This window comes from Pleurodeles waltl, chromosome 12, assembly GCF_031143425.1.
Source record: "Pleurodeles waltl isolate 20211129_DDA chromosome 12, aPleWal1.hap1.20221129, whole genome shotgun sequence".
Taxonomy (NCBI): Eukaryota; Metazoa; Chordata; class Amphibia; order Caudata; family Salamandridae; genus Pleurodeles; species Pleurodeles waltl.
In genome coordinates this window covers 603,421,980-603,494,068 of record NC_090451.1, presented here as the reverse complement: position 1 = coordinate 603,494,068, position 72,089 = coordinate 603,421,980, and the positions used below count along the sequence as shown (strand labels likewise).

The 72,089-nt window shown below is 46.3% G+C and overlaps 1 protein-coding gene across 1 annotated transcript; it reads right to left on the bottom strand.

Annotated features, from left to right (window-relative positions):
• Nucleotides 1-23,232: 23,232 nt before the first annotated feature.
• CRABP2 (cellular retinoic acid binding protein 2) lies at nucleotides 23,233-55,563 on the bottom strand. The gene is made up of 4 exons (XM_069217845.1): nucleotides 55,158-55,563; nucleotides 31,990-32,168; nucleotides 28,962-29,078; nucleotides 23,233-27,624 (listed from the first exon to the last, which is right to left on the bottom strand). The coding sequence occupies exons 1-4, from the start codon at nucleotides 55,225-55,227 to the stop codon at nucleotides 27,574-27,576; spliced, it is 417 nt and encodes a 138-aa protein (XP_069073946.1). The 5' UTR covers nucleotides 55,228-55,563; the 3' UTR covers nucleotides 23,233-27,573.
• Between the last annotated feature and the right edge of the window lie 16,526 nt (nucleotides 55,564-72,089).

The following is a 72,089-nucleotide window of genomic DNA, read 5'->3' as shown; positions in this document are numbered from 1 at the left end:
TGTTGTAGGAGGCTGGACTGGCTTGTAGTGAGTACCAAGGGGTACTTACACCTTGCACCAGGCCCAGTTATCCCTTATTAGTGAATAGGGTGTCTAGCAGCATAGGCTGATAGATAATGGTAGCTTAGCAGAGCAGCTTAGGCTGAACTAGGAGACGAGTGAAGCTCCTACAGTACCACCTAGTGTCATATGCACAATATCATAAGAAAACACAATACACAGATATACTAAAAATAAAGCTATTTTATTTTTATGACAATATGTCAAAGTATCTCAGAGTGTACCCTCAGTATGAGGATAGCAAATATACACAAGATATATGTACACAATACCAAAAATATGCAGTATAGTCTTAGAAAACAGTGCAAACAATGTATAGTTACAATAGGATGCAATGGGGAAACATAGGGATAGGGGCAACACAAACCATATACTCCAAAAGTGGAATGCGAACCACGAATGGACCCCAAACCTATGTGACCTTGTAGAGGGTCGCTGGGACTATTAGAAAATAGTAAGGGTTAGAAAAATAGCCCACCCCAAGACCCTGAAAAGTGAGTGCAAAGTGCACTAAAGTTCCCCAAAGGACATGGAAGTCGTGATAGGGGAATTCTGCAGGAAAGACACAAACCAGCAATGCAACAACGATGGATTTCCAGTCGAGGGTACCTGTGGAACAAGGGGACCAAGTCCAAAAGTCACAAGCAAGTCGGAGATGGGCAGATGCCCAGGAAATGCCAGCTGTGGGTGCAAAGATGCTGCTACTGGACAGTAGGAGCATAGGTTTTTGCAAGAACGACAAGGGCTAGAGACTTCCCCTTTAGAGGACGGATCCCACACACCGTGGAGAGTCATGCAGAAGTATTTTCCCGCCGAAAGACCACCAACAAGCCTTGCTAGCTGCAAATCATGCGGTTAGTGTTTTTGGATGCTGCTGTGGCCCAGGAGGGACCAGGCTGTCGCAAATTGCGTCAAGGGACAGAGGGGGCGTCGAGCAAGACAAGGAGCCCTCTCAGCAGTAGGCAGCACCCGCAGAAGTGCCAGAAACAGGCACTACAAGGATGGGTGAAACAGTGCTCACCCGAAGTCGCACAAAGGAGTCCCACGTTGCCGGAGAACAACTTAGGAGGTCGTGCAATGCAGGTTAGAGTGCTGTGGACCCAGGCTGGACTGTGCACAAAGGATTTCCACCGGAAGTGCACGGAGGCCGGAGTAGCTGCAAAAGTCGCGGTTCCCAGCAATGCAGTCTGGCGTGGGGAGGCAAGGACTTACCTCCACCAAACTTGGACTGAAGAGTCACTGGACTGTGGGAGTCACTTGGACAGAGTTGCTGGATTCAAGGGACCTCGCTCGTCGTGCTGAGAGGAGACCCAAGGTACCGGTGATGCAGTTCTTTGGTGCCTGCGGTTGCAGGGGGACGATTCCGTCGACCCACGGGAGATTTCTTCAGAGCTTCTAGTGCAGAGAGGAGGCAGACTACCCCCACAGCATGCACCACCAGGAAAACAGTCGAGAAGGCGGCAGGATCAGTGTTACAGAGTTGCAGTAGTCGTCTTCGCTACTATGTTGCAGTTTTGCAGGCTTCCAGCGCGGTCAGCAGTCGATTCCTTGGCAGAAGGTGAAGAGAGAGATGCAGAGGAACTCGGATGAGCTCTTGCATTCGTTATCTAAGGAATCCCAAGAGACAGAGACCCTAAATAGCCAGAAAAGAGGGTTTGGCTACCTAGGAGAGAGGATAGGCTAGCAACACCTGAAGGAGCCTATCAGAAGGAGTCTCTGACGTCACCTGGTGGCACTGGCCACTCAGAGCAGTCCAGTGTGCCAGCAGCACCTCTGTTTCCAAGATGGCAGAGGTCTGGAGCACACTGGTCGAGCTCTGGGCACCTCCCAGGGGAGGTACAGGTCAGGGGAGTGGTCACTCCCCTTTCCTTTGTCCAGTTTCGCGCCAGAGCAGGGCTAAGGGGTCCCTGAACCGGTGTAGACTGGCTTATGCAGAAATGGGCACCAAATGTGCCCATGAAAGCATTTCCAGAGGCTGGGGGAGGCTACTCCTCCCCTGCCTTCACACCATTTTCCAAAGGGAGAGGGTGTAACACCCTCTCTCAGAGGAAGTCCTTTGTTCTGCCATCCTGGGCCAGGCCTGGCTGGACCCCAGGAGGGCAGAAGCCTGTCTGAGGGGTTGGCAGCAGCAGCAGCTGCAGTGAAACCCCGGGAAAGGCAGTTTGGCAGTACCAGGGTCTGTGCTACAGACCACTGGGATCATGGGATTGTACCAACTATGCCAGGATGGCATAGAGGGGGCAATTCCATGATCATAGACATGTTACATGGCCATATTCAGAGTTACCATTGTGAAGCTACATATAGGTAGTGACCTATATGTAGTGCACGCGTGTAATTGTGTCCCCGCACTCACAAAGTTCGGGGAATTGGCCCTGAACAATGTGGGGGCACCTTGGCTAGTGCCAGGGTGCCCTCACACTAAGTAACTTTGCACCTAACCTTTACCAGGTAAAGGTTAGACATATAGGTGACTTATAAGTTACTTAAGTGCAGTGTAAAATGGCTGTGAAATAACGTGGACGTTATTTCACTCAGGCTGCAGTGGCAGGCCTGTGTAAGAATTGTCAGAGCTCCCTATGGGTGGCAAAAGAAATGCTGCAGCCCATAGGGATCTCCTAGAACCCCAATACCCTGGGTACCTCAGTACCATATACTAGGGAATTATAAGGGTGTTCCAGTAAGCCAATGTAAATTGGTAAAATTGGTCACTAGCCTCTTAGTGACAATTTGTAAAGAGCGAGCATAACCACTGAGGTTCTGGTTAGCAGAGCCTCAGTGAGACAGTTAGGCACCACACAGGGAACACACACCTATAGGTCACAAACTTATGAGCACTGGGTTCCTGACTAGCAGGGTCCCAGTGACACATAACAAACATACTGAAAACATAGGGTTTTAACTATGAGCACTGGGCCCTGGCTAGCAGGATCCCAGTGAGACAGTGAAAACACCCTGACATACACTCACAAACAGGCCAAAAGTGGGGGTAACAAGGCTAGAAAGAGGCTACTTTCTCACAATTGTGGTGGATTGGAGTGTAGGGTGGAGTGGGGTAGACTGGATTGTGTGAGGTGGACTGAATTGGAATGGGGTAGATTGGATTTGGGTGAATTGGAGTGGGGTGGACTGTGGTGGGGCAGATTATTTTGGATAGGAGTGGGGCGGGTTGTAAATGGGTGGATTGTATTGGGGTAATTTGGAGTGGGGCTGAAAGGAATTTGGTGGATTGGAGTTAGGCAGATTGTTTAGGATTCCACTGGGTAAGATTGGAGTGGAATCGACTGGAGTTGGGCCGATTGTTTTGGCCTGGAGTGGGACAGATTGGAGTGGGACAGACTGGAGTGGGGCGGATGAGAGGGGGGAAGATTGGAGTCAGGCGCAGGCTGTATTGGAATGGAGTGGAGGAGCCTTGGGAGTTGTGAATTGGAGTGGGGGAGTTTGTTTTGGATTGGAGTGGGGCACATTGAAGTGGGGCAGATTGTTTTGGATTGGAGTGCAGCAGATTGGAATGGGGCAGATTGGAATGGGGCAGATTGGAGTAGGGCAGATTGTTTTGGATTGGAGTGGGGCAGATTGTTTTGGATTGGAGTAGGGCAGATTGTTTTGGATTGGGGTATAGAAGATTGGAGTGTGGCAGATTGTTTAGGATTGCATGGGGCTGATTGGAGTGGCGCAGATTGTTTTAGATTGGAGCGGGTCAGACTAGAGTGTGGCAGATTGTTTTAGATTGAGTGGAGGAGGTTGACGTGGATTGGAGTGGGGCAGTTTCTTTCAGCAGGAGTGGGGAAGTTTTGAGTGGAGCAGATTGTTTTAGATTGGTATGGTGCAGATTGGAGTGGTACAGATTGGTTGGGATGGAGGAGGGTAGATTGTTTGGGATTGGAGTGGGGCACATTGGTTTGGATTAGAGTGGGACAGATTGGAGAAGGGGCACATTGGAGTAGGACAGATTGTTCTGGATTGGATCTGGTCAGATTGGAGTGTGGCAGATTGTTTTAGATTGGAGTGGGGCAAATTGCAGTGGGGAAGATTGTTTTGGATTGGAGTGAGGCAGATCAGAGTGAGGCAGATTATTTTGGATTGCAGTGGGACGGGTTGTTTTGGACTGGAGTGGGGTAGATTGCAGTGGGCAGACTGCTTGGGATTGACATGTGGCAGATGTTTTGGGATAGAAGTGGGGCAGATTGGAGTGGGGCACACTGTTTTGGATTAGAGTGGGACAGATTTGGGCAGGGCAGAGTTGAGTGGGGCAGTTTTTTGTTTTTGATTGGAGTGGGGCAAAATTCAGAGGGCTAGATTGTTTGCATTGGAGTGAGGCATATCAGAGTGGGGCAAATTATTTTGGATTGGAGTGGATCAGGTTGTTTTGGAATGAAGTGGGGAAGATTGGAGTGAGGCAGATTCTTTTTAAATTTGAATGTGGCAGATTGTTTTAGATTGGAGTTGTGCAGATTGTTTTGGACTGGCTTTGGGCAGTTTTAAGTGGTGCAGATTAGGATTGGAGTGGGCAGATTGTAGTGGGCACGCTGTTTTGGATTGTAGTGTTTCAGGCTGGAGAGGAGCAGATTGGTTTGGATTGGAATGGGTAGATTTGAGTGGGGAAGATTGTTTTGGTTTGGAGTGAGGGGCAGATTGGAGTGGAGCAGATTGTTTTGGACTGTTTTGAGGCAGATTGGAGTTGAGCAGATTGTTTTGGATTGGAGTGGAGCAGGCTGCTTTGAATTGGAGTGGGGCAAATTGTTTTAGAATGGAGTGGGGCAGATTGGAGTGGGGCAGATTGTTTTCAATTGGAGGGGCAGATTACTGTGGGACATCTTGTTTGGGATTGGAGTGAGCAGATTGTTTTGGAATGGAGTGGCGCAGATTGGAGTGGGGCAGTTTATTTTGGATTGGAGTGGGTCAGATTGGAGTTGGACAGACTGGAGTGGGGAAGACTGTTTTGCATTGGAGTGTGGCAGATTCGAGAGGGAAATATTGGAGCAGGGCACAATGTTTTTTATTGGAGTCTTGCAGATTTTTTGTGATTGGATGGGGCAGGTTGGAGTGGGGCATGTTGTTTTGGTTAAGAGTGGGACAGACTGGAGTGGGGAAGATTATATTGAATTGGAGTGGGGCCGACTGAAGTGGGGAAGATTATTTTGAATTTGGGGGGTACAGATTAGAGTGGGGAGGACTCTTTTGGATTTGAGAGGGGCAGTCTGTTTTGGGCAGATTGGAGTGGGACAGATTGTTTGGGCTTAGAGAGGGGCAGAAAGTAGTAGGGAACATTGTTTTGGATTTGAGTTGAACAGACTGGAGAGGGGCAGATTGTTTTGGATATGCCTAGTTCAGATTGGAGTGGGACAGGTTGTTTTGGATTGGAGTGGGGCAGATTTGAGTGGTTTTACTTTGGGGTGGAGCTGATTCGAGTGAGGCAGGTTATTTTGGATTAAAGTGGGACAGATTGTTTTGTATTTCAGTGGGGAAGATTGGAGTGGCACAGACTGTTTTGGATTGGAGTTGGGCATATTGTGTTGGACTGTAACGGGGCAGATTGTTTTGGATGCGAGTAAGGCAGATTGGTGTGGTGCAGATTGTTTTGGAATGGAGTGGGGCAGATTGTTTTGGATTGTAGTTGTGTAGATTGTTTTAGATTGGAGTGGGCAGATTATTTTGGATTGGAGTGCTGTAGATTGTTTTAGATTGGAGTTGAGCAGATTGTTTGAAATTTGAGTGGGGCTGGTTAGAGTGGGGTAGGTTGTTTTGGATTGGGTCAGATTATTTTGGATTGGAGTGAGGCAGATTGTTTTGGATAGGAGTGGGACAGATTGAAGTGTGTCAGATTGTTTTGGATTGGGTTGGACAGATTGGAGTGGGGCAGAATGTTTGGGATTGGAGTGGGGCAGAATGTTTGGGATTGGAGTGGGGCAGAATGTTTGGGATTGGAGTGGGGCAGATTGTTTTAAATTGGTGTGGGGCTGCTTGTTTGGGCTTGGAGTGGGGCAGATTGTTTTGGATTGGAGTGGGGGAAATTGCAGTGGGCAGAGTGTTTTGGATTAGAGTGAGGCAGATCGGAGTGGGGCAGATTACTTTGGTTTAGCGTTGGACTGGTTGTTTTGGATTGGAGTGGGGTAGATTGGAGTCGGCAGACTGTTTGGGATTGGAGTGGGACAGATTGTTTGAGATAAAAGTGGGGCAAATTGAAGTAGGGTATATTGTTTTGGATTATTGTGGGAAAGATTGGAGTAGGGCAGATTGTTTTGGGTTGGTGTGGGGCAGATTGTTTGGGCTTGAAGTGGGGCGAAATGTAGCGGGCAGATTGTTTTGGATTTAAATGAGGCAGGTCAGAGTGAGGCAGATTATTTTGGATTGGAGTGTTGCAGGTTGTTTTGGACTGGATTGGGGAAGATTGGAGTGAAGCAGATTCTCTTCAGATTTGAGTGGGGCACATTGTTGTAGATTGGAGTTGGGCAGATTGTTTTGGCCTTGCTTTGGGCAGATTTGAGTGGGGCAGATTGGGATTGTAGTGGGGCACACTATTTTGGATTGTAGTGGGGCAGATTATTTTGGATCAAAGTGGGGCAGATTGTTTTAGATTGGAGTGGAGCAGGTTGTTTTAGATTGCAGGGGACAGATTAGAGTGGGGCAGATTGTTTTGGACTCAAGTGGTGCAGATTGGAGTTGGACAGATTAGAGTGGGGCAGATTGTTTTGCTCTGGAGTGGGGAACAATGGGCAGATTTATCAATAGTGGTGCTGCACCTAGTGCAGCGCCGCTTTTCTTACGCCCCTTAGCGCCCCCCTAACACCACTATGTGTGCGCCGTATTTAAAATATGGCACACCATGGTGGTAGTTAGGGAACTAGCGTCATCATTTTTGACACTTGTTCGGCGATTTGCAGGACTAGCATAAAAAATATGGATGCTAATCTTGCAAAGCACTCAGAGGCCCTTTGAAACCAATGGGAGCCTTCTTTGAACGCCTGCTCTGGGCAGGCATTAAAATAGTGGAAAAATGACACAAAGTAATCTTTTAGATTTCTTTGCGCCATTTTTTCAGCCCCCCTATTGGGGGAACGTCCCCCTTGCATACATTATGCATGGTGCAGGCAAAATGTGGTGCAAGAGGTAACAAAGTGGCACAATGCACGCATTATGCCACTTTGTAAATATGGCGCTGTATTTTTGGTTTTCCAAAGCCACATTAGCGTAAACAAATGATGCTAATGTGGCGTTGGAATAGCGCTAGGCCCTCCTAAATCTGGGCCAATGTTTTGGAATGGAGTGGGGAAATTGTTTGGGATTGAAGTGGTGCAGATTGAAGTGAGGCACGTTGTTTTGGTTAAGAGTGGGACAGATTGAAGTGGGGCGATTGGAGCGGGGCAGACTATTTTGGATTGGAGTGGGGCTGATTGGAGTGGAGAAGATTGTTTTGAACTGGAGTGGGACATATTGGACTGGGGCAGACTGTTTTGTACTAGTTTGGGGCAGATTGTTTTGTACTAGGTTGGGGCAGATTGGAGTGGGACAGATTGTTTGGGATTGAAGAGGGGCAGACTATAGTGAGGCACATTGTTTTGGATTGGAGTTGCAGAGACTGGAGAGGGGCAGATTGTTTTGGATTGGCCTGGCTCGCATTGGATTGGGGCAGATTGTTTTGGATTGGAGTAGGGCAGATTTGAGTGGGTTTGGTTTGGAGTGGGAATGATTGGAGTGAGGCAGCTTGTTTTGGATTAAAGTGGGGCAGATTGTTTTGGACTGCAATGTGGCAGATTGGAGTGGGACAGACTGTTTTAGATTGGAGTGGGGCATATTGTTTTGGGTTGGAGTGAGGCAGATTGGAGTGGTGCAAATTGTTTTCGATTGGAGTGGGGCAGATTGTTTTACATTGGAGAGGTGTAGATTGTTTTGGATTGGAATGGGGCAGATTATTTTAGATTGGAGTGGTGTAGATTGTTTTAGATTCGAGTGGGAAGATTGTTTTGGATTGCAGTGTGACAGATTTTTTCAGATTGAAGTGGGGCAGATTGTTTGAGATAGGAGTGGGGTAGATTGTTTTGGATTTGAGTGGGGCAAAATAGTTTTGATTGGAGTAGGGCAGATTGTTTTGGATTGGACTGGGATAGTTTGGAGTGTGGCAGATTGTTTTGCATTGGAGTTGGGCAGATTGCTTAAAATTGAAGTTGGGCAGATTATTTTGGACTGACTAGGCAGATTGGAGTGGGGCAGAATGTTTGGGATTGGAGTGGGGCAAATTGGAGTGGGCACATTGTTGTGGATTGGCATCGGGCAGACTGATGAGGGTCAGAATATTTTGGATTGGCACGGGGCAGATGTATTTGTATTGGAGTGGGGCAGATTGGAGTGCTTTTGTTTGGATTGGGGCAGATTGGAGTGGGGCAGATAGTTTTGGAGTGAGGCAGATTGTTTTAGATTGGAGTGGTGCAGATTGTTTTGGATTGGAGTGGGGCAGATTGTTTTAGATTGGGGTGGGGTAGATTGGAGTGGGGCTGATGGTTTTGGATTGAAGTGGCGCTGATAGGAGTGGGACAGATTGGAGTGGGGCAGATTGTTTTAGATTGGAGTGGCATAGATTGGAGTGGGACAGATTGCAGTGGGCAGATTTTGTTGGATTTGAGTGGGGCTGATTTGAGTGGGAATACTGGAGTTGGGCAGAATGTTTTGGATTGGAGTGGGGAGACAGAAGTAAGGCAGAGTGTTTTGGGCTGGAGTGAAGCAGATTGTTTTAAATTGGAGTGGGACAGATTGTTTTGGATTGGCGTGGGGCAGATTGTTTTAGACTAGATTGTTTTGGGTTGGAATAAGGCAGATTGGAGTGGGGCGAATTATTTCAGATTGGAGTGGGGCAGATTGTTTTATTTTGGAGTAGGGCAGATTGTTTTGGATTGGTGTGGGGCAGATTTGAATGGGGCACAGTGGGGCAAATTGTTTTGGATTGAAGTGGGACAAATTGTTTTTATTGGAGTGGGCAGATTGTTTTGATTTGGAGTGGGACAGATTGGAGTGGGGTTGTCAGGAGGATTGGAATGTGGTGGATTGGAGTGGATTGGGGTGAGTGGTTTGGTTTGGGGTGGGGTTGGGGTGGATTTGATTGCTGTGAGGTCAATTGGATTGAGTGGGGCAGGTTGGTGTGGGATGAGGTGAGGTGGATTAGCATCGATTGGAGTTGGGTGGATTGGTTTGGAGTGGGGTGGATCGGGGTGTACTGCTCGTTTATGTGTTAGAGCATAATTTTGGAAATTATACATAAGAAAGAAACAAATTAGCTTTGCAATATTTAGAACAAGATAATCGTTATCTTTTGAGAACAGCGCCCACAAGAAAAAACAAGCATTTGCAATGCAACGGGTCTCGCGTTTGCTCATGTTAGAGCTGATCGCGTTGTAAACTCTTAACCCGACTTTTCATCTATCGGCAAAAGTGCTTTTATGTACGTAACCTGAAAAAGTGAAATTAACTATGTAAAGCGCTCGACTTCTGCCAAGCGAAATCGCGCTAGAAAAACAGAGAAAAAGTAGTCCACGATCTGACAGAAAACAGCGAGCCTCGCATGTTTTCTGTACTTGGTCGCTGCGCTCGAGGAGGGCTAACCACCGGAAAAGGCATGACGTGTGCATGCCTTCCATTAATGAAAGCAAGCAGATTTTACTAAGCAAGCCCACAAACCAATCAAACACACTGATGTGACGTCGGCAGGGCTCCGAGCCCTTTTCTAATAACTAAAGCGTCTCGCTGCGATACGCATGCGCAAGCGCATGCAACGCAGGCTCAACCCTAACAAAGAGATGAGGGCAAATTGAGAAAAGAAGACTTGGCAAAATAAAATAAAAGATCTAAAATGTAGCATTTTTTTTTGTACTGCTGGACACTTTTTTGCCAGTCACACACCTTTTGTTTGCAGGGCCCTATTAATGAAAAAGAAGTACCTCAATCACATCAGGAGCAGCGGATGGGCACTGATTAAATTGAATCAATCAGTGCTTGGTCACTCTAGCCCAGACCGGAACAAAAATTAATACAACATAATAAATCAGCAAAATAAGAAGGGACTGGTGAAATTTCCATTACTCCAACAGAATCTCACGTAATTTTGGCAATTTCTCATTTTGTTTGTTACATGAAATTCCTGAAATTAATGCGCTTATGCTATATAATGTAAATGTCTGATTCTTGGAAAAAAGTTAGCGGAAACTCACAGGGACGAAGCAAACAATCAGAACATGAGGGAATGCTGCTTACACCACTACAGTGTTTTGAGCAAAATGAGCCATTGCGTACATAAGGGATGCAAGGATGCATTTCCTATTCAAATATAGAGCCAAAAGACCATTTGGCATTTATCATAATTACTCGTAATTTTGTGTCATTTTAATTACATTTTGTGTAATAATGCAAAAGCAAATTACACACATTTTTCTCACTTAATCTTGCCAGTCCATCCTTTAAAGGAAGTTGTTCATCCAAAAACTCAGTCAATTACTACATATGAACGTTCAGAATTTCCCTAGTCCTCGGTCATGAACATGCTAACTGTTCTTGTAGCCCTTCATAGATTTCCAATGCTTTTCCTTAACCAGGTCCCTGGTTAGGTCAAGCCTACCAGAAAGTATAAACTGTCTGGTTGCAAAATAACTTATGCAGGCTTAAACAAGAACTTACAGTGGGCCTACAGCCTGCCAATTGCCTATCATTGGTTGACTCTATTGTCCTTCGTATATGGTTGCTTCTTATTTGATAGCTTTCCCTGTCCAATCTTGTCCAGCTTGTGCATGTCCATCATGTAGCGCATAGCCTCTTTAGCATCCTTTTGCTTGGCTGACTTGTATCCTTCGACTGCTTACTTTTAAGGACTTCTGTTTTCTTTTCGGTAAAGCTTCTTCATGAGTGTGCATGTGTAGGAGGCTGGCCTGGCTTGTAGTGGGTACCAAGGGGTACTTACACTCTGTACCAGATCCAGTTATCCCTTATTAGTGTAGAAGAGGTGTCTAGCAGCTTAGGCTGATAGAAAGGTAGCTAGCAGAGCAGCTTAGGCTGAACTAGGAGACATGCAAAGCTCCTACTTTACCACTGGTGTCATATGCACACTATCATAAGAAAAACCAATACACAGATATACTAAAAATAAAGGTACTTTATTTTTATGACAATATGCCAAAAGTATCTCAGTGAGTACCCTCAGTATGAGGATGCCAAATATACACAAGATATATGTACACAATACCAAAATTATGGAGTAATAGCAAAAGGAAGTAATGCAAGCAGTGTAAAGTTACAATGTATTGCAATAGGAGCACATAGGTACAGGGGCAACACAAACCATATACTCCAAAAGTGGAATGTGAATAACGTATGGACCCCAAACCTATGTGAGCTTGTAGAGGGTCACTGGGACTGTAAGAAAACAGTGAGGGTTAGAAAAATAGCCCACCCCAAGACCCTGAAAAGTAGGTGTAAATTGCACCTATATTCCCCAGAGAGCACAGAAGTCGTGATAGGGGAATTCTGCAAGAAAGAACACCACCAGCAATGCAACCAAAGTGGATTTCCAGATGAGAGTACCTGTGGAACAAGGGAACCAAGTCCAAGAGTCGCGACAAAGTCGAGATTGGGCAGATGCCCAGGAAATGCCAGCTGAGGGTGCAAAGAAGCCGCCACTGGATGGTAAAAGCTGTGGATTCTGCAAGAACGAAGAGGGCTAGAAACTTCTCCTTTGGAGGATGGATGTCCCACGTCGTGTAGAAGCTTGCAGAGGTGTTCCCACGCAGAAAGACTGCAAACAAGCCTTGCTAGCTGCAAGGGTTGCGGTTAGGGTTTTTGGATGCTGCTGTGGCCCAGGAGGGACCAGGATGTCGCCAATTGCGTGAGGAGACAGAGGGGGCACCCAGCAAGACAGAGAGCCCTCACAGAATCAGGCAGCACCCACAGAAGTGCCAGAACAGGCACTACAAAGAGGAGTGAACTGGAGCTCACCCGAAGTCACAAAAGAAGATCCCATGACGCCGGAGGACAACTCAGGAGGTTGTGCACTGCAGGTTAGAGTGTCTGAGACCCAGACTTGGCTGTGCACAAAGGAAATCCTGGAAGAGTGCACAGGAGCCGGAGCAGCTGCAAATCACACAGTACCCAGCAATGCAGTCTAGCGTGGGGGAGGCAAGGACTTACCTTCACCAAACTTGGACTGAAGAGTCACTGGACTGTGTGAGTCACTTGGACAGAGTTGCTGAGTTCCAGGGACCACGCTCGTCGTGCTGAGAGGGGACCCAGAGGACCGGTGATGCAGTCTTTTGTTGCCTGCGGTTGCAGGGGGAAGATTCCGTCGACCCACGGGAGATTTCTTTGGAGCTTCTAGTGCAGAGAGGAGGCAGACTACCCCCACAGCATGCACCACCAGGAAAACAGTCGAGAAGGCGGCAGGATCAGTGATACAAGGTTGCAGTAGTCGTCTTTGCTACTTTGTTGCGGTTTTGCAGGAGTCCTGAGCAGTCAGCGGTCGATTCCGTGGCAGAAGGTGAAGAGAGAGATGCAGAGTAACTCTGATGAGCTCTTGCATTCGTTATCTAAAGAATTCCCCAAAGCAGAGACCCTAAATAGCCAGAAAAGGAGGTTTGGCTACTTAGGAAGGAGGATAGGCTAGCAACACAGGTAAGAGCCTATCAGGAGGAGTCTCTGACGTCACCTGCTGGCACTGGCCACTCAGAGCAGTCCAGTGTGCCAGCAGCCAAGATGGCAGAGGTCTGGAGCACACTGGAGGAGCTCTGGGCACTTCCCCTGGGAGGTGCAGGTCAGGGGAGTGGTCACTCCCCTTTCCTTTGTCCAGTTTCGCGCCAGAGCAGGGCTGGGGGATCCCTGAACCGGTGTAGACTGGCTTATGCAGAGATGGGCACCATCTATGCCCATCAAAGCATTTCCAGAGGCTGGGGGAGGCTACTCCTCCCCAGCCCTGACACCTTTTTCCAACACCCTCTCTCTGAGGAAGTCCTTTGTTCTGCCTTCCTGGACCAAGCCTGGCTGGACCCCAGGAGGGCAGAAACCTGTCTGAGGGGTTGGCAGCAGCAGCAGCTGCAGTGAAACCCCAGGAAAGGCAGTTTGGCATTACCCGGGTCTGTGCTAGAGACCCGGGGGATCATGGAATTGTCTCCCCAATGCCAGGATGGCATTGGGGTGACAATTCCATGATCTTAGACATGTTACATGGCCATGTTCGGAGTTACCATTGTGACGCTATACATAGATAGTGACATATGTATAGTGCACGCGTGTAATGGTGTCCCCGCACTCACAAAGTCCGGGGAATTTGCCCTGAACGATGTGGGGGCACCTTGGCTAGTGCCAGGGTGCCCACACACTAAGTAACTTAGCACCCAACCTTTACCAGGTAAAGGTGACTTATAAGTTACTTAAGTGCAGTGGTAAATGGCTGTGAAATAACGTGGACGTTATTTCACTCAGGCTGCAGTGGCAGGCCTGTGTAAGAATTGTCAGAGCTCCCTATGGGTGGCAAAAGAAATGCTGCAGCCCATAGGGATCTCCTGGAACCCCAATACCCTGGGTGCCTCAGTACCATATACTAGGGAATTATAAGGGTGTTCCAGTATGCCAATGTGAATTGGTGAAATTGGTCCCTAGCCTGTTAGTGACAATTTGGAAAGCAAAGAGAGATCATAACCACTGAGGTTCTGGTTAGCAGAGCCTCAGTGAGACAGTTAGTCATCACACAGGGAACACATACAGGGCACACTTATGAGCACTGGGGCCCTGGCTGGCAGGGTCTCAGTGACACATACACTAAAAGAACATATATACAGTGAAATATGGGGGTAACATGCCAGGCAAGATGGTACTTTCCTACAGCATGTATTTTTCATCTCACTCCCTCGTGCGCTTTTCTCTGCCATAGCCCTCCCCCTGCACTCCATGTAGCTCTTTTACTTATGTGCGGGCCCCACCCTCTCCATGTTACCGCTCTCATGTGTTTCTCCTCTGCAAAACACACCAGCGCTAAATGCTGCTTTCTTCTTCATGTGCTTTCTCTACCTGCAAACACTCTTCCCTCCAATATTGCTCTCTTCTTTGTGCTCTTTGTGCTTTCTTCTTTTCTCTTTTCCACCCAAAAGCCACCAGGCCCCGAGCTCCGTGTTGCTCTCTCCCTCAGATGCTTCTCCCACTCCCTGCTTCATGTTGCTTCCCCTCAACCCCAAAAGCACACCCAGCTCCCTGCACTTGGTGTTTTTCCCTGTGCAAAACCCCCACTTCATGCTCCTGTTACTCTGTCCTTTGTGTGTTCTCCTGCAATGACCCCCAAAATTGATTGGTGTTGCTGCCTCCTATTTTCTTTTCCTCCTACTACAGCAGAGGTCTTCAAACTGGAGTGGGCCCCCCTCAATTGATCGCAGGGGGGGCGCCAAACTCTGGGCAAAAGAAATATTATACAGATAATGGGGGTCATTCTGACCCCGGCCGGCGGCGGTAGTCGCCGGCCTGGCAGGGACCGCCAGAAGACCGTACCGCGGTCAAAAGACCGCTGCGGTCATTCTGGGTTTCCCACTGGGCTGGCGGGCGACCGCCAAAAGGCCGCCCGCCAGCCCAGTGGGAAACACCCTTCCATGATAAAGCCGGCTCCGAATGGAGCCGGCGGAGTGGAAGGTGTGCGACGGGTGCAGTAGCACCCGTCGCGAATTTCAGTGTCTGCTGAGCAGACACTGAAATTCAAAGTGGGGCCCTCTTATGGGGGGCCCTGCAGTGCCTATGCCATTGGCATGGGCACTGCAGGGGCCCCCAGGGGCCCCACGACACCCCTCACCGCCATCCTGTTCCTGGCAGTCGAAACTGCCAGGGACAGGATGGCGGTGAGGGGGTCGGAATCCCCATGGCGGCGCTACAAGCTGCGCCGCCATGGAGGATTCCCATGGGCAGCGGAAAGTCGGCGGTACAACGGCGACTTTCCGTTTCTGGCCGCGGCTGTACCGCCGCGGTCAGAATGCCCTGCGGAGCACCGCCAGCCTGTTGGCGGTGCTCCCGCCGACCCCGGCCCCGGCGGTCCTTGACCGCCGGGGTCAGAATGACCCCCAATATGCCTTTGTTTTAAGCAGAAGCATGTTATTGCAGTTTTAAAAAGGTAACAGTACTCAACTGCAATGTTTAAATAGGTTTAGACATATTTAAACATTGCCATCTTTCTAAAATAATTGTGAAAAATTCTGAGGGGGGGCCCAATGGTTTTTATTTTTCAACTGGGGGGAGCGTGGCAATAAAAAGTTTGAAGACCACTGTACTACAGTAACAATTTGTTTCTCAGTACTTCTAAAACAACTACACAGAATATTATAAAACAGCAGTTATAAATAACAAGAATAAAATAAACATTTCTAGCATGGTTAAAATGTCATCTAGAAACTAACACCCTAAGCTCAAATTCTATGAGCTATAATAAGAGAGCAGAGCAGCTTGCAATCTGCGGTTTCTTAGGGAGAAGAGAGGCACTGCATAACTTGTTGACAGCAAATACTGTCTTTATCAGTGGAAGCATGAAGACAGTGTTCCCCCATGAAGGGCAAACACACGCTGTGATAGCTGTTTTGTCTTCCCCAGGCACTTGGCTTTATCAGCTTCAGGTTTCAGGCGAGATGTAGATCTGCAGTGTGCAAAGTGTGTTGGCAGTAAGTGAGACTGTCACTGGCAGAATCAGGTGATAATCTGGATGAAGGGCCTTTCCTGACAAATGGTCAAGTGGTAGACCATTTATACTAGATCTCATCAGAAACTGGAATTTCTGACATAACTTTAGGAATGTTTGACATAGATTATGTGCATCAAGGTATGCATCCCAGATGTTTTCTTAGGAACAAATAAGGTAAAAGGGCATAAATTCACACTACATTAGTTCAGCTATATGTCTGTATGTGTTCTTAATTAACCTTGATATGGTGGAAAGTAGACTTTTGACCCAGAGGAATGTCGCATTGTGTTGTATCTATGTCATCAATCGAATTACTTGACGCTTTCGCAGTTCTTAGAAAGATAAGGTCAGACGATGTCTGCATCTAATGGCAGACATAACATTGATTCTGCATAAATCGGTAAAGATGGTGACTTGAATTGTTTAAGAGCGAGAGGATGGTGACCTCCATTACCCAAGAGGGAGTCGGGCTTACTGGAGATGGAGTCAGGCCTTAGGGATTTATGTCATCTCCATTGTGTGGTTCCCCCCGAAAACACCCGACCTGTGCTTCATGCTGTGTTAAGTTTCTTCCTCATGTGCTTCCACCTCGCAATACTCGCAATACTTTCCACCCCCTTGTGATCCATGTTGCTCTCTCCATCATGTGCATCATTTTCTGGCCACAAACATTAGGCCAACTTTTTCTCTCATAGACACCCCACATCCCACCCCTGTGTACTGGATTGCTTTCTCCTCGGTGTGCTTCTGTTCCCCCTTGCTGTTATAATTATCATATATTTTCTCCTATAGGTATGCCTGCTCGTGAATTACCTGTTTTTCAGGATAATTGTCAAATATAAATATATATTTACTCATGTTGTTGTTCTTTGCAACATGATATTTAAGTCTGCTTAAATATAAATATTTTTTTAACAATTGCCGTCTCTTTTCCAGTTTTAAATAATGAGTAAGGTTTTATTGAAGCTGATACCTTCTTGTTTATTGTTTTTAAACAGTAGGAAGGTTTCGCAGAATGTATGTAAATGAAAGGGAGCCAGAACCTTTTTGCTAACTGTTTATTCTGAAATTGTTGAACTATGTTCAGGTCCAATATCTAAACTAAGAACAGAGAGTAAAAGTGGAGAGAGGAACTTTGTACTAGACACTCGAGATAGCAGGGCCATTCAGCTGAAGGATGCAGCTAAGCACATCTCGCCTTCACTCAGCAGGCTTATCTGTCAGTCTGCCAATGCAAACAAGAATAACAGACAATGTTACTTTGCTAGATGCAGGTTTTATTGTTCTGAAATGGTATGTGGGTGTGAACCATCTTTGAAACTCAAAGTAGACTACTTTTGGTGCTAAATGTAACTTATTTAGTTGAAAGTAAGATGGGGTGAGAAATATCAATGATAATAAAACTTATAATGTAACCATAGAATTACAATATTTTTATTGCACACCCTACTGAAAAGTACCATTGTCAGTGTTGTGCTGTTTTATAATATCCCTATTCACATTGTATTCACTAGGATGAGGTTTTGATTTTAAATAAATATTAAACATATCTTCCTGGTTTTCTAGTGGTCTTAAGTGTGCCTCCCATGATGAATGAGGTTTTGCGTTCCACTAACTATCCCTGTGATATCTCCCAGGATTGATCCTTACTTTAATACAACTCACTCAATTACTGCTCAGTGGTTGGTAGGATGGTTGGAGTGCATCTGGCTTTCTGCTTTCAGTTGAGAAACTAACAACGTTCTTGGTGCCAGGAGAACTTGAAAGCCTACTATGGTCCGTGTTCTGAACAGAAATCCAGAAAGGTACCAATGGCGTCCCAGGCTGGGTGCCACTGATATTTGTTTTGAGCAGAAATCCAGAAAACGTATTACTTCACCCCGCACTCCATCTTGCTCTCCCTTGTACACTTCTACGCCTGTAAGTCCCCTTCCCCTATGCTCCTTGTTGTTCTCTCTGTCATGTACTTTTCTCTCCTAAAACTACCCCACACCCATGCTCCTAGATGCCTCCTCCCCATGTGTGCTTTTCTCACACGCAGGACACCCTCCCGCGCACCATTGCGCATGCTGCTGTCTGCGTCGTGTGCTTCACACTGCAAATCTCCAACCCTGTTGCTGTGTTGCTCTCTCTTGCATTTGCTTCTTCCCATTGTAGCCCCCTATTTTCAATGCTGCTTCTCCTCCACTTGCTTTTCGTCTCCCACCAAGGAAAATGCCCTGTGTTGCTGTCTCCCTTGACTGCTTTCCACATACAAACTCCCCTCACCTATGGCCTGCGCTGCTCTCTCCCTGGTGTGTTTCTACCCCCTGAAAACACTGCCGCCCATGCGCTCTGCGCTGCTCTTCAATGTGTTTTCCCTTGTCCCATCTCAATCTGAACTGCCCGCTCCATCATGTATTTGCTACAAATGTCAGGTCACCTATTCTAATAGACCTCGACAACCAACCATGTTCCTTTCTCCCTTGTGTGGTTTCCCCATTGCAATCACTTCAAAACCGCATTGGCATAGCAAGTAGCTCCACAGGGAGAGGCGTAATGGCTTTGGTAATGCTTGTTCATAAAATATTAGGCTATAAAGCCATGACGGACTTAGGCCCATATTTATACTTTTTTAGCGCCGCATTTGTGTCATTTTTTGATGCAAAAGTGGCGCAAACTTACAAAATACCATTATATTTTGTACATTTGCGCTGCTTTTGCGTCAAAAAATGACACAAATGCGGCGCTAAAAAAGTATAAATATGGGCCTCTGCTCAGTTCCTGTGCTTATTACAGAGGACAGTTGAACATTGCTTCCGTTCTGTTTCAGGAAACACTTCTGGTTCCACTGACATGGAGCCATAGAAGGTTATTATAACCATAAATCCGACCCCTAGCTACCACTTAATGCTAAATGCGCTATAGAGAAGATAATTCCTTCTGCTATTATTTCAACCACAAAATATGAGACAATCGGACCTATTTAATTCGCAGGTCTGCTCTGTACTGATAAACCCATATTATTAAGAAACAATCCCGTCTTTTAAAGGCCGTCTCATGCACTTACAACGCATTCAATTGACATGGATGGATCATATGAACAGATATCAAGACCTGTCACAGCATCAAAACATATAAAAAGTTATGCCACACGTCGCTTTGGCATTGATGACGGGGTGGTCATTTTTGTCAATTTAGGGTTGTCTCACTAGGCTAGCTACAATTGCCACAGTACCTCTAATTTCAACTGTGGTGTACTTGCCACGACAGCGGAGTCACCCTTTTTCTTATAGAGCTAATTGCCAAGAAAGAAAAATGCCTAATCATCAGAATATTGAAAAAATGAGAAAACTCTGCATCAACTGCTCAGAAATGTTAAACATTTCAAATCTGATAAGTGCCCCAATCCACAGTCTGCACATTTATGGCCTTCTCGACTAACTTGACAATACCTGAAATGTATCCCTTTGCCAGATTCATGCACCTGTGTCTGTGACATGAAGTCTATCCCCCTTGTGTCACTCAAACCACACAACTGCCCTTTCCAACTCAAGTCCATGTGGTTTACTGAGTTTGCTGCAATCCAGGCCCCATACCACTGCCTCACCTCACCCAACTCACTCCTCCTACCCTCATCTTTTGCTTCCTATTTAAGGGCAGCGCCATTACCCCATAGATGACACCTTTGCTGACTCTCCTCCTCCTCCATCATCTCCGGCAATAGAAAGAATAGATGGAAATTTAATAATTTTCACTCCTGGTATGAGTACTTAGGATGTATGTGGAGTCGGTGTGATTTGTAAAATAATTCACTGTTTTGTTCATTTGAGATTTGTGCATGAATTTATGTCCCACTTTTTCCAAAAAAGACACGACAAAGTGAAGTATATAAATATTTTGCTAAAGCCCAACATTGCTTTTCCTTCCGTGAATTGCTTTTCTGATATCATATCACCACACCATATTAAGTAACACTATACCAAACATCAACAAACACAAAGCAATTCACGTCAAGCCACACTGCAAAACACAGTGCCATATTTTATTACAGCGTATCCAGTAGACCTAACCGTATCACATATCTTTGTAATCCCAGATACAACACAATTGCCTAATATAGCACTCATTACTTCATCGAACCTCTCTTTGCTGACTCACACTGCACGTAACACTACCCCACCACACCATCCTATAAACAAAAGTCCACATTGTGACTCCCCCACCAAATCTCTACAAGACACCACATGTTCCCTCAACATAATGCCGCACCACCTAATACATTATCATTGCTTTGGTCAATAGTGCACCAATCCACCAAATCACAAGACCCAAATCTCACTGCATGCTTTCAAAACACACCACAGCAAATCACGACTATCAGTACCACTTCCACCCAAAATAAGACGAGAACGGCACAAATACCTAATGCAAACACAAAACATCTGTGAGAATATGATCTAGTGAATATGGGGACACACATACAACATTCAAACAACAATTAAATTGGCGCCAAACATATTCCTCACATCTGCATACCTGCAAAGAGTGAGGGGTATATCTACTAAGATTGTGTGCCATGCTTGCATCACAAAGGTGATGCATAGCAATGCAAAATCTTTTTTTTTCAATTTTCTTTTTTGCGCTGGAATTTTACTTGAAAGTAGCGCAAATCAGTGCCTAGGGCTGCTCTATATCACTTAGCTCCAAAGTGGTGTTCCATGGGTGGCCCATAGGTTTTGGCACAAAACACAATCTACTAAAAAGTGTAAACAGAATTTTGCTTCTCAAAATAACACCCTTTTGAATCAGTCTGTATCAAGGAGAAATGCTTTTATTTTTCCTAACTATTCCTTCTTCACGTGTGTGGCACTCTGCAGTACAAATCTGAAGTATGAAAAGTTTTAAAGCTAGTCTAAGCTAGTATTTAGTACTTGGAGGACACCCTCCCAGTCCAAAACCTATGCGAGGTTAACACAGACACCCTTGCCTAATGGTGCAAAAGTGTGTGTGTGCACTGGCGCGGGCGCAGTGCTTAATTTCTCAATAAAAATGTGCTGGTGCCCAAAACCCTCCTCTTAAACACGCGGCTACTTCAATTAAATGTGTGAACACGAATACTGGGGCAGCGTAATCCTGAAACCATCTTGCTCCTCTTTAACCCATATTAAGCCACTCCCTGCCCCTTCTGCTCACTCTTGCACCTTTCTGCTTTCTCCCCTTGTGACTCTTTTTTTTGTGTTTCTCTTCGTCCGTTTAACCCAGGTGTGTCTTTTGCTCGCAGCAAATGCTTGAGGCAGAAAAATAAGCCCTAGCCCTCAGAAATAAGTGCCGCAAATTAAGCACTGAGCTAGGGAGAGAGGAGGAAAGTGCCATTTTTCTGTAGACATGGCGCTGTCCTGCTCTCTCCTTCTCACGCAGTGCAGCATTTTTGTCTGTCGCACTGCGTTTATTGACAATGTAGTAAACAGACCACTGAGTGTTAAGATGTCATGTGCGAGCTCTGTGGGATAGTTCATATCAAGCAGAAGTTCGAAGCCAAGGCAACACATAAGAATGAGATCAACAGAACAAGACCAACTAGACACATCGATCCTCTAATGGTCATGAGACTTACTCCACCCAAAGAGCACCCTCTCTCCTAGATCAATCCTTCACTATGTAAAAACAGCAATGGCACTAAAGGACTAAGGGCCAGATGTAGCAAGGTTCCAAATTGCCAGCGACTCGCAAATTGCAACTCGCAATTTGGAATGCAGAAAGGTGTCTCAGACACCTTCTGCGAGTCGCTATGGGGTCGCAAAGACCCACCTCATTAATATTAATGAGGTGGGTCGCAATTTGCAACCCCATAGCGATTCAGGGCACTCACGGGGATGGTGGCCTGCTGGGAACAGCAGACCACCATGTCCGTGACTGCTTTTAAATAAAGCTGTTTTTTTTTTTAAAGTGCAACCCGTTTTCCTTAAAGGAAAACGAGCTGCACTTTGAAAAAAAAAGCGAAACCTTTAGTTTCGGTATTTTTCAGGGCAGGTAGTGGTCCATTGGACCACTGCCTGTCCTGAAAAAGTATTTTTTTTGCCAGACACAAAGGGGAAGGGGTCCCACGGGGACCCCTTCCCGTTTGCGCCTGGGTTACCATCCACTTCAAGTGGATGGTAACTGTGCTTTCATTTGCGACCGCAATCGCGGTCGCAAATGAAAATGCATACCATTGCGAGTCGCAAATAGGAAGGGAACACCCCTTCCTATTTGCGAGTTGGAAATGCATTTTGCGAGTCGGTTCCGACTCGCAAAATGCATTTCTACATAGCAAAGTGGCTTTAGCGACTCGCAAACGGCGATTTTCGCCGTTTGCGACTCGCTAAAGCTTTGCTACATCTGGCCCTAAAAGAGTGAAAGTAGTATCGGTCTAAAAAATAAACGATGCGTAAATTATCCCATTTGAAGTAGATGGTGGGGACCGCTTTAGTCATATTTAGCGCCTTTGGAATGCCACTTTTTGTGACGCTCCAGTGGCGCTGTGCACTGCGCCATATTTACATGGCGGCACTAAGCCACTTTTTGTGGCTTAATGCTGCCTTGTAAATATGGGCCCCTCCAATGCAGTTTTCTGTAGCACAGGGTCGTGCATTGGGTGTTGCTGTGGGCGGTACACCACTACACCCATTGCTTTTGATGCTGCCCCAGAGTTACAAGAATTTGTAAATCTGTGGCAGCGCCAAAACCCTACTAGGGGTGACATTAGCATGGCGCAACGTGGAGAAATACTTTTATTTCTTCTTGGTTTTGCTTTTTCTATGTGTGCTACATTCTGCAGTGCACATAGAAAGAGCAAAACGCCATGAATGATTGTTTAAGTGCAAGAAGGGACACCTTAAAGTTTCATGTCCATGAAATGTTTCCATAACCTGGGGTTGGAGACACATTCTTTGAAGTGTTTTAACGAAAAAATAATCAAATACCAATATTAGGATATTACAAAGCATTTGCTTAGTTTTAAGCAACCATTATTCAAACATGTTTACAGTGGACCTTCACATGACTTCAATTCCTTGAACCCGAGTTCCTTTATCAAGCTGTATAGTGAAGCGAATCATGAAACATTTTTCTCAATTTCATAAGACGGAACATTCAAGTCTTGGGATAAGTGAAAGGCATGCTACAATTCTGCCCATTTGCCTAAAAGCCATGTGGATTTCAGGACATAACTCGCTGTAAAGAACAGGGGTGTTCTAAGGCACAGGCCAAGTGGGCAATTGCCCAGGTACTCCACCTTCCAAGGCCCCCCAGGAAAATGAACTGTTTCTCTATCTCACCGATGACCATTTCTCCATCTCAACCTTTAATGTATCTATTATTCAATATTGTTTGGCATCATGAGGCTTGAATTAGCAAAATCTAGGCAATAAAATGCAATACTGTTCCGAACATCATGTCTTGCCCAGGGCCCCCGAAAATCCTCGAGATTACACTGGTAAAGAAGAACAGAAGGCAGGACGCATAGCCGAGAGGAAGGCGTATATGACGTTTATTACAAGAAGAATATTACAAAACAAACAAATGTCTTTTCTATGTAATATCGGCAGCTGGATATCACAAAACAGATCATTTCCCCCCTTTTTTTATAAAAAATATTAACAAATAAATACTCCGAGACGTATAAACTACAGGGAGAGAACAGAATGGAAGGGCCTATGGGAAGTAGGAATGCAAAAACTACATGACAAGCTTGACAACTTTTCTAAACAAATGTGAAAAAAATATTGTATATAAAATATGCAATGCTACCGCCAGTCACGCCAGGTTTGGTGTGTTTTTCTTGCTCTGCTTTCCACAGAAAGGGGATTTGGTGAAGTGCAGGGAAACGGGAGAAGAGGTTCAGTATTTCAGAATTTACATCTATTTTGTGCGAGCACTTACAGCATAGCAAGCATGGTTAGAGAGCTCTCCTGAGTGGAGTCCATTATGTCAGAAGGAGGGAGCCTTCTGCCTTCCTGGCCTGAGCGCCATAAACATCTGCTAGCATCTGGAATTATTCTGTATATGTCAACAAGGCATCTGGTAGAGGTTATGAAATGTAGGCTAAGTCTGCATGCAGACTTCCAAGTTGATTTTGGTTTAAACATATGTTTAAATGATCATCTATAGCAGTGGCCAGTGCTCCATTTCCATCCAAATATGAAGAGTTTCGCACTGTGACCATACAAAACAAGAACCCGATACAATAGTTTCCAATGGTAATCTCGTCGTGGGCTGCAATTTGTACATTGAAGCACCGACGTCACTGGCTCTGAGAGCTATCAATCGCTGACATGGGGATTCTCTTGTATCCTGGATAGGGAGCCTGCACTGGGCATCTGATTTACAGGTCTATGGAACAGAAAACCTCAGAATGTAGAGGAAGTGCTATGTAAGGAATCCAGCAGCCTGTTTTTCTTAGTATGCAGTTGACCTGCTACTGTGGTCTCGTGGCTTAGTGGATGCATACATCCATGTCAGGGATCTGTGTTTGACCTCATCATCACCAGTTCAACTCCTGGTAGGTCAACTGAGCTTTTTACGTTCTTTTTGAGGCAAATATGTATTCAGGCACTTATGCGCTTTAGGGTAACAATCAACATCAGTTGCCTGTCAGTGATTCCAAGGCACCTCAGGAGCCAAGTACAGCTCTAGAAGTACATTAGTAATATTGATGTTATTTTTTAGACCAGTGGTTCCCAACCTGTGGTCCGGGGATCCCTGGAGGTCAGCGAAGCCTCCTCAAGGGGTCCGCAACTGCTTAGAAAATTAAATAATATTAACATATTAGGTCCCCAGCTTTCAGTAATGACTCAATGGGGGGGTCCCCTATTTCCAATAATGATTCTGTGGGAGCCCCCAAGTTCCAGTAATTATAAAGTGGAGGTCCACAGGAGTCAAAAAGTTGGGAACCACTGATTTATATCCTCCATAACTTTTTGCACTTGACTTATAATTGACTATAGTGCAAACATTGGTGAAAATACTGCCTGCACACGTTTTGCACCACCGGTAGGGTCTACATTAGCTCATAAGTGTCAAAATAAGCTTTATCCAAGCAGTCCACGAGGGTTGGATCTATGCTAGATTTTTTTAGGATATCTATATAAAAACAAATTTGAAATTATCAGTCTAAATTGTAATTATTAACATATTTAGTGGTTATGCAGGAAATGTGGTATGAATGTATCCATCTTGGATCGCCACTGAGCACCTCCAAATCCTATTGAAACTAATCAAATGTTGTCATTACAAACGTCTAGAATAGAGAGCATTGCTACCAATTCTCATTTTTAGAACTACGCCTGCATCAACACTTTCTTAATGATGTGTGTTGTATTACTTCACAGAAGCAAGGTTCTATGATCTTTTGATGCAAATGTTGCATGTGCCAGTATGTCTAGATTTTTGATCCAGTGGGATTTTGCTGGGCACCCACAACAAAACAGAAAAACACTGATGGCATCACATTCCTACGTAATCCGAGGAGCGTGGCATGGTAAACATTTTTTTACATAAAGCATTTCCGTGATTGGAATCAAATTCTGAAATTTGTGGTTTTAATGAGGCAAGGAAGGGTGCTGCCAAGGTATACTTAAAAGCACAGCAATGTAATTATTGTAATTATGCACTACAGGCTGAACGTCACTGTTCATACAGCATCTGCAATAACACAGGAACCTGATGAAACAATGAAGTCCAGCAATGACTTTCCTTTCAGTGGGCAAAGTACGTTATGTAAAGCACATGTCCACCCAGAGTAGTCTAATTGAGGTATGGACAGATAATACATCTTTAGTCTTACCTATGGGTGTTCATTTTATCAACCTTGAGAAGGTGAAAGTGAGAGTGGGAACCAGTGTCCAAGACACATCACTGCAGTGGATGCATCAGTCCATGGACCCACCAGGCCTCCTATTTCGAATCCGTGAAATTAGATAGATTCCTCTTTCAGAAACTGAAGAATTGTCTCCTGACTTATCAGATGAAAAATGACACAATGATTTGTCTCCATTTATTAGGCGAATGGAAGTGGCCAGCCTGAGGTAAGTGGGGAAAGGACTCCATGCCCAATAACTGAGTAACGGTTAATCACTCAGGGATAGAGAACTACTCTAAGGTGTTGAGTATGTTTGCATTATTGGTGATTTTTTTTTATTTTATTTAAATGTAAATTATTTTGCCTACAGCAAATGTGTGTCAGTAGGCAGACGCTTACTGAAAGATCAGTGACTCTTGGGCCCATATTTATACTTTTTTAGCGCCGCATTTGCGTCATTTTTTGACGCAAAAGCAGTGCAAACTTGCAAAATACAATTATAATGTATTTTGTAAGTTTGCGCCACTTTTGCGGCAAAAAATTACGCAAATGCGGCGCTAAAAAGTATAAATATGGGCCTAAGTTTTTGTCTTATGACTTCATGGCTTAGCTGCCTTAGACATAACAACACCATTCTTGCCCCTCCGATCCTCTATCATAAGAAGGAATGTGTGGCCCTTTGAATAAAAATGACAACTTCCGAGTGTAAATGTCATTGTGACACACGAGACAACTTTTCCAGAAAAAAGAGGGCATCTGTGAAAAGTTCAGAGACAACAATGTAAGTTTTGAAGCAAACATGGGCATCAAGCGGTGTTTTTTTTTGTTACAGTTTTATTAGAAGGTGAGCTAAAGTGTTATGAACTGTCACAGCTATTTTAACAAGGCCTGAGTGCCATTTTATGTTTTAGAGATTCTCCTGGCTTGTTTGTAGTGCTCCTAACTAACTGCACACAGTCCTATTAATACTTAATTTATTCGCAGCTGCTGAACGCACAATGTCTTTGTTCACTGAGTGCAGTCAGAAGTACAGTCACTGGGGGGAGGTTAAAAGAAATAATTTTAGTGCAGTGGAAATTTAAGATTACTGAATTGTCAATATTGGAAAGCAGTACCCCCTCTTCACTGATTAACACACTGCAGTGTGCCTGAAGAAACCCCCCTCACCTTTCTGACCAGTAATTGCAGATACAATGAGATGATTCCAGCCAGAGGATGCAAATATTTTCTCAGACAATTCACCTCTTGGACTGTCTAATGAGACTGACAAGGGTGCAACTTGCTGCTGGGGTAGTACTTTACGCAGTAAGGATGAAAGTGCATCGAGAAATGTATTGAAATGATTGCCTTGTCCAAAGGTGGTGTTTCGGTCATGATATCAACCGGCATTTAGCAAATCAGATCCATTCTTTTAAAATGAGCGAGGGAGCCCAGAATAATGCTGAATCGGACTCAGCCTTCTCAAGGTAGGTTCAACAGCCAAAGGACTAGCTGGCTACGGACATGTGGGCTGGTTGGGGTTATGATGGATATAAAGCTCTACCAGAAGACATCTCAGGGTTTTGGATCTCACATGCAAACATTTGGACACAATTGGACTGGCTCAATGTAGAATCAGGAAATTTCCGACAAACCAGATCATGATGAATATGGGCGAGTCAGTCACTAAGGCAAAGCCTGGCACAAATATTCTACTATTCCCTAGATGCTAGAAGGTCTCTTCAAAGGCTCCAAAGATAAGATCATTGAGGCGGAGTGGGCATCTAAGCAGTATTAAGTATATCCACTGCAGTCACCTCTTAATGGCACCGTGTGGGCAACAGCTCTGGAAAAGGATGTTCAGAGTTCCACGGTCAAGTTGGGTCGAGTGGACAAATCTTTCAAGCGATAAACAGGATATTGTATGCTTCTTCTGGCGATAGCGGTGTCTTAATGTTCATGGGCGCACTACGACTGGCAGGACTGAGGAGAGAGCTGGAGGGGTATGCTGGTTTCAGTGAGTTTCCTTGCATCATCACTCTCGCACATAGATCCGCGTGCAAACAACGTTGTCCGCTGTCATGGTCTAGAAACAGAAGAAAATGACAGAAGTAATAACAATGATCTTATTACCTTAATTTTAACTTAGTATTCACTACTACTTTTGTAACTTGCACCGCCTGTAAATTATAGTCTTAACTTTAAGGTTTCATGTAGTGGGATAAGGAAGGGGGTGTCATGTAAAGGAGAGAGGATGAGAGAGGATGGGGCAGACTAAGGAAAGGGGAAGGAGTGGACAAGGATGAAAAGATGGGGAATAGGAGGGTACAAACAAGAGAGAGAAGAATGAAGGATAAGGAATAAAACAGACCAAGGAATAAGAGGGGACAAAGGGAACAGGTTAGGAGAGGGTAGGGCACACAGAAGTAGGGGAAAAGTAAACAAGGAAGAAGAGCAAGCCTGGCAGGACCATTAACCAAGGATAAGGGGTAGAACGTGGAGGACATGGGAAGGGGATGAGAGGAGGGGAAATGTGTAGAAGTTGAAGGTAAAGCTTGAAGAGTAGAAGTAGAGAGGAGAGAGTGGTAGGAAACTAGGGGAGTGTCAAGGGATGGTGGGGGCTGAAAGGGGGAAGGAATATCTGTTAAGAGGGGATATGGGAGGCCTCTGTAATAAGGGTGGAAAAAAGAGGCGGAGAACCCATGCAGGGAAAAGTGATTGATGATTTGGAATCTTATAAGGCTCATGGAGCACATCACGCATCACACGTCTCCAGTCTCTCTTTTGTGGTGTTTAATGATAAGACCTCTTCTCTAGAACAAGTCGTACACAAATCTTTTAATAAATGCTGGGGGGGGGGGGGAGGCGGGTCAAATCGGCTTCCTGATTTAACATTCCATTTAGAAAGCTCCTTCAGGGCGGGTACATATGAAAACATATTTGACACAATAAACGCCACGGGACATTGTAAATGCAACTAATACACCGAGACTGACGGGATGGGTTTGGGATTCTAGTTGTAATGTGAAAAACATGAGAGCAACTGAAGGCAGGCTTTCAAAGAAATTGTGAAAGTTCCTGACATGGCAGTGCCTCTGGAGGTCTGGGAGTGGTGGTGGCAGCCAATCACACATGAGGCACTAATGCACCGTCTGGAAATCGATATATTTCACTTTGAGCGATTGACAGGCTGTCCAGTGTCATTCAATCACAGTTCAGTCCTACCTGACAGTCGGTTGCGTCAGGCGTGCCTGACAAGTGACTGGCTGTGCCTCGCCCATACCATAGTGCCTCTTTGGGGGAATAAGCCTGTCACACAAAATGGCCATTTCGGTATAGCCCCATGTAGGATTGTAATAACAATAAACGATGGGGCGAGGGGGCAGTCAAGAGTTCACACATTGTGCTGCGGCTCTCCCCTACCAGGATTAGCTCCCCGTCGTTGGTCATCTCCCTGGACCAGGAGGTTTTGGGGCCCTCCCCCTTCAGCAGCCGCTGTTCACACACCATCTTGTTCTCACTCTCCCATTTGGCCAAGCTCTGAAAAAAAAGAACAAAACGTGAGCGAAGGAAAACAATACAACAGCAACATAAAAGGAGAGGCATTTAAATAACAAACGCCCCCCTCCCCGGCAGGATATCCAACACCTCCGCAAGAGAGGCCGTCCATCATGGCGTCGTGGCGGGAGGCAGACGCCTCCTGAGGAGGGCCTTCCCTGGGGAACTATGCGCCGCCAATTTGTTCCAACTTCTAAACACTTGAGCTGTCACTTCCCAGCCTCATCTGTCACATGATAGGACAAGCGAAGAGGGAGGCGGGAGAGGGTGGAACGGTCTCCTGGCGGTCTTCTGGCTTAAGCAGAAAGGACACGAGCACCTATTTCAACAGGAAGAAAACACCCAGCAGGGAAGATTCAAGAACCAGGGCATACAAGCAGCAATGATAAATTAATTTCCCTTGTACAATGACAACTTCTGGCTTCTGCCCTACCGATCAGAACACAAGCAAATAAGTACTACTGTTTCATGCCTATTCCTCTTTGGCAGGTTTAGGCTTTCGGAACTTACATTCCATTGCTTGTCTTTCTTTTTCTTCATGTTTAATGTAGAATATTCTATCCTCAGTTGATAGAATGTTCTAATGGAAATATGACCCCTCTGCCTTGGACTGTGCCAGTAATAACGTTGTTATCACTCGTATTAGGGCCTCAGATGTCACCCAGTCTGTAATTCGGGGAAAGGGCCTTTAATAAGGGTATTGGCCTCAGCAGTCGGCTCTAATGCTATATCCGATCATTAGAATGCTGAAAGCCCCATCGAACAAATCGAAGTGACTCAAGAGTCAATACTGACTCATTTAGACCTTCTGCTCGAACTTTCCAATATCTCTCTCTCATTTTCTCCCTGTTTTAATTTACAATATTCAACCACCAGTGGGTAAAATGTTCTAAAAGCCTTATAGCTCTTCTGCCTCAGGCTGCTGTGGTTGTTAAAGGCCCTCTCCTCCACTATAGGGTTTCACCCGTGGCTAAGGACTATAACTTGGGGTGAGGGCTTTTAATAACCAGTATAGCCCTCAGACATAGGTTATTATGCTACAAAGCTACTCCTGAGCCTTTCCATTTACGTCATGACCTCTACTTTAGGATAAACCTCTGCAGAACAAAGTTGTTATTGTTTGGGGTGTCTAGGAATTTAAACGTTTCTTTATAAAAATGTTCAGACCTCTTTCCCTCTCATCCTATGATGTGTGGTTCGAGTCCCAAAACAACATCTTCCAGGGAGATCACATAACTTTCTTACTTAAGGGAGTCCCACAAAACAAAGGCTTTATTTGCTGGTTTCATATTTCCAGTTCATCCCTGAAGGTCCATTCGAACTGTACCTGGCGCTCCTAACAATGGACAAGATTCCCTCCAGGTACGTTGATTGCCTAACCCTGTTTTACATGAGACATATGTATTTTTGCAGTCAATTAAGACAATACAAAAGGCAAATATAACCTTTACTTTCTGCCCTGTGTGGAAATTCAAACTGTCGACCATGCTTGCACCAAATAATGTGATATGTTACGTGACGCTCATTGTAGCGGATTGCTATCTATATTGTACAAACCTATGCATCGGAACGTCTGCTACTATACTCAACTCTCGCACAATATTCCTCTTTGCAGTACCTTACATGCAGATGCCCTGATGATGTACAAAATCGTTTTTTGCATTACACTATGGCTTACATTGTTAGGACGCCCACGAGACCTTACCTACTTCTTATAAAACCATGCGGATAAATGAAAAATAAATATAAATAAATACATGTAAAAAATAAATACATTATTAAACACTCCGTCTCTGTTCTGTCCCGGATGTGGATCCGGAGACTCCCTGATCCAGTGTTCTGCCTTGGCCCAGGGTGCTTGAGAGTTCACCCTAATGCTACAACAGTGGGCCCCTTTGTTCTGCACTCTGAGGGTGACGTACTGTACCCTGCGGCCCTGGCACTCGCTATTAATAAGTGATGATATGTGTGTTTCACCCCTGTGTCCCTGCCTCTCAGTCCCACCCTGCTCACTGCAGCGAACGTTCATTGGCCCAGGGCTCCACGATCCTTTCACTAGTAATATGCATTTTCACCACATGTGGTGAACATGGGGTCCTCCTCCTCCCAGTCCTAACCAATGAGTCTTGTCCTCCACCCACAGGAGTAAAACAGTTGTCCCTTTTTTATTTTTAGTTTGTTTTCCTATAGGCAACCTAGTTCAGAAGCACCAAAGCATTGGTGTCTCTAGAGGCCAATAGGGCAGATCGTGCCGCCTTCGAATGCCATTGTTAGAATTTCATCTGATATAAAATGTGTCCTAAATATCGTTTATAAAAGTATCATCTAGCTAGAGTCAATAACAGAACCCTTCCAGACAAAATTTTAGATATGATATTTATGACACAATATTTAAATCAGGACAATATTTCTCTATGCCATATTCTGAAATACAACTACCTGGGGGCTAACCAATACACCAAAGGAAGAGACTGGATGGGGGTGCCTACAACAGTACAAGTGGGTACACATGCTGGCAGGGTTAAATGTAAGAATCCCCTCTAGAACCCAAACAAACAAAGGGTCCTGAAAGGTCACATGAAGAGAGACAGGAATCTGTATTTCTTAAGTTTTCAGTGGGACATCACCTTTTAGAACTATTATCACTAAACTAGAGACTCCCTGACCCAGTGTTTAATGTTGAGGCTTCCTAGTATGTGAAGATTTGTGAATTATGTTTTCTCGATAAATTCATATTTTAGACCACCCAAGGAATTGTCAGCAGGTTAATACTATGTGACAAATTACTACTTTTCTAATATAATCTATATGCAAAGCATTGGTCAGAAAGGAAGAGGTCAAAGTATGGCTGTGTTGGGGAGTTTAAGGCAGAGATTGATTATGAATGGTTCACCTTGCAAGGTCGTCCATCAACAGTTTGTTCTTCAAACTCCTCCCCAACTTTGAAGTTGATCTCGGTGGTACGGACCGTGGTGGAGGTTTTGATGTAGAAGGTTTCGCAGTCCTGCTTGATCTCCACTGATGGTTTCGAGGCTGCAGCCACAGCAATTTTCCGCAGCATGACGTTGACGCCTGGAATTGATTAGAGACATGGATATTAGAATTAGGAATGGAAATATGAAGGATATAATGAGACCCATTTTTTATATTAGGATTCCAATACTGTGGGGGTGATTCTAATTCCGCCGCCTGCCAGAATTCCGCCCCCATAATACCGCTCCGCGGTCAGAAGACCGCGGAGGGTATTATGAGTTTTTCCCTGGGCTGGCGGGCGGTCTCCAAAAGACCGCCCGCCAGCCCAGGGAAAAACTCCCTTCCCACGAGGATGCCGGCTCGTAATCGAGCCGGCGGAGTGGGAAGGTGCGACGGGTGCAGTAGCACCCGTCGCGTATTTCAGTGTCTGCAAGGCAGACACTGAAATACCTTGCGGGGCCCTCTTACGGGGGCCCCTGCCGTGCCCATGCCATTGGCATGGGCACGGCAGGGGCCCCCAGGGGCCCCGCGACCCCCCCCTACCGCCATCCTGTTCATGGCGGCTTTCCCGCCATGAACAGGATGGCGGTAGGGGGGGTCAGAATCCCCCATGGCGGCGCAGCAAGCTGCGCCGCCATGGGGGATTCTGAGGGCAGCGGTAAACCGGCGGGAGACCGCCGGTTTACCCTTTCTGACCGCGGCCAAAGCGCCGCGGTCAGAATGCCCTGCGGGGCACCGCCGGTCTGTCGGCGGTGCTCCCGCCGACCCTCGCCCCGGCGGTCGAACACCGCCGGGGTTAGAATCAGGGCCTGTGTCTTCTGGTGGAGTTGGTGTGGAGGAGCAAATCTGATGTTAGAGGCCAAGCATACAATTAGAGGAACCCCACTTAGCCATGGAACTGCATGTGACCACTCAGCAATTCCACTCTGCCCAGGTGTGGTCCTTCCATCTCAGTCACCTCTTTTGTTTCTGTTTGCATCTGCATGTACCTCCGCACACATTAGCGTCAAGAGCTTATATATATATATATATATATATATATATATATATATATATATATATATATTAATTAGGACATGTCTATTGGAGCAGTGGACTAAGTCGCTCTGTTGTCCTGATGGACATCGTCCACCAAGTCCAGAAATATGTCGCTGGCCTGTGGACTTCTCTTAACATTGGCAGGAACTGGTGCTTTGGTGGTTCCTCTCAATGTTGTACGCATTTGACAGACAGCTCCATCAAACAGGACTGCTATTCATAAAGCTATATACATAGATCTACTTTTTTCAAAAACAAACTCCTGGAGTGGGGAGTCATTTATTTACTGTCCCTAACCACCAGGCTTTCTCCAGCAGTGACGGGCAGCACATAAAATAGCCCTCCGCTGCCCAGTGCTTAATTTGTGCTTGTTATTTCCGGTGCTGAGCACGGGCACTTATTTTTGGGGGCCGGGGCTTATTCTTCTGTCTCAAGCATTTGCTGCGAGTCAAAGACATATGGGAAAGACGGAAGAAGGGAAAAACGAAAAAGCGTCACAAAGGGAGAAAGTAGAAAGCTGCAAGAGTGAGCTGAAGGGGCAGGGAGTGGCTTTATATGGATTGAAGAGGCCCGAGATGGCTTCAGAATTAGGCTGCCTCAGTATTTCGTGTTCCTACATTTAATTGCAGCAGCCACGTGTTTAAAAGGAGGGCTTTGGGCACCGGCACCTTTTTATTTACAAATTAAGCACTGCCGGCGCCCTCTTTAACTTGGGTGGACAGTCCAATGGCTAACCTCCGACGGAGTATGGGCCCTCAGAGAGGAATGTCAGCAATGGTGCCGGAGTATTATATTTATGTTACTCAGTCTTGCGCCCCTCCGGGATCCCTTCTGAGGCAGACACATAATGAAAGGGTTTATTCTGCGACAGAATCACGAGTCCGATCTGGTTTCCAGTGGCTTTTTAGCTGTGCCAATGCCTTTTCTAAGAAGGCACCAGCCAGGCGGGCTGGCCACCGTGTGCCGTCTCTTCAGGGACCGCAGGTAAGCGCTGCTCTGGACCTCAGCCTGGAGTGACCTCGTATCGATTACACTGTCCTTTCACTCTCTTGTGCCTCTGTTGGTGGGACCTGATAAGGTAGCTCAGTGCGTTGATGCACCTGCAGCACACCTCAGCACCGCATATCTATCTGCCCAGCGCCTTCCCCATCCTCCTTAAACTCTTTCCGTCCTTTGATCTCGGTTCGTATTCATTGTTACCCCCATCCTTACCTGAGCTCAAGCAGCACACCCTTCACCTGCGGATTCTTCCCCGTCAGCACTCCCTTTCACCCCCCCCCCCCCCCACACACACACACACATCCTCATTCTATTAGACCCTTCCTCGTGGATAGCTACTTGCCCCCACTTTTCACTTAATAGTGAGCTTAATTTGCAAATAGATAAAAATACTAGAAAAATAAAAAGATTTGAGTGCTCTGGTGGGCAGTACCAGCGTTGTCGAATGTCGAGGATTCGAGATACCAAGGCTGGGTGTTCTCGATTCCAGCTCATGGCTCTTTCATCCAGCACTCGACTCGTCTCTTCGTTTTACTCGTGCGGGTTACTTTTCATCCACGCTCTCTGCTTTGGAAAGGCTTTTTTCGTTTCTTCGTTTTATCCTTTATTTCCCCTTTCTCTGCCTTTCTCTCTCTTGATCTCATAGTCTGATAATGAATAATAACTTCCGGTCTTCAAAAACGAGCGAGGGTGTCCACCGGAAGCCGCGGCACAAATTAAGCACCGCTTTAACGCTGAAATGCTTGCCGTCTGAACATCCTATGTGAGAGACTGCTGCCCAGTTTCAAGACGTGTCGGCACTGCCTACTGGATAATCCAGCCCTCAGCACCCACCTCTCCCCCCGGCCGAGGTCTTGTACCTCCCCATGACTGCAAAGTGAGCCCTGTGAATCATGGGTAAGGGTTGGGAAACACGGATACAGATACCTAAACAAAAAAATACTTTCTTATCATTATTCAGTCTCTCAGCAACCTTACATTCCACATTCCCAATGGTAGCTGCAGCCACAACAATACTCGACAAGCATGCGGGTTTCCTTTAACATCTATACCACAGCAAGTAGTGCCTGCAGGCCACGGCCTGTTATTGCACATAGAAAGAACCTGGAATTTGCAGAAAATCACCCACCATCCTATAATAAAAGAGTCGCACAATCTACTCCATAGAGTGAATGGCGAGTAATCTACATTTAAGCAACCAGTGACTATGGCTCATTCCAATGGACATTCCCATCAAATGCAAGCATCAACAAAGCCAATAGGTCTGGCTCTGACAATATGGTGCGATGGCTATTTTTTGTACTTTTTTATTGCAAGTTTTTGAAGTAAAGAGAAAAAAAGGGGGAAAAAAAACTAATAAAACACGCCGCCACCTTAAGGTGGCAGCAACACGGTTCCTATAAAATGATACACCTAAAACATGTAACCGTTGTTTAATAGCACAGTACAGTTGTTTCATAGCAATGAGATTTACTAAGAAACGTACATTACCCGCTTTTAGTTTTAATGCACCGCACAGGAAAATATTATATGCATTGGCCCAAACAAAATGCAGTACTGGCTTTGAATTACTGTAACATTTTAAAAACACAGACGTGACTTAAAAATGGGGAAAAAACGATGCAGACTAGATAGAAAAAATGTTTGCAAAGTGAATTATTGACCCACTGGCAATGTTACACTTCATTTTTAGGTGGATGTGCAGCTGTTATCAACAGAAATGCTGTCACTTATGGTGCATAACAGCCAATGGATGTCGTGGGCTGACCCGTGACCACATGCTGTACACCATGGAGGGAGGAAGCAAAATGCGAAAGACAGCTGAACAGACCAATGGATGAAGAAGGCTCACCCAGGGTCCCTCAATATACACATGTATATATGTATAGTCCTGTCACACATTCTCTATGAGGCCAGTATCGAAAAGGAAAGGTGTGGCGTTCCACTAGATCATTCAGAGTAATTCTTTCGTAGGTCATAAAATGTTCCCTATTTCGGATGCAAGAACCATCACCCCCATAAGTGGCATTCTTCATCCTCGGATCCTGCTCCTTGCTGGACATGTGAGTGACCAGTTTGACCCGATGGCCCCGATTAATGGAACTCTTGATGAAGATCTTTTTCATTAAGTCCCACTCAGATGGTTGGAGAAGTAACTACAATTGTGGGTCCTCCTGGATGTTTGAGGATAAAACCACTTGGAGGTGAACTATGGATTTCTTTGATAAATATTCCTTGTGCTAAGGCTAAGAACAAAGCAGGATATGCCAGGCCACTATCACCCCTCGAAGTCTCTACACCGCGATCAACACTTCTCTGCCTAACGTTTGTCCTAAAAGGGTCACTGACATTCGTCATAACAAGTTAAGGAGATGTAGTCGGGCTTTAATTCTATACCTACCCACCACAATGACTAAGCCTACATGTATGCATTTATGAAGACTGTGCAAGGAGGGATCAAAACTGGACGTGTTCGTTTTAGACCATGCATCGTCTGCCAATGGACCTAGTACACACCTGTCAAGTTTCTCAGGTCCGTCCTTATCGAGCTTTTCCAGTGCACGTGTGTTTTCTTTGAACTCTGGGACTTGTGCGCTTGATTATTCCATTATAACACCGGGACTACAAGTCCCAGAGTTCAAATAAAGAATCACATCTGCACCTGGGAAAGTAGGCAACTATGCTAAAAGGAGGCAGGGCCCTGGTGACTTTCTATTATCAGACCATCATTCAGAAAAACACCAGGCCATTTCAAATAAATTGAACAACTTATGCGCCTGCATAAATAGATGTACAGGTGCAGTTTATTTATTTACCTAGCTTGTTACATGAGGCCGGCCATACTGCAAATGCTTTCCGCAAGCTGGACCTAAAAACATTATGCAGGCCACTGTGACGGGATTTCCTTGTGAAATAATTTTTTGGGGTTGGATTATTGCTGTGAACCAATTAAGAAGACTGACTTTGTGGCTGTCTGTGACAGGAGGAGCCTGGTGACGATGCGAGCGCATCATAGGAGGTGGGACCACAAACAGCCAATAGCATGAGGTGAGAGAGCAATACTCCTGTGAGCGAAGTCGAAGCCCACTCTATGTACATTTTAAAGAAATTACGACAATAGCTCGTGCATTCAACTGTATTTAGGCCTGCAGACAAAAAGGTGAGTTTGGCGCCAGGCTAATCCATATCCTTGTTGCCAAGATGAAAGAGGCAGTTAGCCATTCAGCAGCAAAATCACAATGGCAGGTTTATTACCTCTACAGCAAACATGCCTGTTTAAGCAGTGTGGCTATTCACCTGGTTGACAGTTATTGTATTATTATTTTCTCCTAATGTATCCTGTCAAAAGGCAATGGAAGGGTTGTATTTACCCTGAGGGCAGGTCTAGTCACAGGATCAGTCGGGCTTTGTTAACGCTTTGGTGCCCTTCTCTGGTGCACACAGTAGTTTTCTTTGATCGCAGGACCGCAGAGGATTGGCTACTAGCTAACGTTATGCACGTCAGCCGGTGGGTTCCCACCCGTGCAACAAGCACGCAGAGGAGGTGTGACGTAACGGCAGAGCTGGCGCTGGTGGAACCCGGTTCGAGTCCCGCCATCGGCTCAATATACTGCGTTTAGGAGCAAATCACTTAATCGCGCTGTGCGCGACCCCAGCGATCTCTGCCCCCAACCACCAAAAAGAAAAAAATCAGACCATGTGTAGGCTGGTGCTCATTTAAGGTGCCCCTGGGCTGCGTTCACTCTATATAAAAACTGTAAGAAAAAAAACGCTTACGTATTTTGGTCTAATTTATTCATTTAGGCTGACGTTTTATGTTTGTAACTTTAGTGCATGGTAACCTTGGATTTTTTGGGCTATCGTTTTTCGTCATTTCTCCACCTCGAGCTATCGAAATGTACCAGCGATCCGTTTTTGGGCACATTGTTTTTTTGTACGTAGGAAGCACTACCCTCACAGAGATCGAATTGGAGGCTGCCTGTTGGCTGCGGTTGTGGCGAGATCTAACTTCAACCGAATCACCAGGCAAGATATGGGCGCGGCCAATAGGAGCTGAGAACACTAACCAGGCAACAGATGCTCGTGCTCATCACCGCACACGTCCATGACATTTCAACTTACCAGGTACCATCTTTTCATCTCGAGTCTGTAAACCCTCACAGAATCCCTACCCTATACTGAAAGACACCACACAATCCTCAAGCCTTGAATCCCCTTTGCCGCCTACTGCAGGCAGGGCGGCAGCTCCAAGCATCGAGGAGCATCTGCAGGCACATCAAAGTGTGGTGTGTAAAATTGGGCATGTATAGTTTGCTTCGGGGAGTGTGTTGTTCTGCTCACAGTTTTTTCGCTCCTTTTCCAATACTCATTTCGGGATTGGACATGTACACTATTACGAAAATGCACATGTCTAACTTGCCAGGTGCCCAATGAGCTCCATAAGTGTCCAACCTATTAATTTAATGTATACAGCCAAAATATACACCCACTGGGGCATGGCCTGCTGTTTCACCACTTGTCCACTTTCTGACTTTTCATAATTACTGATTTTTAAATCTTTAAAAACTATATCTGTGGTACCATTGCGTGGTTCATTGTTTCAAAATGTAGGGACTATCATTTGAAAACATGGTCATCAGCTAGAAATAAATACATTTTGTATTATTCAAAAAGTTTGGAGCAGAATACATGCGCTTGGACAAAAAAAACATATAATGTTTATCTTTCGCGTGTAAGACATGGGATAGTCATCTTGTGGAAGCATGATGGATCTTCTGCAGTTTTGTTGAGAGAAAGGACTGGTCACAAAGCCAAGCCCAGCAGAGAGGACATTTCCGCCTTTGATCAGATACTGCAACAAGGTGTCTATCAATAAAAAGGGGACAGGCAAATCTCTCTCCCCCAGATGTTGTAATATGTATTCTACTACCGTGTTCGAAAGTGAATAAACCTTTATTCTGTGGTTGACCGCAGGTGCCATTTCTCTTATGACCCTGCACACATCCGCTGACAGATTCAGGCAGCGTTTCACCAGGCCTCCATCTCTACTCATCAACGAACCGGAACTACCTTACATGTTTTTGCTTTCAGCTTCCGGGCCGACTGTCGCATCCTGCATGTATTTAGAATAGTGTTTTTCAGTTGGTTTAAACCTGGCTTTTTTGGGCCGCCAGCTGTAGAACATAAAAACGGTTCCATTATTTTCTGTTGCCATAAGACTGCACTTTATACTAATTAGAAGCAAGTTCCTAGAGGCGGTTTAATTTGCAAGGTAAAAGCGTTTCATAAATAATCTGCCCTCTGAAAGCGGAGATAGGATTGTGCGTATCACGGCACCACGGTGAAAAAACAGGAGCAGGACCCGAGCCAGAGAATGCCTGGGGTGAGTGACGGCCCTGCTGACTCCTGGGACAGTGATCCTGCCTCTCGAAAAAGAAAAGGCAGGAAGGCAGCTGGCAGTGCACGTCAGATGGCTTGCCAGCACTCTGGTGATGACACTGCCTTTCATTAGGTGCCCATCATCAGGTATAGAGTGTAATTGTTCAGCGCGAGCTAAGGTGCCCATCTGTTGAACATGATGCCAGTCGGTGCTGCTGGCGAGGCTTTACAGGAGGCGAGGTTCGAATTCAGGGACTTCTCCCTCCACCCCACCAGTCAGCTACCTCCACCCTCTCACCTCTCCTCCCCATTACCACGTACCCCCTCCAATGGAAGAGGCTCTCCAGCCTTCCAGTGACAGGCAAGCACAACTATAGAGTAACAGCGAGAGGCTGAAAGGCTGGGAGGGCCGGGGCAGGGTCAGTCACATACGTCTGACCAAGTTCTACAAACACAAGACTACACCAGGACGTTCACGGTTTCCTAAAGCCAAACCAGCTACTACCCAAAACCCATAGGTGACACCAACACGGTTCAGTCTGACGGATTGCTCTCTACATTTACTTTTGGCCTGTAGACAACTTTAGCTGTCTATCGACAGCCTCATTTAATCAAAAGAATTCATAAAAACTTTTACAGCATTTTTTTCTGTTCAGCTGTCAATCACATTTTGCGTCTGTCAACCACACCCTAATTAGAACCTTTTGTGTGTGACCCCAATAGGAATCATACTCTCCTTTGATGCGATTTAAAACTAAAAAGGTTTTCTATACCCGAACTAAGTACACCAAGCTGCTAGTGGGTACCAGTCTGTCCAGTCCATTAAAAGTATGTGCGATGGTTAACTTTTTAAAATGTAACATTTTTTATAGTTAGTACATGCGTTTAGATAGCAGCATATTTTCTTTTTTGTGGCGTGTGTTTGTTGTAAACAAATAACCAGTGCACTAATTTGCCAGAGCTATTGGCTTTTGGCAATACCTGTTTTTATGAGGTATTTTCACCATCCAATATCAGTTGTAGGAGCACACGCAAAAAATACAACGGGCCTATTACATAAGAGTAGAGAAATTAAATATTGATATGCGACTCTTTTTCGAAAATATTTTTGTACTTGTCACTCGTGAGTTTAAAATCATTTTATAGAATGGAGGACTCATGAAGATTTGAAGGAGCTAGGCAGTGATGATAACCAGCATTGGCAAAGGCAGTCGGTCTGTCTTTCGAATTTGCCAAAGTAGACCTATTGGTTTTGCCAATGCTTTTTTGCTGATTTTGTTCAGCATTGGTAAAAGTTAAATAAAAATCAATACGGGGGCCCTAGTGTGAGGTAATAAACGCATGTACGCTTTAACAGGCATGCGTGCTCCCACGTCACAATGCAGTAGCCATTTTCGGTCGAGTTGAAATGTACAGTTCCAAGATATGGCAGAGGCACTTGGAGGCGCAAATAAAGAAGGTAAAAGCAGTAGTTCGGAAGCAATTTGCAGCCAAATACCCCCTCAAAAAGTTTACAAAAATTCAATCAAAAAGCGGAAAGTGTGGGGGAGCAACGCTGGTGACCAAAAAGTTAAGGACATGTCATCAATGGATAGGGGTAAGGGGTGTTAAAAAAAAAAAAACTAGAGATGTTCGGCGAGGTGTGAGGGAAGCAATGGGACATGGAATGGGAAAACAGCAGGGAAAGCACAGAGTGCAAAGATCACACAGCGGAGACCGCTAGTAAGCACAGGCACCCGCTCTGAGTGTTAAAAGAAAAAAAGGAGTTCCTGAATGTAAGCAGTGGAAGGACATAGGTAATCAAAACATGATAGAAAATAAATGCTTCAGAGACAGGACGGAGAAAGAATGCAGAGCGGAGCCAGTTAAAAACAAGTTAGTTAGAATCAACCAAGAAAGCAGAGCAGGGCAATGGCACAAAGCCATCTCTATGTGCATATTTTAATGTATTAGAAACATATGGCCATAAACAACATATTGCTGAAGCTGTCTGTCGGCAAGACCTAAAAATGGGTGAAGTTAGGGAAACAAATGAGGGAGAAAAGCAGAGACAGGGAACAGGTGGGAATAGAAAGGGAGAGGGAGAAAGAGGGAGGAGAGAATATGGCCTAAGGACCAGGGGATCACACCCTGGAGGAAGGGGGAGCGGGAAACGAAGACCTGAGCAAGCGAGAGTACAATATGGGAAGGCAGGAGGAAAGGGGAGGGCAGAAGGGAGGGCACTTGGACTAGAAGACACCTGGGGAGGAAGGGAGAAGGATTCCAAGAGGGCTCGTGAGGAACTGGTGGGAGTAGCGCGTGAGCACCAGAGGTGGGCCGAGGAGGCTGAGCGGTGAGGGACCAGAGGCTTTAAGGAGCCCAGGGCAGTTGGGGAAGAATAAGGACTAGAGGGACGTGAGCGTCTCATCCTTAGTGCCCCTGTGGCACTAGGAATCCTGTACCAGACCGAAAGCTCATACCAGATATGCAGCATTCTTCTGCCCTCTCAATGAGTGTATCGCCTGACTCCTTCGTTTCCTCTTTCTCAACTGCTCCTTCCTTTCCCTAGATATGTTTACCTTGCGTCTCCAAAATCCCTCTGATTGGAGACTTGGGTTGGGTTCCTGTAACAATATTATGTATTCCGGGAATTGCAGTCCTGGTTCACCTCTACTGAAGCAGTGGGTGCCAATAACGTGGTTTCTAGAAGGAAATGATGTCTTAAGTCATTGGGTTAGCTGGTAAACACATGCAGAAAGGCCTCGCATGTTTTGCGCTGACGTGGACTTAGAGGGCCCCAGACCTCAGGTCTCACTCATTGCGAGTGGCACTCACATATCTGCAGGTCAGTTTGAGCTCTCACTCAAGAAGGCCAGTTGTCACTCTCGCTGGGAAGGACTCGATCATGAGCTCTGCAAGTGCAGAGTAAGTCCTGGGAGCTGCACAAGCTTCAGGAAGGACACCACATCTAAGGGGCCCTTCTATGGTCTTTATTTTAATAAAGAGAGCTGCTTTGAACACACCGGGTGCTGCTCCACTAATTCTACCAGCCATTTTTCTACCTTAGTGAGCTTTTGGTTGTTATTCCATTACTTCAACATTTGAATGTTATCATCTAAATTAAGTCAACTCCTCGCAATTCATGTTAAAGTTAGTGTGACATCACTTCCGGTGATGTAAAATACTAGTTAGTTCTCACTCCTAAGACCTTTCAAAACTTAAGAACAAAGAGAGTACAGAGAGAATGGTGGTGGTGGTGGGGCGGGGGGTCGAATACAGCAGGCCTGTACTGAGAAACAGAAGGGCGGGAATGTAGGCAGGACAGGGAAACAATGGAGGAGGAGCAGGAATCCATGATTTGAGGCTGATTTTAGAGGGCACCAGGGCATGAACCTACTGACGGCAATAAACCGGGGGTCAGGGAGGGGTGGGGGCTGCGGGAGGGGGCCCTCTCAGGAGGACGCAAGGACTGGGGGTCCTTCATGGGTAATGCGGCAGGAGCTCTGGTGGGTGCAGGTCACGCACATATTGCATGCTATTTCTTCTGAAACAGTTGCTTCAAAAGAAGAGAACTCTGTGAGGAGCCGCTGTGGGTAATGAGAAGCAGACCTGGGGCAGAAGAACTTAAATTATTCGGTCTTTCGGTGGAGTCTAAGGCAACACATGACATGTCGGTACACATTGATCGACGGGAAACTGTATGTAAACAAGGAAGAAGGACTAGAAGCAGAGCACGAATTTAATGCAGGCCGATAATTATACGAATCAAAGTTTTTGTGGAATGCGAAAAAATCTTAATGGACTATGCAAGCATTTTAATTAATTACGCAATAAAGTATAAACCACCTTAATGGACTGGGCGAAAAATCGCAAAAACACATCGCTTTCTGACAAAACATTTGATTTGTGTATTAAAAAAAACAATTAGGCCACATTTTGGGTGAAAACGTCCCGTAGAGCCCTGACGTCACAGTGAATATTCAATGGCTGAGGTGTGGGGGAGGGAATAGTAGACTTCTCACGACCCCCCAACAGAAGCTGGAGCTTCTCGGAAAGGCCAGAGAAAGATTACACACTCTCACGAAGGCGATGGGTTCCAAGTACAGAGTTTTATTTCCACGCCGGTGCCTCCATCTGCTTTTAAACTCCACTAAGCAGGACGTGCAGTGTTTCACCTCAGGCCTCCCCGATCAGCACCATTTCCCCTGCGAGGATGGGCCACTTTGAAGGTTAACCGAGCTGGAAAGAATAATAAAACCAGCGTGAGTACACGCTGGCTCACCATCAGATGGGTAAGGAAAGCTCATGCTGTGTTCAGGGTTCTGACAGCCCTAACGTGTGCACAGAATTAGCATTTTGGAGGAAAAACAAAGTGTAATGCGAGCAATCTCTGGTGACCTCATCAGCTGTGCTGACGGTGCACTTTCTCCTCGTGTTCCACTCCTTTCTTCCAGGAATGCAGCAGCCAAATTTAGTAATTTAATCAGCTTTCCAGTTTCTCAGGATTTTTCAGATTTTATTGGGTAGCCTCCCCCCTACATTATTTTTGAGAAACGTAAATTGGTTGCTCGTTAAATATTTTGAGTAAAATATTCCTCACATCTTAAAAGGATGTTGCAGATCACCAAATAATTCCCTTACTATCGCCTGAATTTCTACATAGTGTACAGGATTAGTGCATGGAGTGGGATGAAAAAGGTGGTAGGGCCATAAAATGGGCGTGGCTTGTGAATCCTTGACACGAGGCAGTGGTGCTGGAACGATTTTAAAGTTAGGGTGGTGCCATTCATTTTATATCACAAAAGTCATAGGGACTGAAAAATCCAAGCATCATACAAAAAACACGTGTGAAAAATGTGCCATTCCACAGGAGATCAGTAAGGGTATGTAGCTGGTGGTGCATTTTGGAGCACTGGTCTGGTAGTGCACTGTCATTCAAACGCTGTACATTTCCAGTTGAAATGGCCACTACATTTGAATGGACATGCAGTTTTAATAGTAAAACTAGACAGGACAAAAATGATAATGTGTGGAAATATGGTTTTAGCGAACACGCATTATTCGCACATTATCCAGTGTCATGGTTTGTTTTGATCCAATTAAAATCTTTGGCCCAGATTTATGGTGGCCTAGGGCCATTCCAGCGCCACATTAGCGTCATTTTTTTTATGCTAATGTGGCGTTGGAAGGCCAAAAAGCGCGGAGCCATGTTTACAAAGTGGCGCAGTGTTTGCATTGCACCAATTTTTAACCCCTTGCGCCAGGAATAATGTATGCAAAGGGGGTGTTCCGGCGCTGGTGGGGGGGGGGGGGCATAAAAATGGAGCAAAGGAATCTATGAGATTCCTTTGCACCATTTTTATCGTCATTTTCTAACACCTGCCAAGTGCAGGCGTTAAAAAGAGGCTCCCATTGTGTTGACTGGGTGTCTAGGTGCTTTACAGGATTAGCGTCAACATTTTTGACGCTAGTCTGCAAAGCACTGGTCTAACGTAAAAAAAATATGATGCTAGTCCCTTTGACTACCACCATGGTGCGCCGTATTTTAAATACGGTGCACACATGGTGGCGTTAGGAGGGCACTAAGGGGCACAAGAAAAGTGGCGCTACACTAGGTGCAGCACCACTTTTCCCAAATCTGCCCCTTGGTATTCTATGATGTATAATCATTACATTACAAGGCGCGTTTTCTCTTGCTCAAATTATGCTACGTTGTGACCGATAAATATCCTGTGGAAAACCAACAGGGTTTCGCCAGCATTTTGAGTTTCACACCTTCCAGTGTGGAAAATCCCAGTATTACCTTGCTGGCCCCAGTCTGAGATTGGAGCTTTGAATGGTGGGATAGTGCCACACCCCAGTTCCTCTAAATGTACTGGGTGCAGTATTAGCACAATACTGGCCTGCTAAAATGAGTGACTTAGCCAGTTCTGGCAGAATGACCTGTGAACTCAGGACCGAAAGGCAATCTATCCCTCCCACCATCAGAACCATTCCCTCACACAAAGGCTCCCCTTATTATGAGTGGCCCGGTAAATGGACTGGATTTAACCCCCTCCCAGAGCTTCCTATACTGGGGTATCAGCAACATGGGAGGGGAGAAGTCGTCCTACTACAAGATGAACCCTGAGTGTCCACTAAGAGTTAAGGAATTACAAGGGAATTGGTAATTCCAGGTCCAATTGGCCCGGTAATTCCTCATTTCCACCTGTATTTTCTGCAGTTTTCATCTCCAGGTGGAAGTAGAGAGATCTGCGTTGTTCTTGCACGTCTCATCGGCATTAGGAGGCCGCACTAAACAAAAGTTGACTTAAATGTCTTAAGTTCCAACAGCACTTCGAACTGGTTCCATTGTCTTCTTACATCTTAGCTGTCAAAGGGCCTTATTTAGAGTTAGGGGGACAGAATATTCCATCAAAATGTAGAAAATATACCACCCTTCAAGTGCCATAAACTATAAAGCACTTGTTATACGGTGGACGGGACATCCGCCACGTCTGTGACACAGTATCCTGTCTGTCAAACGCTAAATATTGCCCTAAGCGGTTTATAAGAATGCCCTTAACTCACCTCTCTGCCAGCTCCTTTGAATGCCCATTATTTTAAATTCTCTTCTGCCCCAGCATAGCGCCCACCCCTTTGTTATGTGCTTTGTGCGCAATAGGTTTTGGTGGAAAGTGTTCACTTGCTGTAATCATTTTAATGTGTAATTCGCTCTATTAGGTTTAGTCTGCTCTGCATAAAAACATAGAAAAATAAACAAATACCTCATGATAGGCTGCTTGCAATGTCTGAAGTCGACTGGGAAACATAATGACGAGAACATATGAACATGTAGAAGTTCCTGTGTTTAGAACACTATGTCGCCTGTAACATAAGGTTCATATTGTTGTTCTGATTGAGAAAAGCACAAAAAATGCCCCTGCCCACACCCCAGCCTTCTTGTTCTTTGCTATTGTTCCAAACTCCTTTGTGGTTCAGTGCCTACATTTGTGACTTAAACATTTGTAAGGTACAAATGTTGAAGGGCACATTGTCTACAGTTATTCCAATGACCTACGTCTTTGCTCTGGACACTGTGAAGTCCTTGTCCTAATGCATGCTTTTCGCCCACAGCATGAAATGCCACAAGAGAGGGCCAGGGCTGGCTATTATTCATTGTTACCCAGTGCATGAACAGCCATTGTCTTGTCTGTGCCAGGCATGACCTCTGTGCTCTGCTGTACTGCTAACTTGTTTGGACATGCCTGTCTGTAGGTGTGGGCATGCGGTGCCCTGCCATACGTAGGAGTGGGCACGCCTTCCTTCCTTCTTGATGCACTGGTTTTTCTAGAACCAGGAGAGCATATTTTACACTTGTGTTCTGCATTCTCACACGAGGGTAAGGATGTGCTTGCGTGCTGCTGAAGTGGAAACAGGCATATTTACTTTCTCTTGTTTGTCCCTCTCGAGTCTATCACCGCAGAGCTTTTCGGTGGCGAGCTTGAAGCCTTCTTGACTCCCGATGCTACTATTTGCACCTTCTGATATTCTAGGGAATGGAATTGCCCATTTCTGGCATTGAACTGCATTTATATCTAATAGGCAATTTCCTTTTCTTAGCTCACAGTTTTTGGCCTGTCACACTATTCTGAGGCATCACTATGTATCAGTTCCTGCCTTCCTGGTTCTTGCTTTTTAAGTCAAAGCCTATCAGACAGCTCCGACTGGTTTGCTAAAGTCATCTTGGGGACATCCTGCAAGCTTTTCTGGGAATGCATTCTGCCCATTGCTTATCATTGGTTTTGTGGTTCGTAACTCACATTTTCTGGCTTTCCATTTTCTGGCTTTATATGCTTTATATGCCTGTTTGCCCTTCCCTTTACCCAAAAGCTGTTTACTGAATTCTTCCATGAACTCGCTTTCTGTAAACAGGTTTTTAAATCTTGTTCTTATATTGTCATGTTTGTTGTGCATTTAAAGATAGAGGTCAAATGTCGGACTCTCTCTTCCAGGGACCTTGGTGTTTGTTATTCTTTCCCTGACTTTAAAGTAAGTTGAAGGGTAGTGGAAACAAATATTTGAATATGATCATAACACATCAATGCCACTCACATCTACCCCACTCCAGTCTAATCTAACCCACTCCACCCTCTCTAATGTACCTTACTCCACTTCACCCCAGACTACCCTACTCCAGTCTACGCCATCTAATCTGCCCCAGGCATATACACCATACACCAATATATCAGTGGATCTGTCCGAACTTGGATGTTGGGCATTAAACAAATATTGGAATGCTCAAATATATTCTGCTTATGGACTGCACAGGATCTGTACATATTGTGAGACCTGTCTACAAGCAGAGCTCTGGGGGGACTGTATATCCTGCTTAGCAGCTCTGAGGAGCCGCCGAGGCCAGGATCTTTACAAACATTGATGCTGGTCATTAAACACAGCTTGGAATTCTCTGTGTATATGTTACTTGTGGACTGCCGAGAATCTGTACATGTTGTGAGACCAGTCTATAAGCAGAGCTTTGGCGTTTTTGTAGCTCCTTCTTCTAGGCTCTGCATTGTATCTGTATAAACTTTGATGCTGATCATTAAAGCGTGCTTACAGGTGTCTGTGTGCCCCCTTACTGACTCCAAGCTGAGGGTCTCCGTAGAATAAGGGTCTTGTTGCAGTCAATCAGCAGATCTGACAGTTCGTCGGTACATCTCACTTAGTGACTTGTGTGTTCTTCGTATTACAGCAATTTTCCAAATGTCACGTGCCCTCGTCCATCTGCTCAATATTGCAACATGATAAACCTTTCGCTGTCCAAAAATAGTTGGTTTCATCAGCGCCTGTTTATAAGCCAACGTCATAGCTCTTTGAAGACTTGGGGAGAGGATTGCCACAGTCTCATGCAAATTGTTGACTGAAGGATTATAACTCCGGTCTAATCTCAGTTAACAATGTAGCCCAGTCGGTTCTGGGATCCTGTAACTTCCCAGCAGCAGGCTGGGGCTCATAGGGGTTAATTGGCAGCAGCTGGGGCTCTCTGTTCCTTAGTAGTAACAGGTCGTGGCTTCCCAGCAGGTTGGGGATATTTTTTGTTCGCCAGCAGCAGGTGGGGGATCACCAGGTAGAGATGATATTTTCTCAGTATCCTATGCACCTCTCAGCACCATTCTACGTCTCTCTAACAACAGGCTGAGCATCTTTGAGGTTCCCCAGCAGCAGGTTGAGCTCGCCAGCAGCAGGTTACGTCTCCTTACTAGCAGACTCATCTCCCCAGCAGTACGCTGCTTCCCTGCAGTTACAGGCTGAGGATCTTTGAGGCTCCCCAGCAGCAGGTTGAGGCTGCCAGCAGCATGTTACGTCTCCTCAGTAGCAGATTAATTTCCCCAGCAGCACGCTGCTTCTCTGCAGCAGGTTGAGGCCACCAGCAGCAGGTTATGTCTCCCGAGGAGGAGCAGGTTTATCTCCCCAGCAGCGCCTTACTTCTCTCCAGTAGCAGGCTCCACCTCTGCATTAGCCGGATGCCGGTAACACGACTTCCCTCTGACAATGACAACTGTACCTGGGGCGTCGACAGAAGGTATCAATGTGCTGGACTGTATCAGTGGTGCTTGAATTTGTCTGAATGTGTTATCCTCTGTGTTCGACATCCCTTGGTGCCAGAGGTGCCCTTGAGATGTTTCATCCTGTTGCTGTTGCAGGTTCCTGTGGTTTGGTGCAGGACCGTAAATCACCAAAAGCCCCTGGCAGAGACGCCTCTGGGTGACGCACTAAAGCACCCACTGGGAGGAGATGACATAAAGGTTGTTTTCATTCCTCCTTAACAGGCAGGTTATGTTACGTGAAAGGCCAGGTATGCTCTGCAACAAAGAGCCATTATGTGTTGCCAGCAAAATGAGGAGCGGTTGCCTGGAGTGTGGGAGGCATTTGAGAGCTAAGTCAGAATGTCGGGACTGTCCTACATGCTAATCAATTTATCCCGATATGTCGCAGTGATACTTTTTTAGCGCCGCATTTGCGTCATTTTTTGACGCAAAAAAAGTGCAAACTTACAAAATACAACTGTATTTTGTAAGTTTGCGCCGAATTTGCGTCCAAAAACGAGCAAATGTGGTGCTAAAAAAGTATAAATATGGGCCGAAGTAACTGTAGTAGCGGTTAATAATCACTGATACCACAATACTGGTAACCTTTCTGATATCGCAAGATCGATTACGCCCAGTGTCTGGCTGGGGCCGCTCGCTGTCATGGGAGAAACGCTCCAGTGATTTGAAGGTCAGAGAGAGGGGACGCGCGGGTTGTACCCCTGCCCCATAGATCTGTTAGGCTGCTAGTGTGCGGACAGTAACATGGGGCACTAGGGGGCGGTGTTTCTAGGAGGGAATGGGGCGAAGCCCACACCTAGAGAAATAATAGGCTCTCATCCACACCCAAGCCGGATACACGAGCCTGCCGGTGCCAGTATGCTACCGCTGGCCGGGTGACTCAGTGTGCTAAATGCTGGCTGCTGCTGTACCTGCAAGTGTGCGCACGCCGACCCAGCGATTTCAACATAGAATTCCTGTTGGACACAGCAGCCGTTCATCCGCTAGAGGTCGATAAACCGGGTAACATTAAATTAGCAAGCACTTGCAGAGCGAACCTTAGGCCTCGTCCCCAGACTGTTAACATCCTGGAATGGATACCATTAACCAGGGGATCAAGCTCCGGACCCTGCTTAATGTTCCTGCTCCCCCGAAATCAGCCAGGTCCCCCAGTTGCTTGGGTCGGAGCAACCACTGTGATGTGCCGCAGAAACGAAACACCCCGTGGTCACTTACACACCGCACAGGCTTTATCGGTGGGGCCACCCCAGCATGATTCAGTGCAGTCTCTGACCCCGAGGTGACCCCTCCACCCAAGTTCGTGTTGCACACCTTGGTGAAGGTGTGGTGGTCAGTTCCCCCTTGGTTGGAGGTGTGGTGGTCAGTGGGCCCTTGATTGGAGGTGTGGTGGTCAGTGGGCCCTTGATTGGTGGTGTGGTGGTCAGTGTCACCTTGGTGAAGGTGTAATGGTCAGTGCCCCCTTGTTTGGAGGTGTGATCGTCAGTGACCCCTTGGTTGGAGGTGTGGTGGTCAGTGTCACCTTGGTGAAGGTGTGGTGGACAGTGTCGCCTTGGTTAAGGTGTGGTTGTCAGTGCCCCCTTGGTTAGAGTTGTGGTGGTCAGTGCCCCCTTGGTTAAGGTGTGGTGGTCAGTGCCCCCTTGGTTGGAGGTGTGATGGTCAGTGACCCCTTGGTTGGAGGTGTGATGGTCAGTGCCCCCTTGGTTGGAGGTGTGATGGTCAGTGACCCCCTGGTTAGAGTTGTGGTGGTCAGTGTCGCCTTGGTTAAGGTGTGGTGGTCAGTGCCCCCTTGGTTGGAGGTGTGATGGTCAGTGACCCCTTGGTTAGAAGTGTGATGGTCAGTGACTCCTTGGTGAAGGTGTGGTGGTCAGTGAGCCCGCAGTGTGAAGTTGTGCTGGTGTTGTTGCACAGTTCGTCACGTACCTGCCCTTGGTCCGCACTAAACAACCCTCTCTAAGACACAAGTAGAGGCAGCGAAGCACTGGACACCCGAGACCCCCGCGGGAAACACAAAGGAGCGCGCTCGGTGGGCGGGGCCCCAGCAACGCACTGTTTGTGGGGCGGGGTGGTATGCGGTGGTGGGTCACGGTCTGGTAGTCACGTTACTGACTGCGGAGCAATAACGCCTGGTTTCAAATCCCCCTTCTTCCCCCGAAGACCTGCGTGGTCCGGGACCAGTGCTTCATAGCGGTCCAGGTGAAAGTGCTCAGAAACGGGATAAATAACGCCGAGCGCTACAAATTCCTGCCTCTTGAGCCCACAGTAAAAGCTGGGAGGTTGGGGCTGATGACTCCCCCTACGTGGGAAGCTGCTGAGGGACACGTCGGGGTTTGTCGCCTTGTGGAATCCTTCATGGATGGTTTCTCCACTCGCCCCTCATGAGCACAGTGTGCCGAGGGGCAGCAGGTAAAACGCGTTAACTTCTGGGGCATGTTAAATGGAATGGATTCTGCACTCCACATAATAACGAAGTGCACGTGCGCAGACCCCTTCCCGTAGAACTGGGGGGCGACTCACCGCCTAAAATATTATCCACCCCCACCCACCGCCACACAAGTGTCAGGGCCGGAATTGGTAAACTTAAACTGAGCTGATCATTTGGTCTCTCTTTTTGACTATAAATGCTCGTAAAATTATGTGAGAATTCCCTGATGTTTCATCTCACTGTATATGTCTTTCAATTTTAAATACAGAGTACATAGGTGAAGCAAACGAGAAGCAAAAGGTTGCCCAAAGGGGGTGGAAATCATGTTGGGCAGGTCCAGTTTTTTTTCTTTTTAATTTGGAGCTCAGTTTCTAAGCGCTTCTTAGTTTTTCGCGACAGGTAGTAGTGGGACAGTGAGACATATGATTCTGTATATTTCACAGCGCTTAGTGCAACATATTTTTCCTTCTTAGCGATACTTAAAAAGAGGTGCGTCATTTATTCATCTGTCCGACCGAACTCGTGGCCTACAAGTTTACACAAATACACCCTAGCAGCGGGCGTTTTACGTCACGTTAAAGCTTGAGGGAAAACAGTTAACTGGGATAACAAGGTTGGTGTTATGGAACGCTGAGATTACATATCAGCAAGTTTCCATGCAATCCGTTGTTTCTGGGCTATGGGTGCAAAAGGGAAGTTGATGGTTGATGATATCTGCAGAGCCGACTCAGGCGTTCATCCCAACCAGGTCGATGCCAAATAGGTGTAGTCAATTCCTTTGCGCCGTGTGGTTTAGCATCATCATTATTCTGCCTGAGTGTCCCCTAATTTTAGGATGAATACATGTGGAAACAGCAACTGTTCTCTCGAAATAGGGCATTTCCCAAATTGGTTGAACATATACATCTGAGGAGTAAAGCCTTCAAAACAGTTTTAATGTGACTGACCAATTTGTCTTAATAAGTAAATATTTAATTGTACAGCTCGCATAAACATATGGAGGGGTTCAGGGCGCTATAGAGTGATCCGGCGATGCCCTGAAAGGCTGGTGCCCATGAACTACTAAGAAGGCTGAACTACTGAGAGGGCCGGGGCAGAGTTAGGTTTTCACGCAAAGCTGTTAGAAGCGTGGGCGAACTCACTCGCCAAAAGGCATAGTTGGGACCCGTTTTCGTAGCCATTGGGCTGGCCTTTAAGTGTTATGTTGAATATTTGTATTGCGCTTTTGAGAATATACCGTTGCTTCGAAGCGCCGAAGGAGGCAAAATACACCGAAAATGTAAATGTGGGGGCTAGAGGGCGAGGAAGGGGGTCTTTTCGATGAAACCAGCTTCCCCAAAACGCAGGCGCTCCTCTAGACTGAATGACAGCGTTTTACGGGTGCGCCTTCGGGCTTCTTGCGGGAAAGGAGGGAGCTGAAAGGTAGAGGGGAGATGGGGGCGGGAGGTCACGGCATGAGGAGACAGAGAGGGCCAGTGAGGCTGTGGTGCGAGAGGCAGCAGTTGTAGGAATCCGGACTGGACAGTTCACTGCTTGTAAGACAGTCGGGCAGGCCGGGAATGCCACAGGGAGACGGGAGAGAACCACCCCCCCCCTCAAAAAAACAAAAACCTCACTCTACACAGTCGAGTCAAGCAGGCTCGGTCTCGGGGATACATCTTCCTGTGGGCCCACCCGTGAAGGGGGACTGAGAGCCAAGGCCTGCTGGTGCGGAGTCTGGGGGAGGAGGCAGGCTTCGGGGCTCACGGGTGACACTCCACTGGGTATGTGTGCCTAACCCCTCCCACCCTAGGAGGACCTGTACCTCGCCTTCAGTGCTCGCGATCCACTGCCGGGAGCCCAGTGGGCCGCTCGCATCTGGAACCCCGCATCGGCTGGTGCTCACTTGGCATGAATTGTGCTGCACTTTGGGCTTAATGTGCAACATCCTGTGGGTGCTAGCTAGCCCCACGAGGCCTACCTAGTGCTACCTACATACACCAGGGTGAGTGAGTGAATGCATGAATGAATGAATGAATGCAGTGCGTCCGGGTGGCAGCGCAGCCCTCAGGGGAGCGCACGGAGCGCTAGTAGGGTTGGCGCAGACAGGCACGGGTGTCTCTGGGCGGCTGCTTGGCCTGGGGCACAGTCACTGTCATGTCGACTTCCTCCTGACTCGGCCCTGGCGCCCTTTCAGAGGCAGCCGGGCACTCTTCCGACTCCACAGCAGCTCTGTCGGCACTGTGCAGCTTGGTGAGCAAGTATGGCTATTTATATGGTAAATTAAAATAGACGCACAGGCAGCAGTTGGGAAACAACGTAGCAAAGCTCTCGGCCATGAGGACACCCATAGGAAAACCAATGAGCAAGGAATTCCACCCTGGCGGAGCCCGTCCGCGCTGAAGAAGACACAAAGTGTCTAGACAGGGTACGTCACAGCAGCTCGGTGGGTTGAGCGCCTTAAGCCGAGCTCTGGGCTGAAGGAAGCCGCAGGGTGGAACTCGCAGGCCCTTGACCTCTCCAGGATCGATAACATCGGCCCCATTGAGAGGAGAACATATTTGTTTTGTTTAAACGCTCAGAGGCAATTACGTGGGTAAGCTGTTGATGTAAAATCTGAACCCATTCGTCGCAGCTCTCAGCTATTACTGTGGAGGACTTTACACACCTACACAAAAGGGAAAAGGGGACAATCAAATTTCCAGAGGTGCCTGTGGCACCTACACCGCCACGTAGCCCCCGTGGAACTCCCCCCCCCCCCCCCCCCCCCGGCAGCTCCAGGGGCACTCCCCTGTAGCTGCAGGTTTAAGGGACTGATCCACCTCTGCCCATGGACTTCACCCACAGTATCAAGAGAACTCATCCACCCATTTTCATGAGACTCATCCACAGCACCGACTCCCATGGGACTGACCCACAGAACCAGGAAACTCGACCCACCCACTCACATGGGGCTCACCACAGCACCAGGAGACCGCACCCACCCACCCACTCTCACTGGGCTCACCCATGCACCAGGAGACCCCCATCCACCCATTCCTAAGGGACCCACACGCAGCCCTGAGAAAACTCATCTACCCATCCCCATGGGTCTAACCCACAGTACCAGGAGACCCCATCCACCCACTCACGTGGGGATCACCAAGTGCACCAGGAGACACCATCCAACCATTTCCATGGGACTCACCCATAGTACCGGGAGAACTCATCTACCTAACTCCATGGGTCTCACCCACACATCCACTTACCCTCATTGGGATACACCCACAGCATTGGCTTGTCCCCCTTCGAGTCCCACGGGACTCTCCAAAAGCACCTGAAGCACTCCTCCTCCACCCAAAAAGGAACTCACCCACAGCACCCATAAAACTCAATTACCCACTCCCATGGGACTCGCCACCGCACCAATACATATCCACCCTCTCCCACTGGACTCACCCACAGCAACTCACACATCCATCTCCGTGACTTCTCCGACTGCAGCAACAGAACACATCAACCGGCTCACATGGGAGTCACCAAGAGAACTCACTCATCCAGAGCTACAGGGGGACTTCTTCGTCGCCCACACACGGACCCACAGGAAAATTCACCCACTGCCATTGCACGCACTTGCTACCCACACAGATTTGGGCCAACGGAAGGCTCCCTACCACTACTCCTCCACATAGGGGGACTCGCCCTACTCCCGAGTGCACTTACCTAGCGCCTTGAGCAACTCATCGAAGTTCTCAGAGTATTTCATCTTCCATTTCCCGTTGAAGTTCGGCATCTTTTCAGGATGGGTCTCGAGCTGAGCTACACCGAGGGGTAGTGGCAGGTGCGCCTGGCGTGGGACCTCCTAAGGCAGGCCTCTTCCTTCTTCAGCCTCTGTGCTCAGCACCCCGAAATCCCTTGTAAGCACCCTTTTAATCAACTCAGGGCCAACACCCGTCAGCGCACGACGAGGACCGGGACTCGTGTCTGCAGTGAGGGTTCCGCTCCGCGCCCTCCGGTCCCGGGTCTGTGCGCCTCCCGCAGTCGTCCCCTCCCGTGCCCGCTGGCGCTTCCTGAGAGAAGGCGTCTCAGCGCTAACGTTACACCGGCTTTAACACACACCAAGCGCCATGTGTCTTTTTATTCCTCGCCGAGCCCCGGCCTCTCTCCCAAGTCCCTGCCCCTTCTGGGAGGAGCCGGGCAACAAAACCTTTCTCCATCCCACCTGGGGAGTCTGATTCCCCCCACCCCCTTTGTCCCCCACTGCACCCTCTCCCCACCGAAAAGAAAATCTATCTATTTAAAGGTGACACCTAGGACTGCGGGTGGCTGCTGTGTCGGCAGATATTACTGCTTCCTGCGGCGCCTGGTAAATAAATGTATTTTCTTCCCTGAGAATGCCTCGCCTCCCCCCGGATTCCTTCTCCCGCGTCCCCCGATGGGGTTTATTCACTTGTCATTTCTTCAGTTAATCTGCCCGCAAGACCTGGCCAGTCCTTCCCCTGGGTGGCCAGATGGGGATCGGTCTGGTTGGGGGCTGATGGCCGCAGGGCAGGAGTGCAGATTGACAAGTGACTGACTCTAGCCCAACCCAACAAACTTTCGGAGGTTATGTTGACCCTCCAACAGGAGACTGATTCCTTTCTAGCCCCGCGAACACATTGTTTTCAGCATCATCTCGCATCCCCAATAGCACAGTCTGTTTTCTTGAGGTAGCTCTGTCGGCGCCCAAAAGCAGCACTATTCAGCGTTGGGCGCTAAATATATCACAAATCAATAGGTACACCCACCAGTAGGTAAACAACGTGATCTGGGACCATGGCTTTCAAATGAACGAATAAAACACTGAATTAATTATCACAGGAATGAATGAGTGAATGAAACATGTATAGCGAAGGCGATGAAGCGATTTTCCTATAGTCGTTCGTGCACAATAGGATGACCATTGGTGGTTAGAGGTGTCACAGGAGAAGTGCCAACCGACCTCCTCCGCCTACAGTAACGACCTGGACTCGCTGGCACTCCAGTGCGCTCTCTCAGCAGAGATGCCAAAGACCGGTACCACGGACAATCTGCTCTACCCTGCATCCCCCCTGGCTTGGTAGCACCGAGGCCGAGCGCCTAGTGGTGACTGGTAAACAGTATGACCCAGGGGTGATTCATTTAACTCCTCGGTCAGGCCTAAGACTCGACCTTTAGATAAGGAAGTGAACCGGATGGATTCCGTTCACCTGTGTCTTGATTTAGGAAACGTCAGTTCGCACTAGTGCTTAGATGTAATTTAGTTGACGTTAGTGCCCAGAGAAGATTAGCGGTGCATCCAGTCCGGATTCGGTTCCCTCTGCGGTATGGGGGGTCGGAACCAGAGGGAATTCATTAACACAAGGGCATAGCGCTTTCGATCGTGCAGTGTGCGCTGCCCAAACACTGCCGTGTGTATTGTGAAGATAACCTGTATCTTCCCCTCTGGGTCGTCTTTTCTCTTTCTGATATCCCCTTCCCTAGTACAACCCACCTCGCACCACTCACCCCAGGCCCTCCCCATCTCACCGATCTCTGCTCTTCTGCCCTCACCCCTCTATTTCCCCTTCTCTCGTCCTTTCACTCTGTCCATACTTGCCTCGTTCTTTCTCTATTTTCACTTCAACTCACCCCAACTTATTTTTCGTTCCTCCTTTTTGCTTTCATGTCTCCCACCTCTAACATCTCACCCTCTACCCTCTCTTCTCTCCATTTCTCTCTCCTCTCCCTTTATCTTTCTTCACTCTTCTTTCTATCCTTTCACACCCCCTTTTCAATTCTCTTCTCTTCCGTGTCACTTTCTTTTACTCTGACTTTACATTTTCTTCTCACTCCTGGTTTCTTTTCTCACTCTGCATTCCTCTAGCCTCGCCTTTCACCGCTGCCTTAGCTCCTCTTTCCTTTCTCTTCCTTTCTCTCCGGTGTTCCCTCTTTTCCTCACTTCATCCCTCTTTCTTTTCTTTGTTTAATTTCCCTTTCATATATTGCATTTTCTCCTAAATCACTCTATCTTTCCTGTGTCCTCTGTTCCCTCTTATTTCCCTCTTTCCTGTTCCCTCCTCTTTCCTTTATGTTTTACTTCCATGACTTTTTATCTAGTCACACCTCTTTTCCGACCATTCCCTGCCTCCTCTTCCCGTCCACACGTTCCTAAATCTAACTCCCTTTCTCCTTTCGTTACTGCGAGTGTTATCCCGTCTTATCTCCTTTCATCCATCCATCCATCTTTCTTTGGTTCTTCTCTCTCCCCAGCTCATTTCTATCCAGCTGTTGCCTCTGGACCACCTTCCGTGACCTCAAGGGACTTCTTCTTCGTACACTGAAGTTATCTGCTCTTTCCCGAGTTCGAGGGTTTTTCGCATAGAAATAGCTTGAAAGCCCAGCAGACTTCAAAATAACGACCCTAGCGCCTAGAGGCGTCTTGTAGGCAGGCGCGGGACGCTCATTTATTTTTGCGGTGTTTCGTTTATAAAATGTTATTTGTTGAGGCCGAATCCTAACTTTCCCGCCTTCCTCTCTAGGAGTCACAGTGCGATGAGGAAAAATAATTCCAGACAACAGAATGAGTGCCGCCGCTCATCTCCTGCACCCACGAGCGCAGTCAGGGTGGCAGAGTCGATCACGTGCCACCGGCCACCCTCGGAGGTCAGCGAGCCTGGGGAGGGGCCGGTCACGAGTCAAGCCCCGGTGAATTAACAGTGCCAGTAGGGCTGGGGATTCCCAATCTGAGCAAACGGCGTCCACCCCGGTGGCTACATGTTCGCTGTCAAAATTAAGCGGCAGTTCTTTAGGACAGTTACGTGCTGTATGTTCAATCTGTCACAAGGGCCTCTGGAATTATGTAGCAAAGGAGACTACATTAAACCTTCGGGTTAACTAAATTAATTAGCATGCTGCAGCATATCCTGTGACACCACAATTTTGCTATTTTGTCATTTTTAGCGGAAATGCAGATAATACATCAGAATACGGATTATGTAGGAAATGCACTAAATTAATTATTATGCGAAAAAACACCGCAGATGCACAATCGGAGAGTTCCAGAGGCCCAGACTGTAGCAGGACTTGTAGAAATTGGTAGCGCTGATAGAAGGAGGACAAGGGATGCTCTGTGCACGTAAGAAAATAGATCTTGCATTTTATTAAACACCAAAATTATACCGAAGACCTAAGATGCCAAAAACTTTTTATATCTGGTTCCAATTCCGCCATTTTCTCAATTATCTCTCGCTTTGCTCTCGCTCCCTCTGCACCCCTCGCCCCTCCCACTACCTCTCTGACCATCCTCTAAACGGGTGCACCCAGAGGGGCCTGGGTGTGACAGTGCGGCCATGGGTGCAGAGGTGGAATCTACAGCTTCTGGGCCCGGCTCTCTTTAGGCTCTCGGCTCTACAGGGACCTCAGGCCGAGTCAGAGCTGGACATCTGACATGCTCAAGCCGCCATTGACTCGCTCAACTCAACCCCGACAGAGGTGAAGTCGCTGGATGAGTGTTGGAATCTGAGGCCTGCAGAATATGCGTCGAACAGCTATTTGGGTGGCTACGAGGTGGTAAAATCTTAATGAAGAATTCACAAAAGTATTTTTGACCATAAAGTTGCGACTAATTATTCAGAAAAGGATACCTACCTGGTATACATCTATTTACAGCCACGCAATTGTGTGCTATAAGTGTGTTTAATTACATTCAGTAGCGCAACAAAGGCTCCTGTAGCCCCTGCGGTGGTAGTGGTAGGGGGTGGAGAGTGGAGGGCGAGCTCCATGGAGCCCCTTTAGCACAGTACACTGTGCATGGGCAGGCCCTTGACTGGGTCCAGGGAAGGGGCCTCCTCCAGGTATATTGCAGGGTGGACCCCTCAAGTTCGTTACGCCGTTATTACAAATGTGTAACTGTACCAAAAGGGTAGAAAGTAGGCTTTCCAAGGTGTGGTACTACCCTTCTGAGTTGGTGCGCACCCAAAAACAGTGAGTTTGTAATATTCACAGAGTGTCTCTGACTCTTCTCTCTCTGGAAATGCTCAGTTATTTATTTGCTCCTGCAAAAGACACTAGTGTGTCTCTTTCATGCTGGAAAGGCGAACAAAACACTCTCACGTTTGGTAGGCCTTTAGGGAAACTACTTTTTCAACTAGTAAAAAATTGTTCCCCTGTGAACAAGATAAAAACGTACAATTGCACTTAAGGGTTGGGCTTCCCTAAAAACCGGCTTGTATTCTGCGCGCAGTTCCAAGGTGGGGGAAACCCAGCAGCGGAAAAAGTCACGAGTTTCCACTTCCCAGCAACAGAACAGAAAACCTGTGACTGACACAGGTTTCTAGGTTTCTGACATTTAAGTGAGAATGTCTGTTTAGTTCCAGTTTATTCCGTATGGTTATGGTTCGTTATGTTTTTTAATTATATGTAAATATATATATATATATATATATATATATATATATACACACACATATGTATACACTTGTTATAGTATTACATTAAAAAAACTCTGTCACTTATTATATAAATTAAAGTTAATATATGTGTTAACATACACACATACATGTGTATTTGTGTTTGTTTAAATAAGTATGTATTTTGTATATTTTTATATTATTTAAATATATTTAATTTACATTATGTTACTGTTGTATGTTCATATATTTAATGTTTACCATTTATTTATAACTATATATATCTTTAAAACTATATTTTTGTTTACATTTTTCGACATTAAATGATATTTTTTCCAATATTTCTGTATTTTCAATTATAAGTATAGGATAACAATATTTTTGTGCTCGATATTTTAGTATCACCATGCCAGTGGAAGTCTTATGAACAGCTAGCTGTCAAAAAGCCTTTGAGGATCTAAAACAGGCCATGTGCTCTGCACCTATTTTAAGAAGCCCTGGGACTTCTCCAAGCAGTTCTTAGTTCAGACAGATGCTTCTGAGGTAGGAGTTGGGGCAGTGTTATCTCAACCTAATACTGAGGGCCAGGTCCAACCTGTAGCTTTTATAAGCAGAAGGTTGACCCCCAGGGAAAAGCGTTGGTCAGCCATAGAAAGGGAGGCCTTTGCTGTGGTCTGGGCCTTGAAGAAACTGAGGTCTTACTTGTTTGACACTCACTTCCTTGATCAGACAGTCCACAAGCCCCTTCTTTGGCTCAAACAGACGAAAGGGGAAAACCCCAAACTGTTAAGGTGGTCCATATCCCAATAGGGAATTGACTATACAGTGGAACATAGACCTGGGAGTAACCACTACAATGCAGATGGACTTTCCAGATGTTTTCACTTAGACAATGAAGAATCAGCTGGGGAAGGTAGCCTATTGGTCTTCCTTTTGGGTGGGTGGAGTGTAGGAAAGTACCCTCTTTCCTGGCACGGTTACCCCATTTTCTGACGGTTGTCAGAGTGTTTGACTGTGTTCACTGGGATCCTGCTAACCACGACCCCAGTGATTATGCTCTCTCCCTTCTAACATGGTAACTTGGTTACTTACACTCCACATTTGACATACTGGTGCCCCAGTGTAAGTCCCTAGAATTTGGTACCCAGGTACCCAGGGCATTGGCTTAACAGGGGATCCCAATGGGATGCAGCATGTATTATGCCACCCATGGGGAGCCCATGCAAAGTGTACCTTCAGGCCTGCCACTGCAGCCTGCATTAAAGGGTGCATGCACCCTTTTCACTACAGGTCACTGTGAGTCACCCCTATGGCAGGCCCTCGCAGCCCAGAGGGCAGGGTGCAAGTACCTGTGTGTGAGGTCATCCCTGCACTAGCAGAGGTGCCCCCACGAACTCCAGTTCCATTTTCCTGGACTTCGTGAGTCCAGGGGCGCCATTTTATGCGAGTACTGGACATAGGTCACTACCTATTCCAGCTACATAATGGTAACTCCAACCCAAGGCATGTTTGGTATCAAACATGTCCGAATCATACCCCAATACTGTTGCTAGTATTGGAAGTATGATTCCATGCACTCTGGGGCCTCCTTAGAGGACCCCTAGCATTGCTCCTACCAGCCATCTGGGGTTTTCCGGGCAGCTCAAGCTGCTGTCACCCCTCAGACAGGTTTCTGCTCTCCTGCTGCTAGAACAGCTCAAGCCCAGGAAGGCAGAGTCCCCAAGCCACTGGTATGCTTTGAAGGGCACATTTGGTACCCTCCATGCATAAACCAGTCTACACCGGTTCAGGGACCTCTGTTCCCTGCTTTGACACGAAACTGGACTATGGAAAGGGTAGTGACCACTCCCCTGTCTATCACCACCCGAGGGGTGGTGCCCAGAGCTCCTCCAGAGGGTCCCTGGGTTCTGCCATCTTGATTCCAAGGTTGGTAAGGACCTCTGGGAGCATCTGAGTGGCCAGATCAGGCAGGTGACGTCAGAGCCCCCTCCTGATAGATGGTCACCTGGCTAGGTGACCAATCCCCCTTTAAGGGCTATTTAGGGTCTCTCTTTGTTTGGTCCTCAGATTCGGCTTGCAAGATTCCATCAGGACTCCTCTGAAACCTCTACTTCGACTTCTAGCCACTGGATCCACTACTGGACCCTCCAGGAACCGACAATCTGCATCCACAACGAGGACTCTGCTTGCAACATTGTTTCCACGGCTCCTTCCAGCTTCTCATCTTGAGCTGCGTGGATCCTGTATCATGGGTGGTGGTCCGGAGTAGTCCTCTTGGTCTTTTCTGCCAGTTTTCCAACTTTGGTGGAGGTAAGTCCTAGCCTTCCCACGTAGAACAGTACACCCATGCGCCGTGTCTCCTGCAGCTACCAAGGTTTGTTTGCATTTCCTCCAAGGGATCTTCAGGCTCTGTGTATCACCAGCACTTAGCACTCCTTCCTGTGACGCACAGCCCTCTGTGTACTTCTTCTGTGGCGCAGGACCTATCTCCATTTGTGCTGCGTGGGCTCCTCTGCAACTCCTGGTTCCTTGTCCAGTGGGTCTCCTGTGGGGTCTGCCTCTTCTTCTATGGACTCTCTGCCTTGCTGAGGGTCCCCCTTGGACTCACCGCCATGGGTTGAGTCCTGTTGGACCTTGCTGGTCCCGGCAGCTCCACTTTTGCTTCACTGTGACTTCTGCCCTTGCCAAGGCTTGTTGGTGGCTCTTCCACGCCACTGTCTGACTGCAACCATCCATCCGGCATGGGACATTGACTGTATCCTCCAGGAACTCTTCACCTGCTCCAGGGCTGCATTCATGACCGTCTTCGTCCTACCGTCGACCAACTCCTGCAACCACAGCTGGCTGGGTAGTAGCTCCTGCTCCCCCTGGACTCTTCTGTGACTTCTGGACTTGGTCCCCTTCTTCCACAGGTCTTCCTCTTCAGGAATCCACCATTGGTTTCTTCCAGTCTTGCTGGGTGTTGCATTTTCTTCTTTTCATTTCTTTTGGGTGGGTTGGGGAAAATTCAGTAATTTTCTCCTTTCTTCCTGGTCGCTAGGTGGCACTGTGGTACTTACCTTTGGGGTTTCCTAGTACCTGATCTCCCCTCTACACTTTCCACTTACCTAGGTGGAGGTCCTGTGTTCGCATTCCATTTTTTTAGTATATGGTTTGGGATCCTCCTAGTGCCTCTATTGTCTATTTGCATTTGCACTGTTTTCTAACACCTTTTATGCCTATTGCTGATAACTAGTGTACATATTTAGTGTGTTTACTTTCCTCCTATTGTAGGACTGGCTATCAAGTGTTTTGGTGCTGCGTTACTGTAATGAAGACCCTTTATTTTTGTAATACTGAGTGTTTTCTTTTATGTGTGTAAGTGCTGCGTGACTACAGTGGTATTGCATGAGCTTTCCGTGTCTCCTAGATAAGCCTCGGCTGCTCATCCACAGCTGCCTCTAGAGAGACTGGCTTCTAGACACAGCCTACACTATACTAATAGGGGATACCTGAACCTGGTATAAGGTGTAAGTACCTCAGGTTCCCACATCACACCAGGCCAGCTTCCTACATGTGGCTTTCAATATTTTTTCAGTGAACCACCATAGAGTGGCATAGAGTGAATGTAGAGTAGAGTGGTGTAAAGTGTAGTGCCACAGTGTAGAGAGCAGTGGCATGGTAGACATGAGTGTGTACAGGGTAGAGTGCAGAGGTGTAGAGTGGCAAAGAGAAGAGTACAGTAGAGTGCAGTGGTGCAAAGTAGATTAGAATGACTTAGAGTGGAATGGTGTGGAGTGCAGTGGCGTACAGTGGAGTGATGCAAAGTAGAGTGACAGAGAGCATTGGATTAGAGTGCAGTAGAGTGGTATAGAGTTGAGTGATGCAAAGTTGAGTGCAGTTTCATAGAGTGCAGTGGTGCAAAGTAGAGTGGTGGAGAGTGCAGTCTTGCAGAGTAAAGTGTTCTAGAGTGCGGTGTTGTGGTGTAGAGTGCATTGGCACAGAGTGAAGTGGTATAGAGTAGAAAGGTGCAGAGTAGAAGAGTAGAGTGGCGTAGAGAGCCATGGCTTAGAGTACAGTGGTGCAGAGTATAATAGAGTGGCATAGAGTGCAGTGACATAGAGTGCAATGGTGTAGAGTAGCATATCATGCAGTGGTGAAGAGTACAATGTTGTACAGGAGAATATAGTGGCGTACTGTGTAGTGGTAAAGAGTAGCTGGTGTAGAGTGCTTTGGTTTTGATTAAAGTGGTGTTTAGCGGATTGGGGGAGAGTGCAGTGTTTTAGATTAGAGTGGCATAGGGCTCAGTGCTGCAGATTAGAATGGTGCAAAGTAGAGTGGAGCAGCATGGGGCACAGAGTGCACTGGCATAGAGTACATTGTTTTTGAGTAAAGTAGTGTAAATTGCATTGATGGAGAGTGCTGTGGTTTAAAGTAAAGTGGTGTAAGTGGCATAGAGTGCAGTGGTGTAGAGCAGAATGGTGCAAAAGTATGGTGGAGCAGCATAGAGTGCACTAGTTTTGAGTAAAGTGGTGCACAGTGAATTGGCGGAGAGTGCAATGGTTAAGAGTAGAGTAGCATGGAGTAGAATGGTGCAAAATAAAAAAGAGTGGATGTTAGAAATGGGTTCTCTAGTTGGCAGTCGGTTTGAACCCTGTCCAAGTAGGGACCCTCACTCTAGTCAGGATAAGGGAGATACCCGCTCAGATAAACCCTGCTCACCCCCTCGGTAACTTGGCACGAGCAGTCAGGTTTATCTCAGATGCATTGTGTAAAGCATTTGCCCATAACACACAGTAATAAGTGAAAACCCTACAAAAGGACACCACACCAGTTTTAGAAAAATAGCCAATATTTATCTATATAAAACAAGACCAAATACGATAAAAATCCAATATACAGTAAGAAAATATGAATTCTACAGTTCCTTGAAGTCGATAGCTCCACCTGGGGCTATCACGGCGTCGTGATCAACAAAACCAACAGTTCAGGCCGGCCGCGGTGTTGCGGGCCAGCTACGGTGCCGGGAAGACCCGCAAACAGTACCTTGGATTTGCAGGACATCGTGATCCTTGCGGTGAGCTCCAGAAAGCGGCAACACTGATGTCGCTGTGTTGGTTCTGGAGTCGGTGCAGGAATCGTCGGGCCCTTGAGGTCACACCTGTTGCAGATCGAACTCCAGGTCGATGAAGTCAGGTGCGCCGGCGTGGATGGTGTCGGGGCTGTGGTGTGAAGTGGGGCGGTGCAACGTGCAGTGTCCACAGGTCACGGTGCAGGCAGCGGTGTCGTCATTGCTGAAGCGCTGACGTTGGTAGGCCCAAGCCAGCGGTGCGTGACGGGACGGTGCTTTGTGACCCTCATGAGTGGTGTCCACAGGCCACGGCGCAGGCAGGATACCTGGTGATGACACAAGTGCGAAGCAGGGCAATGCGACCTTGTGTGTCGTCGGCAGGTCATGGTGCAGGCCAGCGGCGTCGTTGGCAGCGTTGCTGTGGTTTCTCCTCTTGAACAGCACAAAACACACAGTTCCCAGTGCTACAGATCAAGGAAACTGAAGTCTTTGGTGTCCCTGAGACTTCCAACAGGAGGCATGCTCTACTCCAAGCCCTTGGATAATTTTTTCATGCAGGACACACAGCAAAGTTCACCCTTTGCAATCTTTTCAGGCAGAAGCAGCAACTGCAGGCCAGTCCAGCAAAGCAACACAGCAAAGGGAAAGTACTCCTCCTTCAGCTCTTCAGCTCTTCTCCTGGGCAGAGGTTCCTCTTGATTCCAGAAATATTCTAAAAGTCTGGGGTTTTGGTTTTTCTTCTTATACCCAGTTCTGCCTTTGAAGTTGGCAAACTTCAAAGCAAAGTCTCAAGTGTTTGCAAGATCCTTCCTTGTCTAGGCCAGGGCCCAGACACTCACCAGGGGGTCGGAGATGCCATTATGTGAGTGCAGGCACAGTCCTTTCAGGTGTGAGTGACCACTCCACCCTCCCCTCCAGCAGAGATGGCTAATCAAGATATGCAGGCTACACCCCAGCCCCCTTTGTGTCACTAGAGGACAGGTGTGAACAGCCCAACTGTCAAACTGACCCAGACGGGGAATCCACAAACAGGCAGAGTCACAGAATGGATTAAGCAAGAAAATGCCTACTTTCTAAAAGTGACATTTTCAAACTAACAATCTAAAAAACAACTTCACTAAAATATATATATTTAAATTGTGAGCTCAGAGACCCTAAACTCCACATTTGTATCTGCTCTCAAAGAGAATCTACGTTTTAAGGATATTTAAAGGCAGCCCGATGTTAACCTATGAGAGAGATAGGCCTTGCACAGTGAAAACCAAATTTGGCAGCATTTCACTGTTAGGACATATAAAACACACTAGTATATGTCCTACCTTAAACATACACTGCACCCTGCCCATGGGGCTACCTAGGGCCTAACTTAGCGATGCCTTACATGTAGTAAAAGGGAAGGTTGAGGCCTGGCAAGTGGGTGCACTTGCCAAGTTGAATTGGCAGTTTAAAAATGCACACCCAGACACTGCAATTGCAGGTATGAGTCATGTTTAGAGGGCTACTAATGTGGGTGGCACAACTAGTGCTGCAGGCTCACTAGTAGCATTTGATTTACAGGCCCTGGGCACCTCTAGTGCACTTTACTAGTAAATCAAATATGCCAATCATGGATACACCAATCAACAGTACAATTTCTATAAGGAGCACTTGCACTTTAGCACTGATTAGCAGTGGTAAAGTGCGCAGTGACAATAAACCAGCAAAAACAAACCTAAAAATATAGGATGCAGAAGGTAAAACATTTGGGGATAACCCTGCAAAAAGGGCCATTTCCAACAGTGGAGAAGCATAGAGTGGAGCAGTGCAGAGTGCCATGACGCAGAGTGCGGTGACATTGAGTAGATTGTTTCAGAGTAGAATCAAGTGACATGGAGCAGTGCAGGGTAGAGTGCAGTGGCATAGCATAGTGGCATAGAGTGCACTGGCATGGAGTGGTACAAAGCAGAGGACATTGACATAGAATGCAGTGACATCGAATGCAGTGTTGCAGAGTGGAGTGGCATAAGATGGAGTGTCGTTGAGTGGAGAGGCGTAGAGTTCCCAGATCTCAAGATATTGCTTCTTTAAAAGCCACTCCATGATGTTTGACAGGCTTTGGACAAGGTTCTGCAGCTATGTTGCTCATTTTCTCTACTCGTCCCCACTGTCAAGAATTACTGGAGCTGATGATCAACGGAAGGCTTGTTCTGCAGTCCTCTGAAAAATAAAAATGTTATTAAAATCATAAAAGGTAATGAAAGATTGTAAGTTATGCAGAACTCATCTTAATAGTTTTCAAAGACAATGTCTTTTTTCTTTGCATTTAAGACTAGAGGGTTGTTTGGTCTCTAAACCTAAAATATATTTGGATTCTAACCTTCTTAATGTTTGTACTCAGTTCCATACTCATGGATTTCTTAGAATCCTTTCAATGCCACAGAATATCAGTAAATCATTTCTCCCACCATAAAGTGCAGAACAATGTTGAGCAACTGGGTACATTTTATCATTTTTGTGGATTGCTTGCACATGTTCTAAAATGCTCTTTTTCACAGGATATATCATACTTCCTATGTACCTTAAGGCACAGGGACAAAGTGACATATGTACTGTATAGTACGAATAGCATGTAAAGTATTTAGTGATTTTTCTTTTCACTTTCTGATAAAGAACAGTATATTTTTGTAGTATGCCACTTGTTTTACATGTTTTATTTGCGGTGTCTGTAAGATTATGTAAGTCACTTGAGACCAAAATATCTCTGAAATGTTCTGATCTTTTGCAGGTGATTCTAGGTGTTGAGGGAATAATGTTGTGAATTAAACTACCCGTTTATAATAGGTTCCAATGTTTGTGGAAAAATTTGGAAACTGCTTCTGATTCCTGGCAAAACGTGATGATGAATCTCACTGTTTTATCACTATCTTTGTTCTTCTGATCTAGTTTTGGAATAACTCCTCGTCAGTGACTCTATATAATGCCTAGGTTCCTGCCTCATTCCTGGAACCACTTGATCAGACAATCTTTCTTTTCTTAAAAAGTCTAAAGGGAACTACATATTCTCTAGGCCCTTCGTAATTCCCCTTAGCAGATGCTACATTTAAGTTTATCTTGATGCCCACACCGGCCTGCTGTAAGCTTCCTATATAGTGTTGGTACCAATTGTCCATTGTGTACTAATATTTTTACATTTAAGTATTCAATGTTTTACAGACTCATACTCATTGCAAATTTTAAATTTATATCATTTTGATTCAGTTGTTTCGGGCCACCCCTGAGGAGAATGAGGTCATCTGTATGTCTTAAATACATCTCCAATTCATTGGCTCACACCACTTGCTCCACCCACTAGCCTGTCAAAATATTGGTGTAGCTGGGGGTGTAGGAGGTGCCCATAGTTATTCCCTATTTCTGTCTGTACAGTACATAGTCAAAAAGAATAATATTTTCTCTCAGACAGAACTCAAATAATCAACATCTCAGTATGTGCCAACAATTGTATAGGTCTAGCTTGCAAACATGACAACAGGCATTACGGCCATCCTTATGTGTGCTAGTGTAAAGTGAGTTTATATCTAGGGTTATCAGCCAAAGATCTTTGTGCTAGTCAAAATCTTAATTTTGGTTAAGAGACCACAGATGTCTTTAACCCAAAATGGTAAGGATATAAGAAAACCTGACCAAAAGTGGTCAATATATCTGGAAGTGTTCCCTAACATGCTGCCTTAGGCAGAAACTATGTCTGTTTTGGCATATCTGTGTACCTTTGGTAATAGATATAGAGTAGGTAATTCTAAATGCTCAAAACCAATATACGTCCATTTCTAGCGAACCAATGTCCTCCAAATCCATCAAATAATCATAGAATTTTTGTTTAATCAAGTTATAGTAGATTTTTGTTGTGACCATTGTTAATAGCAAGTTGATTCATGACTTCTTAAATATACATATCTCTCCGCCAGATTACTACATTACCCCTGTGTCTGGTGGTTTATGTATCAGCATATGATCAACCATCAGTGATTTCAAGAATTGATTTTGCTTTGTTGTGACATTTCGTGGTTAAATGTAGTAATAATATCTCTGTAATTTCTTTAGGTCAAAATAGACATATCCTGGTAAAAATTCCAGAACATCATATAGTACTTGAGGTTTGCATCTTGATTTTAATTTAAAGCCACTCTCAAAACTTTTATAAATGTTAATTATCAATTCTTGTGAAAAAGTTGATGAGTCCATCATGTCTGTGTTTGAGGCACCCTCTATTTCATGCTTGGCTTTTAGTGTCTGTACATCCCCAACCCATAGTACTGTTTTTTATAGCTTCATGTTACTTATTCCTGTTCTGGATGAATGGCAGAGGCTCCCTCAACTCAGGGGAGCCCTACATATGCTGGCGAGCCCGGGCCCAAACCGGGGTTGTGGCGTGAGCCACCGCAACCTTTTGGTGGAGGTCGGGGTGTGATTGGCTGGTCGTGGCGCAACACCCGAAAGCACTAGAGTGCTTCTGCAATCGTTCCCAATGGTACAGCAGCCCTGCCACTTAAAAGGTGCCGCAGACGATGCCAGAAGAGTAGCCCAACTCCTCGGTAATCCTTGCATGTGTTTTTCCGCATTGTTTTTCTCTTCTCTTTATTTTACAGGACTCCAGCATGCTCCACTGCGATCTCTGCAGCCACAGCCCCCACAGGTGCCTCCAGGAGCCCCACAGGTTTGAGAGCTTCTCAACGGACTAAGCTACATTTCTTGTCTTTCCTGCACTCAGTGGCAGCTCCGGTGGCCGAGCTGGGCTGTGGATGTGAGAGGACAGAGGGGGGTGTTGCGTTTGCTTGGTTTTTCCAAGGCTTGTAAAGTGTGGAATTGTGCATTTATTGAACTGGGCAGTGTTGTTTGCTACCCCTTTAAGGGTAGGGGATTTTGTTTACCATTCAATCCTTTTGATAACTGAAGTTGGACTTGGTAAAGAATAATCTGTTTGGCCAATTTGTGGCACAGGATATTTGGCATTTTCTCTGGGTATCAGACATCTTAGGGCCTTTTTTGGCTGTGCACTGCTTGTTGGGATTTGAGGTTTGGTGGGAGCAATTTGGGTTTGCAACGGTTATGCATGTGCCTAACTTAATCAGAAGTGAATTTGGTGTCTGTTTTGGAGGCTTTAGTTTTGTGCTAATTCCTGCAGGTGGGTCAGTTGTTGTGCCTTAGTGTGATATTGAGTGGATTGAGAAACAGGCTACGGCAGAGATTTGTGGGTAGCTCAGGTGTTTTTCTGTGTCCTGGGCATTGGTAGCTGGCAGGTTTGCCAGGCCTAAGTTTTACAAAGCCCCAGCAGCTTGGGACTACCCCTAGTCAGCCCTTTCAGGTGGGTAGGTGAACTATGCTGGTCTGTGGCAGGAGAGGTCATGATTTGTGGGACAGTTTGGGTCCATGTAAGGCATCCTTTTAGACCAAAATAGCAGCGTCACAGGACACTCCAAGAGAAAGCTGGCAGAAAGTTGAAAGGAGGTTGTAGGGACGTGAAGGTTGTGGCGTTCACTGACATGCGGTCCTTACCAGGCAACCGCCCATGCAGGGGCCGTGAGTGCAAGCTAGCTCAGGCCGTTGGAGGGAGGTAGATGGCTGTAGGGGGTGCCGAGGTAGGTATCCTAGCAGGCAGACAGGCCCCTTGCATAGGAACATCCCAGTGTGGGAGGTCAGTCGGTGGGGTCCTCCCATAGGGAGAGACCCATCCAAGTCCATTTTTATTGAACAAGGGGTTTTAAGAGAGAGGAAAGGGCACTGGTATCAGTCCTGAGCTCACCCGTGAAGTATTTTTAAAGGGTGCACAGGAACAATCTTAGCTTTGGTTAGGTAACTCCCATGTACTAGCATCTCTGTTAAGGCTATGATGTAATTTCTGTAAGCAAAGGTGTAAAATTGTGGGTTACTGTGCATAAAGTGATAAAAATGTGTTTTTGTATATATAGGTAAATAAATATGGCAAGGGTTTTTTGACCCCTAACCCAAAGAACTTCGGTGGTCTTGTCAGTGACACTGGGTGTTTTGGGTGGCGGGTGTGGGTGTTTTTTTACCCTAAGCAACATTCGGCCATTGCCTGGCCATATATGTATTCTGTGATTTCATCTTTCGGAAATTTAACAGTTTCAATGTCTAAAGAAATGTGTGGATTCATTATGTTTGTAAATGGTTAAATGCGCTGCATAGGCAAAAAGACAAACTAAACTCAACACAGATATTTCTTCAGTGTTCAATATATGGTCTGATAAATGCATTAGTGTTAGTAGTGTGGGATCGTTTATCTCTTGTTATTCTGTGGGTTTCTAATTGCTTTCCTTTGGAGCATGGCCTTCCTGCCCTTCATGTTCTTTGACAAACCTCTTGTCTTGTTTTTCCCTTTATTCCGTTTGTATTTTCTGACTTCTTTTGAAGACCCTGAATTCTTCTAAAAAGGTAGAATGTTGGCGAGTGTATTTAATGGTCCTGTTTCACGTACATCGGATCTGCCTGAATCTGAAGTTGTCTGAGTTAAACTCTGTGCCTGATTCAATTGTTCTTGATCCCTGATTTTTAAAGTGCAGAATATGTTGTTCTCTCTGTTGTTCTTTCCTGATAATATAAATATATATATATATATTTAGCAAAAGTTAGAATTCTGCCCGATTCACAGTCGGTTCTGTCTGTTGGAAATGTCTGCAGTTTTTTCAATTGTATCTCTTCCTCAAATTTCAGTCGTTTTGACATGTTTCTGATAAACGCATCAATCTTACTTGTATTTTCAAATTGTGTACGTTCTTATTTGATCATATCGATTTCTTTCATCAGTCCCCTGAGATCAACGTATGCATATTATAATAACATCTTCACCATACTTCCAAAGTAATTTGCCGATTTACTGCCCACTCTTTTAACAGTGACGGATTAGGTTTCTCGTAGGTTTGGATTAGATGCAATTTCTATCCTCTAGTGACCCAGTTCATCTCGATATAGCTTCCAGGGTTGTGGCCTCCCAACGTTTTTTCAGTTCCGTTTCGAAAGTTTCTTGGACCATTTCACAAGATTCATCATGTTTCTTATATTGCATATCATTGCTGCCCCTGGTATCGGTATTCTACTCATAAGGTCTGTTTTGTGAAGCCAGGTTTGCATGCAGGAGCTCCCTTAGTCTCATTGCACTCACACAATGCATACATGCCAGCACTTTGGAAACAACATCAGGGGAAT

Coding starts and splice junctions, on each gene's coding strand:
- CRABP2 (XM_069217845.1), bottom strand. CDS start 55,227: ATGCCGAACTTCAACGGGAAATGGAAGATGAAATACTCTGAGAACTTC. Junction 32,169..55,157: donor TGAGTTGCTCAAGGCGCTAG/GTAAGTGCACTC, acceptor AATCAATTCCAG/GCGTCAACGTCATGCTGCGG. Junction 27,625..28,961: donor ACGACGGGGAGCTAATCCTG/GTAGGGGAGAGC, acceptor TTCTGTTTCTAG/ACCATGACAGCGGACAACGT.